This window comes from Haliaeetus leucocephalus, unplaced genomic scaffold (genome assembly GCF_000737465.1).
Source record: "Haliaeetus leucocephalus isolate CR32 unplaced genomic scaffold, Haliaeetus_leucocephalus-4.0 Scaffold351, whole genome shotgun sequence".
In the NCBI taxonomy this organism is placed as follows: domain Eukaryota; kingdom Metazoa; phylum Chordata; class Aves; order Accipitriformes; family Accipitridae; genus Haliaeetus; species Haliaeetus leucocephalus.
The window spans coordinates 3,462,077-3,523,871 of NW_010972787.1; the positions used below are offsets into that span (position 1 = coordinate 3,462,077).

Below are 61,795 nucleotides of genomic sequence, written 5' to 3' on the forward strand. Positions count from 1 at the left end.
TTCTGAAGTACAGCAACATTATGCTGTGTTTTTCCACCAGCATTGAATATCTGCCCACGTTAGAGAATCCACATGGCATTTCCTCCTATCACTCCATTTCACTCTATTTCAGACCTTTGGCTACACAAAGAGCAATGCAGCATATTTAAAAGCTGTAAAATCTGCCCAGCTGCAACAAAAGAGCAAGCAGCTCCTGTGGAGGTATCAAACTACGCCAATGCCAAGTTTTAAAATTATTTTTAAATGGTTGGATACAAACTAACCAAATTTCAAGTCCATCTACATGTGCCACCTAGAAAGATAAAAACTGGCTTGGAAATAACTGCTGCTTAATGTTTATACAAGATGGCAGGGACCCACATGTCATAATTCCAGAACTTGAAATTTTATCTTTTATTTCACCGCACTTTCTTTTAAAACATTTGTCCTTCAGAACTGGTGTACGCACCCCTGTATAGCTACAGTAAGTCACCAAACCAGTAATGTGTCAAGGCCAGCACGACAGATCCTTAAAAGTTGTCCTCTCTTGTGCAGAAGCCGTTCCTGAAACCAACTGTCCTGCAACTGCAGCCATGAAAACTGTTTATGCGTATTAGGAATTTTTTTTATTTTGAGTTTTAAAAAACAAAGCTGACAACGGTAGATTAGGACAGCTTAATAAATATATACCTGGTACCTTGCGACTGGGACAAGGCAGCATTCAATTCAAACCTCTTCTGAGTATGGCTCTGAAACCTCGAGCTCTGTTTTAGCAGCTGATAATGAAAACTTCAGCACAGTAAGTTGTGCAATGAGCAGTTGTGTGCGTAATGAGGCCTGGTTTCCTACAGATACAAGTAGTGTGATCCTATACCTTCCCACTGTGATGACTTCAGTAAAAAAAAAAAAATAAAAAAAAATTACTCAACTTTTAGGGAGATGCCTAGCCGGTCCCAACCTGCCCTGCAGTCCTACATCTCCCTTTCAGCCCTAGGCGTACCTCCCTGGATGATTTCTGTTTTCTGTTGAATCCAGTAGAAACTGCCCGGCAGATAACAACTTTATTAGGGAGGGCTGAAGGACACGGACGTACAGCATTCATGGATAACGTGGAGTTAACGTGTCGGGCGATGGCAGTGGCTCCAGCGGGTCAGAGGTGCTGAACAGGAGGAACCCAGAGAAGGTCGTATCATCATCCGCATCTGCAAACAGCCCATTGAAGGTCTCTCCTTGGTGAGCCTGCAGCCACACCTCATCTCCTCCCTGTAGCTCGAGGATGGCGGCTCCCGAGGCCTGGTCCTCTCCACTCTGGTATCTGTCCACCGTGTGCAGCATCTTGATGCCATTTTTAACTAGAGCTACTCGGACATTCCTTGAGTAGACAGTGATGTGGTAGGTGAAATAGTAAACACCGGGGTATTTGCAGGTGAATTTGCCAGTAACTGAGTTGTAGTCATTTAGACTATTATACAGCACCTTGTCAAACTTGATTGGGCGATTCGGGGGGGGAAATTTGGTGGCGATTGTAAGGCCGACACTGAAAGCACTCTTTGGCAGGACTGCTGGGGGACCTACGTTCCCCTTATCTCCTCTGTCTCCTTTCAAGCCTCTTTCCCCCTGAACTCCTGGATTACCCTGTGGCCCCAGATCTCCAGTATTACCTTTAGGACCTGGATTACCTGTCAGGCCAATTGGCCCTGGGAAACCAACTCTTCCAGGATGGCCAATTTCACCCTTTGTCCCTTTTGGACCTATGGGCCCAATGTCTCCTTTTAACCCCTTGTGTCCTTGCAGTCCCAGCTCTCCCTTCTGACCTTTGTAACCCACTGACCCTATAATTCCTTTTGGTCCCAGTTTCCCAGGTCGTCCTCTTTCTCCTTTATCTCCTTTGTTCCCTTTCTCTTCAACAGTCCCATTGGCCCCTAAATGAAAAAAAAAGGACAAAAAAAAAAAGGATACATTGTGATCTTCCACTGGATTAGTGGGGCACAAGATGAGTTTCAGCACAAAGACATGTGTGTGTAGGTGTGTGTCACCAGTGTACACGCTGTGCTCACTGTACATACAATTTCTCATACGTTTAAGTGCAGAATAAGCATAACATCTGAAGAAGCTGCTATTGTGTTAGAAAACGGGTGCTCTGGCTGAGAGCAGCAAGAATAAACTCAAAGAAAGGACAGTGTGATTTGTCTACAGGCTGATGGTAGCACTGACAGCTCACATCATCTCAAGCACAAGCAGCATCTGTCCAAACACTTGTTTTCAGCCTTTGATATACAAAATGGGGGAGATGATGGTTCACAATTTAATCAGAGGAAGGTCCTATTAAGCCTTTGAAAATTCTCTGATTGCTGCACAAGGGTTTGAAGATGAAGTTCTCATTAATTGAAGGGCATGTTAGCAGTTGATAGAAGATACCATAATGATCATATACTCTATCAATCAGGAAAAGAAGCTGATAATTTCTGCATAAGAGCCTCTGGCTTCTGATGTTAGGAATGATGCTGTACTTACAGTTTACTATTCTCAATTTACAACTGAGAGTATTTAACAGCAGCAATGAACTGAAAACAAGTGAGATTGTATGGTGAGCCTCTGCGAAAAGCAGCATGGGTCCATCAGGACAAGAACACAAGTAAAGAAGGTAGCTTTGGTAATTTTAAACAACAGTTGTGGCCTCATGTCTCATGCTCATTCCAGGACTGGGGTCATTTCTAATAGACTGGAGAAAAGTCTGAGGGGTGTAGAGCAGCTTGTAAATACTCCCATGCAATGCATATACTGTATGTTATTTCTCAGGGTCAACTTCAGGATTTTGGAGAACCTGGACGCTGTCTTTGGCAGGCTTCCATGCTTTTGGATATATACATTGTCTGTGTACAGCTGGTCTAAGGATGAAAAAGTCCAGCATCTCGGAGTTATTGAATTTGTGCAGAATGATGTGATGCCACTTGCACGATGGCTGACTCCCTGCTTTTATGCACAAGTCACTCTGCACATGTACATCCATCTGACACAGGAGACGTGCTGTGTATGCATAGGTTGGTTAAACAGGTGAAGTATACAGGATCTACTGTATTTTTAGGTATATAACTTGTGTCTGCTACAGTTTCTTTTAAAAGTTCCTTTCCCTGAAGTTGCATACATAGCTACAGGAGCCTCACTTTCCTGAGGTCGCTGCAGATGTGGTGTCTTCCTCAGCAGCTGGCAAAAGGATCAGGGAAAGATAGGATAACAGGCTGAGTGAAGAAGTTGTAGGGCATCAGAGGCAGCGGGATAATTGGAGGTGGCAAATTTCTCTTGTATTGTCAGCATATGTGTGCAGCCTCTACTACTTCTGGAAAAGGGTTTTTAACCTTTATGGTACTTCTGCTACAGCTAGAATGTATGGCATGTCCAGTGCTCACAAACACAAGGACATGACAGTTGATAGACAAAGAATAAATTGAAACACTTCTTCTCTGACCTCGTTCGCCTTTCTCTCCATTTGCACCATCTTTTCCTGGACTGCCAGGAAGTCCTGCTTCGCCTAGTACAGAAGAGACAAACAGATTTTCATTAAACAATTAAATTACCAGAAAACTTGGGATATAATCCTTCTCTAATCCTTCCTCTTCAAGCCTGGCTAAACAGTGACGTGAAGAGTTATCTTATTCCTGACTTTTAGTGCGTGCCACTCCTGGTACTTTTATCTTACAGAGAGATTGACAGAGAGCACAGAAACTCAGCCTGAGGACAGTGGGTTTTTGAGACAGAGGGAATCCTTGGCATAAAGAGGTGGGTTATTGAGATATGTAGAAGAGCTACAAGCTGGTCAGGACCACCAATGTGAAAACCTCTTGTCCTTTTGTTGCCTCCATCCATGGAAGATACCAGCAGGAAAATGAATGAGGAAGCCATATTCAGCAAGAAGATTTGCAGGGCGAGGAAGCCTAGTAGCGAAACAATCGTAAACTCTCCTCTAAAGAAGAGACATCTGCAGGGGTTTGGCCAATGGTAATGAAACATTACAGCGGAATAATGTTGCCTGTAGATCTGAGGAAGTCATTCACACTCTTGATCCCTGTATCTAGCATGACATGAACTTTCCACTGCTCTAAAGAGAGCAATTATAGAAGTCATTTTTATAGTAACATCACAGGTGACCAAGAGGTGTGTGATCGAATACCTGAATTTACATCCAGAACACAACAGAAGAAAAAAGAATTGGCAGTTTGGATATAACCATATTCCAAGAGTAGCTCTCTGGCCATACAGACAGAAGAACAGTTCTTTAGCAGTTTTCTGCGCAATGGGCACAGTCCAGCATCTGCTGAAATTTCATTGACTTGGTAAGGAACAAAACTAAGTCTCACGTATTTAACTGCAAAGTTGTGTGTACGTACAATATAAACATACCATCTAATAGTACAGTCATCCCAATTTGTTCAAACAACAAATAATCAGTATAGTCATCGTAATAGCTTAATTTAGGAAAGAAAGTTGGGAACTTTATCATAAACCAGTGATATCATGTGATAACTCACTGGAGTAAAGTGAGGGCCTTTATAAGATAAATGAAAATAAGTAAGCTCTAGATTTTCCATTTTTCAGACTTGCCTGGACCCCTGCATATAGAAGAAGAAGGCAGTTAATTGTATGTGCCTATTAAGAAGCTAATGGAGTTTTTTTGTTTGTTTCTAGATTTTAAAAGGTTCTGGTTTTAGACAGGCTAGGGCACTGAAAGCTGGAGCACTTAAGTTGTTGCTTGACAGACAACTCTAAATCATTTTATAAACAAAAGAGTTCAAAATAACTCTTTAGCAATCACTGAGGTAAATATGTAAGTGGGTAGACTTGTCTTTCAGTGGTCCAGGGCAGGCCATAAGCAGTGAATAACTCCTCATTGCCCAAATTATAAGTGCTGGTTATTCAGCTGATCTAGTTTACTATATAGCCACACAAACAGTTGTGGGGCATGAGAGAGAAGAGTCTAGTGGGAGGAAGAGGATCTGGTAGAGGATCCTGCCTATGCTAGCGTAGCCATCAAAGAACCACACATCAAACTACACCTTCAACACTGATTCTGCAGCGTACGCTGTTTGCGGAGGCATATACTTTTCTGGTGGAGCACGTGATTCATTAGCTTAGCAACCTAGTCTGTTAAAGGCAGACATTTCCACTAGCTTGAAAGACATAGTAAAACACTTCAGCACATGTTAAGTTAATTTCTTTTAGACTGTTGACCTCAGTATGGTTTAGGTACTAGATTATATACTCCACTGAAAAAAGCTGTGATTCACAATCCTTAGATCAGCACTCGGTAGAAGGGTTTATCTGATAAGTACAAGTTTGATCTGGATTGATTTGTGTGGCTGAGTTAGCCAGGCCCACAATAACAGTGTTTGTGACAGCTTTATGTATTAAGACATAATGCCACCTGCATGATGCCACACAATAGCTGACCTAACATAAAGCCTGTTGGGGAAAAGTTCCCCCCCAGAATTTTGTGCAAAAATTTGAAGCAGCAGATTTGCACTTGTCCCGTGCTTTGCATTCTGGGGTTGTGACACTTCAGATGAAGTGTTCTATGTCCACATGCCCACAGATTTATCACCTTGTGCAACCCTGGCCTTGATATTCCAGCATGGATGCAAGGGCCATCGTTATCCTGAGGCTTAAAGTACTATGGGAATTACCAGCTTTAGGATGCTGAGAAGATTACCTCTGTCTTCCATATCACACACAAATCTCAATTATAGCCTGTTAGAGCAGACATGAATCCTACACTGTTTTCAACAGTCTGCATTTCTGAACTTCCCTCTAGTGGCCCTTGAGTTGCAGCAAGGAGGCACACTCAGAAGCAAGTCCTACAAATGTAAAATTTAGATAAGAAAGAGAAATCTTACTGCTGCACACTTCTTATTACACTGAACAAGTTGTTGGGTTTTTTTTTTTTACTGGGCTTGAAGCTCTTTACAGAAATACAGTTGCTATCTTAGAGATGTAGGAGTAGGTTTACAGGCTTTAAAATTTTCAAATAGACATGAAAATATTCCCAAAATAGAAGGTAAAGTCTTTCTTCTTTTGTTTTTATCCTATGGACCTGACCCCTCCATAGTATTAGCTATCTTGCTTTCATTATTAGGTCTTTCTTTAGATTTCCTTCTTCAAACAAGTAAATGACAAGTGTCTGAAATGTTTTCTGAAGGCTAGGCAGAATAATCCCATTAATGCCAAGTTACTACAGACAACTTTGGGAACTAATGGCATTGCATTTGATACATGAAATCATTTATTCTGAACATAGTACCTGTATCTCCCTTGTCGCCTTTTGAACCGTCACGTCCATCACGACCAGGTATGCCATTGTGCCCAGGATTGCCAGGGATGCCAGGATACCCTTGGGTACAGATGTCCTGGGTTTGTGGTTTTGCTGTGCTGACTACAATAGCCAGCAGTATAATCCAGCTTTTCATTCTTTAGATAGGTTATATGATTTTGGCTGAAAGATTTAAGAAAGCAAAAGTACATCTGCCTAAGTCTACCTTAGAAGGGGATGCAGGGTGGGAGAGGGAGGAAAAAAAGGAAATGGGTTTTCACCACATCTATTGTTTTGTTTTGTTTTATTTATAGGTCTCTATATAGCATTAAGCACAGTCCTGGAGACTACTGAGTGCCATTTCAAATAATAATTTAATGGGAATATCAGCCATAGTGTCATTAACATTTGAAACATTGACTCAGCTTTACACAATTTAAAATATTCCTTAATTCCCTATGATTTGGAGCATCAGGTTCTGTTTCGTATTTTCTTATGCAACATGACTTGTGGAAATAAATGACTTTGCAAAGGGAAATTTTGATGCAAGTAGATGGTGAGCAGCTGAAAGTCACAAAAGCTCTGGGGAGGTTTAGAGCTACCTTTGATGTCCTCAGGATCTAGCCAGCAAACAAGAAAACAACAACTCAGTGCATCTCATAGAGTTTCACACTGTTCAGTTTAAACCATGAGTGCATTGACAAAGCCCAGATTTCATGGATTTGGCTGAACTTAACCCAAATTTCAAGATTGTAATAAAAAGGCAACTTGGGCAAAAGTGATAATCCCCCCCCCAGCAATTACAGCAAGGAACATAGAGTTGCAGCAGCTATATGCTGAAGAAATTCTAGTGACTTGTCTTATTCCAACCAAAACTCTGAAACCCCAATGTCTGGCAAGTCTACAAGGAAGTGTGCTAATAAAAATGTTGTTGCTGTCCTAAGCCCAAATCGACAGTTAAAATTTAAGGTCTTGGGGATGATTCAGGTAGGACCAGTGATCCTGCATTCATACACAAGGATTCATACAATGTCCTGTTTCTCCAAAGTTTTATGAGTGTTGGTCATTAATAACCCAGTATCTATCTAACAGCTTCTTAAGGGAAAAATAATATAATTGAGCTAGTCAAACAGCTCATAACCGAGAAGCAGCAGGGGTCTTAATGCCCACTTCTCCACCCACATTTCTCCTTGCACCTACTCATGACTGCACAGTTGTGCCTCTCATCTCCCAGGAGCTGGCTCTGATGCCACAGGAGGTGAGTTATGGTAATTCAACCCCCTAATTCAGCACAAAGCAATCATCTTTTACTCTTTTTTGTTTTCCATTGGAGTTAGTCATCTACTGAGTTAATAAGTTGAATGACCTCAGAGGGGGTCAAAGCTGGAGCAGAGTGAGATGAGGACAAAGATATGAGGGATCAAGTAAGAGAGTTTTTTGGCAAAAACAAGTCTTTAGTCTGGTTCTCCCCCTTCATGTAACGATGCTACTTAAAGTCCAGCTTATATTTATCCTTTCATTAGAGTGTCCTTCCTATATAATGTCTTTTAATATAGGCCCACCAAAATACATTAATACTTAATTCTGGGCACTACGTGTTTTAAGTGAGTGTAAGAACAATTAGTGGGAAGAGATTAGACTGAGGAACAAAAATCAAATAGCAACAAAATTAGTGCCCATTTTATTTGAAATTAATATTCATAAATTAATGCACAGAAGCTTGGGCTATATAGGTTAAGTACTTACACAGGTAAAAGCAATAGAATAAGTAAACTTTACATAATTGGCTTTTGAATTGGTCATTTTATTAATGAGAACTTAATACTAAGATCAGTATTCCTTTTGAAATATTAATTCGCATTGACTAAAAAAATGATGTCTTCTGTTTAATATCTTCACCACCATTTCTCAGTCTTATGAAACAATGCACACAAATACCATGCAGAGAGAGACTAGTATGTTCTCAATAAGAATAATTACACCCTGTTAGCAGTATTCGATCTGAATATTCTTTTAACTTAATTTGTAGAGGAAGACCTTAATTTTGGGACACGTTCCTTAATGTTTTTGTTCTGTCTTCAGGAAAGTTCCCCATTTTGCAACAGTTATTGGGAATGTGATTTAGGATGCCTTTGCCAATAGTCTCCAGAGAGATGTTTCAACATGCACCAGCAAAATCCTACTTTGTCTGCTGCTTCTGATAGGCACTAAAGAAAGTTGAAAATAAATTAAACATTTGCTACTTCTGAGCTATATAAACATTTGCTGCCTTAGTCAAAGGACTCCAGAGGAGTGCAGAAGGAAGAAGTGCTCTGTATGATGCTGTTAGGATATGATGCACCCCACGGAGAAGTCTGACAGTCCTTGTCCACTGACAGAAAACCCCATTCCCAGTTGTCTAAGGGAGTATTTCTTGCCTAAGGAAGAGAGAGTTTCGTCCCCATACATGCACTCCTCTCCACAAGCTGACAACATCAATATCGTCATCATCATCATTACCACCATCACATATATAGGATCTTTGGTCTTACCTCATTCACTGTGTACTTGCGGTGTTCTTGGGCATCCTTAACCAGAGTATAAAAGCTTCCTGTACACAGGAATGCACACTTCAAATATGTGCCTTGAGGACAAACACTTGTTTGGTCACTAAATTCTCAAAGGTCAGTGATTTAATTTTGAGAGCTGTTCAATAATTAAAACAGAGGTTTAAACTGGAATCTTCCTATTTATTCCAATATTAAGCTGAAGCACTTTGTACTTTGGCTTTTACCACTGTTACGTGAAATAAAATTGTTAAAATGGATTAATAAGGCTTTGATTTGCATTATACAAATACATTACACAAATGTTAGCCTTTGACAGCTTGGTTGGTTTGTAGGATGGAAGGCATGTCGGATACCATTATTGTGCTGCAAAAACATGTAATAAAGTTAGTTTCTGTATCAAGCAATTTACAATGCAATTAGGGACAAAAGGCTATAGAAATTAAAAATAACAATGTTGTGAAAGTGGCATTACAAATATTATGGAAAAGAAGTAAGAAGGTGCAATTAAAGTAAATAAATTGAATGCCAAAGAGAGCTTTTCATGTGTAATTAGCAGGCTCCCCATGTAGCCATTCAAGCATCGATCAAAGCTATCGTGCATATTATTGGCAACTAAATTTGAAGAAACCATAACGATACTTAAATGTGTCTTCTTGAAACTACTGAAACTGCTGCTATCTAAGGACTAGTGGAAATAAAGCAACTGAGCGTATCGTCAACTCCTTAAATGCTGATCGTGAACAGTGAAGGATAAAACCAATAGTAACAGGAGTTAATGTGTTATAGGAACTGGCCTTAATTCACCCCTCTTGGTGCAAGTGACTGAAAACACTGTGTCTGAGGGGGTTCCCCTCCTGCAAAGATATGACATGTGTGGCCTGCGTGTCAAATAATGCATCCTCAGCACAGATGAGCAATGCATAGTTTTCACTAAGGTCTTCACCACCCCCCTGTGGTATTAGGAAAATATTGCAAGCCTTAGATGCCTCGGTTTGTATCTGGGACATTGTATCTGCCGTGCTCTGAGGAATAGGAAGGACAATGTGCACCAATTAGCTGCTCTACTTGAATGAACTTCTGTAGCCAAATTAGCTTCGCTGCTGTGCTAATTAAGAAGAAATTTGAGCCATGACAAACAATCCTTTTCTCTGTACCTGTTAGGCACCATCTGAAGTTTTCCAAGGTTGCTTATAGCCTCAGCCTCATCTCACGCTTCCAAAGTTTGAGTTATTAAAAAGTAGCCCACCCTGCCAGCTTAGTGCCGTGCCCTCAGTGATCTGTCCTGCCATGCAGAAAACCTGGATTTATTGACGAACTTTCCTGGCTGTAGGGTGCTGGGAGAGCTGGTGGCTCTGGGGGGGGACAGCACTAGGGGCAGCACGTGAATTTTACAACACTCACAGTCTGTCTATCCCAATCCTCAGGTGAGAATGACATAATTCATTAGTTACATCTGCCTTGATGGACTCTGCAGTTAATCCGGTTTGATGCTTTTTTAGCAAAGAACCAAGAGAACTGCTGTAGGAATGGCCTTAAAGACAAACATGACCGTCAGCTGCTTTCACACGTGCCTCGTCTCATCACAGAATAATGCCTTGCAAATAATTACACAGTAGCAAAAGTTCGTTCTTAAAAAACGTTGCATCTGAAGGGCAGGAGATGCAGGGGGGTTTAGATTGATTGCTGTGCCAATTGCCTTTGTTAGGAGCCGAATATGGTGGTAATGACCATGAGATGGATGGTTAATAAAAGAAGATATACCCAACCGTAATAGCAGAGGACCTTCTAGACGCTTTTTCAGTCCTTCATGAGTCGCTATCTCCAAAGTCTGGGGTATGCTCATGGGGGGGGGCAAGGTTAACTGCACCTAGGGAATCTGCCTACTGACAGCTCACTTCGGTGTATATATATTCTGCCTTCTTATTTCCTATGTGCCAGAAACAAAGGAATTTGGCATGTGTCTGCTTCTGCCAGCAAAGTCCCTCAGGAGCACCTGGAGCTTCCCCTTCCCCCGAAGCAGTTTCAGCTTTCCAAAAATCACTAGGGGAAACAATGGATAAATCCCACATCATCTTGTATTTCTCTTCTGAGTGGAACTCAGCCCTTGAAGGACAGTGGTACTCATTGCTCTGCTAACCTCTGCCCTCTCAGATTTACCCTTCTGAACTTTGCTGACACCAGACTCCAGGGACGCAGACACCTTCCAACCTTCCCTTGTCTGTGGTGTGGTTTGTCCATCATTGCTGGTGGCCCATTCTGCATGCTCAAAACATTAAAATGACTTGGGTACAACCTTGCCCAGGTGTCACCCCCCACCAAGATGCACAACAGAAATGTAAGGTGTAACACAAACAGAGGGAGGGTGTGATGGGTGTGGATCACTTGTCTGGTGCAACCTGCTGTAGGTGCCAGCAGAGACATTATCTGGAGATGCCATATGGAGTCTATGAAGGAGGTGCGAGTGTGGGTGTGTATATGTGTGTATAAACACACACATCTGTTTTTTGAAACCAGAGCCTAAATACCTAATGGTGGCAGTATGTGAGTTCTCAGCCCTAGGTACTCACCTGGACCACCAGAAGTCGGTTCTGACTGCAGTGAACTAAACCTAACACAGAACTAAGATAAAAAAAAACATGTTGTGCTGACAGTTTATACAGTTTTGACATATTCTCACAATTACATGTTCTCTAGCTAGTTGGAATAACTGAATTTTGAAAAATATACAGAAACACACTAAATAATTGTGTGCTTTCCTTACAGGCTACATGATGTGCGGTTTTCCATTGCTGACTTTTTCATTTCTCCTTTGGTACTGTTAACATAAAAAGGCCTGAATCCTTGTCTCCGTTACCAAGCACAGATCATGTAGCCTGGAAAAAAAAAACCCAAAACAAAAAAAAAAAAAACAAGAGAAGCAGTGTCATTTCTGCACAACCTAAAAGCTCTACCTGATAGATCATCTCTCAAAGAACTTACAAGCTGACAATATAGAATGATCTACAGGATTTCACCTGACTGCCAAAGCATGAAATAAAATGCACAAATGAGCTCACTGTGGCCAGATGAATTGCAGGCTTCTTAGAAAACCTATTTATCACAACGTCCTACTCCAGTGTTTGCTCAAGGTATGTTTTTTGGTCATCTGATCTACCGCACTAAGTGCTCAGACTCTGCCTTTCACTTTGATATTGGAGCACTCCACACACATCCTGCTGCAGCAGCAGCACTTGGGAGGCCTGGGAAACGCTCAGCTTTGAGGTGAACGAAGAAATAGAGATAAGAGCTTGCACATTGGAAGGAGGGGGAAAGAACTGGCAAACCCAGCTATTCTGCCAGCATTTGAACTTGCCGAAGCATTTTTGATGAAAAGATTTCAGCAAAGTATGTTATTTTGTTAAAGATAATGTGTCTCAGCGAAACATAATTTTTGACACAGCCTTGAGCAGGAAGGACACACGCATGCCTTTCAGATGTGGTCCCTTGCTCGGTCAGAATAACAAGAAACGAAAAACTTCCCTGAATCAGAGCAGTAAGCTGAATCTCCAGCAGCATTGCCCATTGCTCTAACAAGCAGGCAGGTAAGCCTGTTCACAGACATTTACAGAACACGCCTTTTGGGTGAACCCTTTCAAAAGGTTTTGCTTTTGTTCCAAAAAAAATAAAATTTAATCCTTATCTAAACTACAGTACTTAAGTCACCATCCTCTGTCAGCCAGAGCTTTATTAATACAGAAGCTGCATTTGCATTTACTTCCAAGGGGTACTGTGGGAGCTGTCTGTCAGGACAAGTTAAAGCACAGTGATCGCAGATGCATATGGCTGGGACAGTAACAAGGATGGGTTTTGCCTGAACGATGAAGACTTCAAGCCCAGAATCAGGTTTAGTAGTTGTTAAAACAAACTTGTGCTGAGAAGTACTGTAGCTGTTACTGGAAAACCAAGAGAGGAGGGTGTGACATTTTTTGCTTTAAAATAATAAATATGACAGTTGGTACATTTTTGCATCACAGAGGATATTTTGTAGGCAATTTAAAAAATCCACAACAATTTTAAAACTGCACAATAAAGTTTTATAAGACACAGCTGAGGAACTTCAGCTTTGTACATTATTTAATTCAAACGTACAATAAGAGAAAAATAATGGGAATGTAAGTTTGTACTTATTTCCAGAAAATAGATTCATTTGACAAACAATGTTCCAAGAGTAAATAAACCTTGTAATGCAATTACTTCAGAACACATGCACATCAAGCTACTGCAGTCCTCTAAATTGTACTTTAGCCGTCAACAGCCAATTCATCTGCTCTGTAGCCAGGACACTTCATTTACAACATGTGTAACAGCACACAGATGGTAAGATGCACAAAGCAATGTACGTAAGATAAAATGTTACAAAACACTTGTCAAAATAAAATATATATGCAAGTCATCCCTAGTATTTACAACAAATAGTTTTAAATTAGAGCGCAGTCAGAAGGCATCTCCTACATACAAATGCCACACATAGAGAAAAAAAGCAGAAAGGCAGTCAAAGAAAGGTACTGTGTTAGTTATGGCTAAAGACCTTTGGCTCCAAAACTCTGTTATAATTATTTTCAAAAGACAACTAAAAAGTGGAACATTTGAGTAGTCTGTCTTTGAACTCCGTTATTACACTGACCACTAAAACTCAATGTGAAATTTAGCATGGCAAGAGCCACTTGTAAAACAATCTTATTATTTTATACATCAAATGCTCTGAGTTAGATGCAATTATGGTTTGGCATTTTCCTAACTCAGTGGGAACACATTTGAGGACAACTATATTTTACTGCATCTCATGCATAAAGTCTGAGGTTATCTGCTCAGCAGGCCATCAGGAAGGCTCTGGCTGTGCTTTATCTAAACGAGGCACAAATGTGCTTAGTAGTTGCCCTAGAACTTGCATGCCCTAGAGACATGCAAAAGTGAGAGGAAAAGAACAGATGTTGCCGTCACACCTTTCTGATCATATATAAGTTTTGTTACCAGAAGGAGGATCAGGGCAAGAGTTGCTAGAGTGCAAACTTTCACACTTTAGTTGCAACTCTTTTTCCCACAGACTCTAAATCAGGCTGAACCCCAAGTAAGTATTTGTCTTAATTGTTGGATAATGTAATTGTTTGTTTCCATTTAACTATAATTTGTTTAAAAGATTATGGTGTAGTCCAAATTTGGCCTGTCTTGTTATATTTTATCTTAATCTGTTGCAAGGTCAGATTGCAAAGAAAGACACAGAGAATATTATAAAACAACCATGTCTATATGTAGGGTACTATACGTAAAACTGTCCTGAGTAATCTGCACCATGAAACATTTGCTTTTTATCTCTCTGAAATTCACTTCTTGAGAAAAAAACTGCTGCATTCAAAACCATATGCAAACATTTCTGTCCATTTTTAGGGCTAAGGCACCAGCACTACTATGTGGGAAAAGCCTTCACGCGTACTGACATGTCAGGAAGATACATCCCAAAACCTCCTTTTTTTTCCAGCACTCTACAGAACTGAGCCCTGGAAGGAAGTAGGTTTTAGCAAAGACACATATGCAATTAAGTGTGGATCTCATAATGTCTTCAGGTCCAGCTGGGAAAGTTTCCGGGTGAGCACTGCAATCCAACTTCAGACATTTTTTTTGCATCTAGAACAAGTCTTTCAAAATGTGATTATGAAAAAACATTGTCTCCACTTCCACAGTATGTGCATTACTTTGGTTTGCAGGCCTGAACATGGCAAGTACCCACAAAAATGGGTATGTAATAAACACAAAAGCATTACTCATTTAAGGGGAAGGGCATGCATCCATGCCTGCATTTGGAAGTCTGCTCCTTGTGTTTAAATAGAGCATTTAGAATTATCTTTTTAAAAATCTGAATAGAAATGGCTTGTTTTAAACATCAAAAGAAAAATATAACCCAGCCAGCTTTTTTCACTAACTTTTCTGTGCATTTTCTTTAAGCTGGATCATTGAAAATGTCAGTGCATATTTCCAGTTCTTAACTGTTTCAGGTCATCTTTCATTGCTATGGGAAAGCACAAGCAATGAAGTTCACTGCACTGAACAATTCAGCTGAGCATCACCAGACTTTGCATTATTGCTGAACTATATACACAAGGCATTTGAAATGTACAGTTGTCAAAAGATGTCATTTAAAATCAAAACCACAAACCTGGGCTTTGCAGAAGTTGCCACAAAATTATCAAGTCACAAAATCTAGCGACTAGTGGGCATCACAACACTGACGATAAACAAAAATATAGAGGTAACAGTAGTAGGAACAAATACATGTTTAAAATAAGGCTTTTTTACATTGTTGTTGAGATTCCTGGCCTCTAGCCCCTTGTTTGTTCTTCATATATTACATATTCATGACAAAGCTGATTGTGTCCATTGTCAAAGAATATCCTTGGATCTATCCTTATCATCAGATAATGCCCCTAATCAGCAGCATAGGATAAAGTATTGTAAAGACATTCATAGCAAATCAGTTCTGAAACATATGGAGTCTTTCTTTCCTTTCATATTACCAGCAGTCTTTTGTCAACCTTAATGAGAGCTATCAAGCAGAAATGATCAGTGCTGCAAATATCAAGATCCTGTTTCTTCCTGGTGGCTTTTTAAAAGTTATTCTCCCAAATCAACTTAATGTCATAGGCAAATCGTACCAGCGCAAATCACGTATTGCATATGCTGGCCAGAGCTGACCTTAATCGAGTCAAGTTCTTCTCCTTCCCATACCGACTGACGACTCTGAGACAAAAATCCATCTCCGGTCCACTCAATTCCTCTATCCCTTCCAGTGAGGATTTCTTTTTCTTTGTGAAGAAATAATTGGTCAAAACCCATTGCCAATTGACTGTGTATAAGAAGCATGGATCCAGACCGCCTCAATATATTTACATTACCATTCATCCATCTTCTAAGTCAAGCTATATGAATACAAAGTGTGAGAACTATGTAACATAGCCAGCAGTCAGCAGTCAGCACGTACTGTCTCAACTCTGCCTTTGTACATTCACATTATCTCAGTTAGAAAATTAAAAAATACATTTTACACAGAGAAATAAGCATATTGGAAATATAAAGAAGCATCTCCTAGGTGAAGAAGTGCACAGAAAGTGATATAAAAGCTCTATACTGAAGAGCATACATGCATGCAGTATATTGCTGTGACTGAAAGTAATCAATCTGAGATGCCCTGGGCTCCTCGTTTCCACTTGTGTGCAATAAATGCACATATCTTTATAGTCCATTTCACACTCTGTTCATGTTTCTATATGACAGAATAAAATTTCCCTGTTCCAATCTGGAATATGGTAAGGCCTTGCGGGATGTTCTCCTGCCATTTGGCAATTTAATAGAAAAAGACAGGAAGGATTAGTGTCCACCAAATTCTGCAACAGCTGGCTAATCCCATGGGATGTCTCCACCTGATTTTAATGGGTGGTCTCTGCTCAGTGCTCCAAAAGGAAGGAGAAAACTCTCCTAAGATTCCTTGGTGATATACCCCTAAGGAAAAATTCCTCCCTACCCTAAATTTGGCCATCGATATAAGGGTAAGAAAAATGAAATGTTACAATGACCTGCATGATTCCATCGCTACTTCAACATAACTAAGACAAACAGAGATCAAATACAGCTGCTTCAGAGTAACAGCAAGTTGTCTTTGTCAGAAGGGAGACTGCTCTTCATCAGCAATGCTGACACTTGGCAACATTGACTTCAGAGCAGTCTTGAGGACCTTCATTCTTCTTCTAGACAAAGGTTGTATTTCTGGCTCAAGGACCCCGAGGTTTTCCCTCCAAAACTGGAGATTCACTGAGCTCAAATAAGCTTAGCCGTGTCTCCAAGGTCCTTCTTTGGAGTAAGTCTCCCTCCATGCCGATGTCCTTCCCCGGTCCTTGGCCTCTCACTTTTTAAAGGGGGTGAGTTTGTTGAAGGTATGCCAGAAGAGGGATGGCTTCCGCTTGGGTTCTGCCAGGGCAAAAACCTGCTGCTGCGGGATGCTGGTAGGCACAGTGATGTGGCGCTGATGAATAGGATGCAGGCTTTGGTGTGGAGGAGGCACAGGACACCCATTATAGCTTACACCTGCAAAAGGAACAGTTTAAGGAAGCGTATGAGTCAGATCATGAAATCTTCTGAGAAAATTTAAGCACAGGACCATGGGACAAATTCAATGGTCCATAAAGCCAGTATGAATTTTGCCATGATCTTGAATGGAAGCACTACTGAAGGTTACCTTTTCTGGTATTAGACTTTTAATTGCTGCATTGGTTTGGCTTAAGAGGAGAATAATAACAGTAAAAATAACATTACAGAATTACCAAAAATAAGCGGCAGTTTCACATAGCCTGGCTATATTGTTTGCACAAGTAAATTCTGGTATTTCAAAGGAATGACTTAACACTGTAGATACTTGTACTTCAGTCAACACTCAGAATAAGGCTGGGTAAAATATTGCCACCAAGAAAAATGTTATTTCTTCGATTTGGAAAATATTTTTCCAGGCTGATGTTCTCAGACTTTGACCTTTGTGCATTCTGAACAGAATCTCCTGATCACAATTTTCAGCCACTCCCCTGAAAATCTGGACAGGTTTTATAGGTATCTAGTGATTGATAAAGAGAAAATGCTTTAATAATATGAATCCCAGGGAGCAGAGGACTACCTAACGTCAACTCCTTCACTCCTAAATTCAGACTTAATCTGGTCCCACTTCAATTTATTCTCTCAACACACTAGAGATCTGGCTTTAAGACAGAAAAGGACAAAATCACAACACATTTTCTGAGAGAGAAAAGGAATAAAAAAGCTGTTTCCAGAGAAACACATTTCTAGTCCATCCTTCCTTCTAGTCTAGGACAGAAGGAAGCCATTTTGAGTGTATTATGATAAATACAGCAACACATGGCTTGCAAAAAGTACTTTAAGATATTTTAACAAAGCATAGAATTGCTAAATAAGAACAAGGTGTTTGAGTAAAAGCAAAGGAAGGAATCAGTAACCCCCATTTCTAATTTAATCTCTGCGCGGACTTCTTACATCCTTAAATAAACCATTTGCCTTACCTCTTGAGTTTCTTTTCTAATAAAGAGAACACTGACTTGCCTGTCTGAAGGAGACTGGGGAGCTGATTTAGTAAACAGTTTACAAAGGCATTGGAATTTGATATTAAAATACAGGTTAATGGAAATTATTTGAACTCCATGTAAACCATTAAGTTTTTTTAAAAGACTGAAGAACTCAACCATAGCCAGATTGTGTTATTTCCTAACATAAAGAACACTGGAACACAGTAAGAATGTAAAGCAATTCTGAACACTCACCTTTAATTTTTCCATGCCTTGACTTACGGGCATTCTGCATGGCTTGTTTCTTCTGGTTTTCTGAGATTTCCATTCCTATGTCAAAGTGTAAATTAGGACACTGGTATAAAAATACTGTATCTAATACTTGATTACATTAAATTAAACCAAATATATTTTAAACAATTTTTAGTAAATCTTAATAGTAACATACCTGAAGTTTTTAGAAGTATGTTTTACTTTGTCATATGAATTTAAAGACCGCTTTTCACTGGGATAACAATAGGAACATTAATTTGCCTGTAGATTACTGGGAAAAACTGCTTTCCAGTTCCTACTGGCAATCACTGGGGAACTAACCCTCAAAAAGTTCTTTTTATAGATAAGTCCAGATAACAAGAGCTTAAAAAAAAGTGTAAATTAACACTTCTGAAAGCTACAAGCCACCAAGTAATAGATCACAAATGCAGAATCTGTTTCTTTTTTCTCTCACTCTGAGCTAACTTGGGGTAACAAACTGAAGTCACTGGTATTGCTGTAGTACAAATTGGGGTATCTTTCCCTCCGCTTGGAGGAGACAGTATCACATAATCCATCAGACACTGAAGCAGGCTGTGATGTGGTTGTGGCTTCATCAGACTGGGGCTGGATCTCTCACTCCGGTGTCTCATGTACTTGTTTGCATACTTGTATGATGGACATGATGCTATAGTATGTGGTCAACCCTGTGCTATTTACTACCATGTGGCAGGTGTATGACTGACCTGTGCTGAGTACAGAGATACCAGACATCTACTATGAAAGGTGACACCAGTGACTGGTGTCGTCTGGAGCCTATGTACAGACACTCCAGTTTCCTCTCCCTGGGTGCAAGACAGATGAGATACATGGATATGTTATATTTGCACAAGGAGACAACAGGGTGCACATGCTGTCACTCATTTCACTCACATGCACATAAAGAGCACAGAAGTTGCGATTCAAAGTCAGAATGAAGCGTCTGGTTTGGTTCCATTTTGCATCTTGTGCACTTCTCTATACTTTTAAAATTCCCTTCACTTTTTTAGCCTGAACTTATGAAGAAGTCATTACAAATCAGCCTATTAACTTACAATACAACAGCAGTTTGCCATAATTTTGCGGTAGCAGAAGTTTATTTTATTCTGCAGGGTTTTTTTCCTTTATAGAAACAAGGAAACAGATTAAAAAAAATTGAAGCAATTTCATCAACAGAGATCGGACCACTTTCTTAGGGTTACTATTAGTGGTTTGGAGAAGGATTTTCTGGCTGTGGCCTTTTCTTCCCATATATTCATAAAAGCTAAGAAAAGCTAGATATGGTTTGGGAGACAGTGACTTGCACCAAAGTGTCTTTGAAAATAGAAGTAAAATGCCATTTGCAGTTCTGAATTGGAAGAGTATGTATTTGTTCTCTGAGTGGTTAGATTAGAGGCTTTGTGTGAACTCCAGCAAGATAGCTTACAAAATCAACAAGATAAATTTAAACCTGAGGTTGAGAATACTGGCGCCTTTCCACTGGTTTTGGCTAAAGGAAATGTTCCATTATGCCAAAAAAAGGAAATTTTAGAAAAGAAGCAGTCTTCTGGGTAATGGAGAAAACATCCAAGCCACTGTGACTCACAAGACCAGATGGACATTAGCTATTATAAGTCAACTATCTTTCCTGTGGTTCATGATACCTGTGCCAAAACAGGTACATCAGAATAATGAGCTGCGACATTTGAAAAGCAAGTTTCCAGAAGGCTGCATGTTACATGGACAGAAAAGACTGCATGTGCCTATGTGCCATTATCAAATACACAGTTTCCCGTTATACTGAATTTTCTACCAGTTATTGCACAGTGCCTGAAGAGCAGCAAGCGTGATGGACCCTCCCGTGCAATCCTTGCGCTCAGCACCAAAGGAATTTGTGACTCAGCGCTAAGTAAGGGTTAGTGGTATTACAGCAAATCTCATCGTTATCACTGCCACTGCCACCACTGTTGAATGGTTACCCTTTTGAATATCATACATTGATTTTCATGAGGTGCCAGTAGAATAAATAATGACATTTAGGGCTGTAGCTGCTATGCCTTTGCAGTTTCCTCATGCTTGGGGACTTCTGCAGCAGTGTCACTTAGAAAGAATGGGAACACCCCACTGCCTGCACAAGACAGACCTGCTGCTGCACGGGGCAAGCACTAGTGTGAGCCTCGGAAGCATCCTGACATACAGCATTTAGCCCACTCAACGTACTCTCCCGGTGCTCCATAAAGCAACCACTGTGGGAGGAGGGGTAGATACAGATATGAAGAGCTCAAAAATGCTCCTTAGAAAGGAAGGGAATAGAAAATGTTCACATTTTATCTTCTTTTGCTCAGTCCTGCTCACAATAGTGCAGGAGCTGTGATTTATTCCATATTGTCCTTCCATATGACTATACTACTGTTCTTGTCGTATGGTGGAGTGGAGGCTTTCTGTAACTTTGTTGTAAGAGGGATTGTTTGGACACTCATCATCAGATCCTCTGCATTGCTTTATTACCTTCTGATCACCTTCACCCTTCTGCAGTATCCACTTTATTTTAGAGTCCTGTTTAGGTGAATTAGGAAAGGCAGCCACCACCCGTCCCCATGAGGATAAGGTGACTGAACAAGCTCTACACAGAGCAACTTGTGAAAGCCATCAGTGTTGTGCCCAAGAGGATCATAAATGTCACACCATGATGTTCAGCACAGGCGAAGAGTTGGTTTTGAAAAGTTTGGAAAGTTTGAGGGAAGTTTAGCTGTAGCTGCTTCATTGTTTACTCTAGACTCCAGACGATTGGGGTTAATTGCATCACTTGTTGCAATGGAGAAGAGTTAAAACTGGTTTATGAGTATGAATTGGTAAACTTGAAAGTATTTTCTTCAGCTTACAGACTATCTACAGTACATACAGAGGAGGCCTTATTTAAATATTTACAACAGTACCAAACGAGAAAGGCACTAAGATCAAAAGATTTACATTTGTAATCTAAGTGTTATTCCTGTTTTCCTATTCTTCTGACCAGGTGTTTTACGTGAACATGGAATATGAGATTTGGCATCTTGTTTAAATTTTAATAATTTCTGAGTTATATCATCCACTTCACTGCACTTCCAATTTTAACTGGCTGTTATCCAAAGCCTAAGCCTGAAGAGTGTTATAAAAAGGAAAAGTTCTCATGCAGTCAACACACACGGATGTACTAGTATTTTCATTACTTCTTTAGGAATATTAAAAAGAGTTTTATTTTTCTTATTAGTGTTGCTGTCTTCTTCATGTATGTTTTGCCATTGAAATTTTGCTGGAGCTTTTGTCACTGATCTTAAAGGAAGCATGAAACTATGCAAAACCAAAAATCTAAATAACAATCCCAAATGTACATTCACACAGAAGACACTGTCCTTAGACTGTTCCACAGGCTGTGGGTCTAAAGCTGATGCTACGATTTGGTACCTTTTTCCCTTCTCATGCAAGGTTAGGCTTCATTTCTCTGCAAACTGCCCAGTGGTGCTATTATTGGCTCTGTAACTAATGATACCATGCAACTGCACAGGTCTCCTGGACACAGGAGGTGCCATTATATGACATGGACAGTATAGATCTACAATTATTGCTGCTTGGCTTTATAATAAAATGTCCTTTACGAACAGATGTTTTGGGCCAATGATTCATACAAAAGTGCTAGGATTTTGAATGGAATTATTATTATTATTATTATTATTATTATTATTATCTTTGTGAATTGCATCTTGTCATATCTCATATCTTATTCTGCTCCGTAATGCACCAGAATTACATGCATTATGCTGTGACATGGATGTCATAGCTAACTGCCCTGGACCTTTGGTCCACAATGACAGGGCAAACACACCTGAATAGGCTTCACTTACACGGCTAAAGGTCATGTTGGGTAAGAAAGAGACACCAGTCCCAGAAGGTAGAGTGCCCATCTGCACAAAGCATAAAGAAGCATAAAAGCAGGAACATTCCCCTTTGTTTTTAACACCTTTTAGAGAGGAAATCCTTCCACTCACCCATTTCCTTGTCTTCCTGAACTCTTCTCCTTTCACTTTCGCATGCCTCCATCCATCTCTTTTTATCTTCCTGTTTTTTTGCACAGAACAAATGAATCTCTTCTGTGGCTCTGTTTAGTATCTTAAAAGCATTTTTGACATTAATGTTAAAGTCTTTGTCTCTGCCATCTTCAGTGTCCACAATTTCCATCTCATCCATGTCAATACGATCCTTATAATACAAGATGTCCCTTCTCAGTAAGTCCTTCTTACAGAACACAAGCTGATGGTCAAAAAGGAAGAAAGTCCTCTGCTGGCTTTTGCCTTGCTTTGATATTTTGGTCAGTTCTCCTGAGTGGATCAGTTCTGAGCTTCTGGCTAACACATCTGGTCCCTAAGAAGATATATATATATATGTAGTAAGTAAATAATATTTTAAGATCTTACTGTGTGCCTAACCAGTCTCATTTTATAATCAAGTCTCAAGTTCATTCATATTTCTTGTATTTTTATTATTAGATTTGAAAATGTCACAGAATGTAGACACTCTCCTACAGAATGTGGTTCTGCTCTACTTTATTTCTACATAAATCAGGAGGAAACTCATTAAAGTCAGTGAAGCAGGTTCAAGTTCTGACAGAACTACCAAAAATCCCAAGGAGATTCTATAGGTCTAGCATTACAAAAAAATCCATTCTGTCAGCTCAATCCAGTGTCAGCTCAAAGACAAGTGTCCATGTTAATACATGCTGCTCTTCCAGATTTATAAACAAGGTAATCAGTAACAGAATCACTGCAATGAAGCAACTGGACTTTTAACTGAGCAATGACCAGCTGAATAGTAGACACCATAAACTACCTACTATGCAGAAAGACGTATCCTGTAAAGGACATGAAGTACTGTACAGAGTACCTTTGCTCAGGAAAGGGACAGGCTGACGCTTACCTCCCAGTCTACGATAGAGACTTGCCAACGTGCAATCTTGTCTATGCTTTCTAGTCTTCGTTTTCGCTCATTGATCAGGCACGCTACATTCTTCATAGCCTCATATGCAGCTTTTATGTTGTTATAATCACTGTGAAATGTAGGCACGTTTCAAAGATCACTTATGCAATGGATATGATGCAATCACAAATTGTAACACAGTGCTTGAAGTATTAGCCCACATTATGCATCTATCCCTCTACTTAGGGTACTTAAGTAAAAGAAACCTGATTCTCAGCTATCCTGAACGTCACACAGTAGTCTGTACAATTCAGTGCTGCTGTACTGCTAGGCTTTGTCCAGGAGCAAATTACTAAACTGGTGGAAGGAGGTGGATGTAGATTAACAAATTGCAGCACTGTCTGTATTGAAAACAATGGTAGAACTCCTGTTGACCTCAGTGATACCTACATTGCAGCAAAGGTATTTGTTTTTAAGCAAGATTTTAGTGGGATTTTATTGGGAAGGGCATTCCTTTAATCATGATTAACAACTGTATTTTGTCCTTCTTGTTCCCAGTGGCTGGGTCAATGAATGCAAATGGAGAATGCTATGTGGGCAGAAAAAATACTGAAAACAACCTCAAACAAGGTGAGCAAGGGACCCAAGAACATGGGAACCAAAGAGGGGAATAAAAGGACACAATGCTGACAAAATGGCTGACAAATGGAGTCTCTGAGAAGAGAGAAGGAGACCCATGTTTCTTGCCTTAGAGTCCCAGCAGAGCAGCTGCCTTCCCTCCTTTATCAGAACACCTCTTGCAGAAAAGGGGGCCAGAGGTAGAAAACAGCATGAGCCAGAAATAACTCCTGCAAAGGGGTCAGCCTCGCTGTCCTTTTTATCTGCTTCTGCCTCAGTTCCTATTTTCATCGGCTGCTGCTGATGGATGCGCTTCCCTTCTAAATCTGCGAGTTACTCTCCTCTATTTATATCTATGGAAACTCTTTTCTGCCACACTGTATACAAAAAGTGAGATTAACAATAACAGGATCCTACTAATGTCAGGCAGATGTCCCACAGGGTGACCGCATGATATACACACTGCTACTCTTGCCCTTCCTTATCTCAGTTCCTTCTTTCTGTGTTGGTGTGTACGTTATTCCACACTTGCTGCATAACCTGTGGCCTTCGCGGCAGGCTGTGCACATTGGATCTTCAAACTTTTTATGAAAACAAAACAAAAAGCTACCAAAAAAAACAGGTGGCTTGAGCTTTACCAAGGCTCCGTGTGGGTGTAGGTCTGCCTGTTTATGAGCATCTCTGTGCACTGGGCGCCTGTCCGTGCTTGTAGGCATCTCTGGATGCCGTGCCACAGAAAAGAAAGACAGGTAGTATGGGTGGAAGGCGGCAAGACCTTGCTGTCACTTCATCTGCTGGTTTAATAGCTCACAGAATAATCTTTCTAAAATTAGTAGCAGCGAAAGAGATACCCACGGTAGTAATTGTTACTGCGGCACTTCCCAGGTAGCCACAGAACTGAACAGAGGCATTTCACACCTGAATGACAGTACTTGACATCCCCTACGTTTCGCCCCTGGCAAAAATCCCGTGGTCTCCAAGGGGAGTTTTCTCAAGGTTAAAGAAGTGCAGACTTTGGCCGAGGAAGCATTGCCTCAGGCTGTATTTGGACTTTGAGGACAGGGGTCACAATGGAACATTTTTCTTGCAGTTGTACAAGGTAAAAAGGAAGACATTTAGAGATAAAATCTTAATTTAGTCAGAGATTTAATCATCTCAAGTGTATACTAGAAAGGCTAATAACCTGCAACTTCAATTCTTATTTATCCCAGCTGAAAATCTAATATCTGGACTTTATTGCAAACAAAGGCAATGTTTATTACTAGGTAAGTTTCTAAAAAACATTACCTCCAAGCTTGCTCCGATTGTGGTTTTTTTTCTAAGGCCCTCTTTACCTTTCTTGTGTTCACAACATTTATGCAGCTTCCCCCTTTTTTCTGTGGATTTCCTTCTCCGTCAAAGAAATGACACATCAGCTTTTTTTCACTGATTTACACATCCCTCCCTGCATCCTATTTCAGCACTTTCTTCCTTTTCTTCTCCCTCTTTCACTTATTCCTCATTCTGTCTTGCACCCTGTCAGTCCCCTGTGCTCCATTTTCACCTACTGTTTTTGTATCTAGTAAGGAGCTCTTGTCTATAGTGGTCAATGGGAGTTTTGTTCCTGATCTCAAAAGCTGTAGTATTGTGTCACCCAGAAAGCTTGAGTAATTAGGTGTTACTACTATTATAAGATTTGTTTTTTTCATTCTCTTACCTGTGCTCCTGAGTGGTGTATTTGAGCAATTCTGCAAGCTGCAGAGGGTATTTGCAGATTTTCTGAACGGGCGTGAGAAGAAAACCATCAATGGCAATGTCAATCATCTGCTGGAGCAAGCGGCAGGCCTCAAAGAAGTGACGGTATTTGCCCTGTTTCATTAGTTTGGAAAGTTCAATGCAGGCACTGGGATGATTGTTACAATACTCTGAATAAATAGCAAAGCCTTCTTGCTATTAAAAAAAAAAAAAAGTCAAAGCTTAAAGTAGTTATCTATAAAGGAGGAAAGATATTTCTGTAACATCTATTATAACTAATTAGATTAATTAATCCATTTCCTATATTGTTTCCAGGCTGATCAGCCTTGAAACTATGCAGAAATCTACTTTGTAACTGTCAACACTATGTACTTTCTTTGTAAGAACCCAGAAATAGAGGCCTCCATTGAGTCAGGATAATCAAATCCACTTTAAGAAGTAATTTTCTTTGGGGAAGACAGCTATAGGCTTAGCAAGTGTCTATCATGAACTCACAGCCTCTTTCCCCACCACCTTCCTTCCTTATTTTCTTTAGGAAGTTTTTGCATGCCCAATATGAGATCACTGCAAATAGTCCAGCTCATCTGTGATCACTAAAGTTTTGAAAAGGAAACTTAAAATTGTGCACAAAGTTACATGCTTGCTAAAGATGAGGAGAAATCAAAAGCATTTAAATAATTCTTTAATTAAGCCCTTGTTGCTAAAATCCCCTCCTAACATTGTAACTTAGCATTTTCTTGTCCTACTTTGTTAATTTCATAAATAAACCAAACTTTTGCAACCTACATGTTGAAGAAAACATGACCCTATTTCACTTAGATGAGGTTCCTCTTTGTTGTACTGTTTCTCCAGATCCTTCAGAAACTTCCTTTGGAATTTGTAAATATCTTCAATATTTCCAAAAATGGTGCTTAACTGAGCTGTGGTGAACATTCCTGTATGTTTGCGACACTGCCGAATATAACCCTGGAAATTAAATGAATAACCTCTTTAGTTTGAACATGTGAAAACAGGCTCTACCCTGAACAAGCCCATTTGAGCTGTGATCTATGGGCAGGTGAGTCGTTTCCCAGCTGTGGACACACGGACACACACACACGGACATGCAATTCCAGATTTGCCTCTGAAATGTTTACACGTTGATTCTTGCAGTCCAACTGCTGTCTCACACTACCATAAATGAATCAGGGAACCAGAAACCTGCAGAATTTGTGAAGCCCATTCACATCTCCTCGTTATGATTACCCGCCAAGCTGGAGGCGAGCCTGGTGTAAGACCCCATGCACGCTACTACTTTAGCTGCTGCACTTTTTCAGAGCCATTTCTCTTTGCCATAAGAGTTCTTCTCTATGCAGGTAAGAACAAACCCTAAAACAATTAATATAAAGAATTTCTACCAGGGCTGAAGTACTGGTTCCTTAACCAGTACGTAAATAGGGCACAGTCTAAGCCAGAGAAGCAAAATGAAGAACATATTATAACACATTCAGAATGCTGCTGTTTGGTAAAAATCCATATGGTATTGGCAGGAGGTAATAGTATTGGCAAGACTGCGCATAAAACTTTTCCAGTTTTTTTTCTCTTTACTTGTAGGAACATCACAGGGGTCCAGCTCACTTTATTCGTACCCAGTGTTAAGTAGATACACAACTGAGTCCTCCAGTTTTAAAACGATGGGGGGCCTCTTAGGGCTGAAAAATACACAGCCAGCACATCTTCAGGTACCTCTTCCACAAAGCTGAGCGTGGCGAGGAGGATACAGTGCAGGGGCTAAATACCCAGGAATAGCTGCTGTGCTCATACTCTCGTATCAGTAATGGCACCGGGGTATGGATCAGTGCGAAGGTTAACTGGTATGATACGGGTTATCTGCCAGGCTCTTCCATTTGGCTGCTTTCAGGCAGGTTTCCCCCAAATTGCTTTGGGAGCAGACAGCTGTAAAAAGCCTTGCAATTGCTCTGGTGAGGTTTACCAGGAAGCAACTCTGAATATTTCTGGCACTGTTATGAATATTCCTGTCTCCTCCACAGCCATCTGCTCTGAGAGCTGTGCAGTGGCTACACTGCAAGTCAGCTACCACATTAACTACTATTAGGAGGATAACTCTGAAAAGGAAAACTAATTCCTGTTCAGCTCTTATAATGTGGACTGCAGACACTTCTTGAATGTATAAAGTTTTTCTGGGTATACTCCAGCTTCATGATCCTGACTGCACCAGCCCTAGTGATTCATTCTAGTGCACAGCTTGCAAATTTGGATTACTATCCACAGTAGCTTTTCCGGCTTAGTCTCACTTGAGTGTATTTTCAGCCTTATGTCCGGCTTGCACCACCCTACAGATTCACTCACTTCTCTGCTTGGAAAATGTGTGTTAGCGCTCTTGTAGCAAACTCGGAGGCATGTCAAGATTTAAAAAAAAGAGGTATAGAATATATGAATTAGAGAAAATTAATTATTAGTATCAGTCTAAGAATTAATAAGTCAGTAAAATATGAAAGTCATGTCCTAGAACTCAGCTAACCACGGCAACGACATAGCTGCATGTACAAATTCCTCCCTGATCTTTTACGCACACAGTCAGGCTTACTAGCTTAAGTAAATAGTGAATCTAAATGACAAAACTTACATTTAATGTTTTAAAATTAGCCAATTAGCAACCAATTTTTGTCTTCTTGTTTTCCCTTCTCTCTTTCTTCAAAATGCATAAAAAAGGTCTGATCTAAAAAAAAACCCAACCACTGCTGTCTTGTCTACTTTGTTGTTCATGAAAGAATTTAATGATGAGTGGTGGACTAAAGGATGACAACATGAAAAATACAGACAGAAACCTAGCAAACTAAGGGTACAAAGAATATTTTGGTAGGTTGCTTAGCACCCTTCCAGATGCTAACCACAAATACAGGTCAAATGCATCACAGTCCATGTCAAAAGAGGCAAACTTCAGTGAAAAGTACCAAGAAGCTTCTTGCCCAAGTGTGGGCCTCCAACAAAACTTGAACAAAAAGCAGAACCCCCCCACACGTTTTATGGTTCAAACAAGCAAGGTAGTTCTAAAACACCTTTAAAGACTTCTTCATAGCTTCTAAGCATCCAGAAAAAATCTCTTTGTTGGAGAAAACAAAAAAAAAATCTCACCCAGCAAACATTCTCTTTGCAAGTTACTTTCAAAAAATTTTGTCCCTGAACTATAGTTGGTTTTATTAAAGTTACTGAAAGTTTTCTATCTAAACCAAGTGGTAAAAAGTTCTAAATAAACTGAACTTCCTTATCTCATTATTATGGAAATAGCAGTCAGATAAGCAAAGCACTTTTTCCATGTTAAAAGTGGAATGTTTTTTTTTAAAAAAAAGGAAGTAATGCCTTGTGGCAGTCAGCAGAGAGGAAAGCTGTAAGAGGACACAAGAAGGGTCTGACTGACAGTCTCAGAAGTGGGATTGGGAATATTTTGATATGAGAAACCACTCCGGTTCTGGACTTATATGGGATGTTTTGTTCACATTAGGTCAGCAGAATGCCCTCAGGTTAAAGCATGTACCTCACAGATGTCCTTGAGATGCTTGATATAGACTCGTTCTGTGTTCATAATTTCCTGTATAACGTTGGTTCTCATCTGATCCTTGTTTTCAGCTATTTTCTGACGATGCTTGCTAATATCTGCATCTTGTTCTTCATCCTGGATACTACTACAATTTTCTGGCACTTCTTCCTGATTAACTCGCAGCTGCAGCCAGAACAAACAAAGCAAACTAGAGTAAAGCAGCAAACTTTTACAAAATGTGATATAACTGTTACAAACTTCTTACAATTAAGAGAGGCCTTGCTACAGAAATGTTCCCATTCTTACCTTAGAGGGAGAGTTCCACAACAGGATTTATCTCATTGTACCCAATGCATATTCAAATACAGTGTTGAGATTTCTGTCTGGTTAAATACATGGCTTTCTACTCACAATATCTGAGAGATACCATGTTGTGTTGCCTGTGTATTTTTCAGACTTAAGCTTATTTCTGACCCTTACTAATAGTTTATGTGTTATTTTGGCCAAGCCAGCACATGGGTAAGAATTACAAAAGTAGACAACTCAAATACTTTTAAATAGTTTCCCTCTGCCCCAGTTCCCCATCTGTACAACGTGGATAACAGCACCTCCTTTTTTGACTTTTGTCTGATTGCCCATGTTGGCTGGAGATCTGGGAAGGGCAAAGGCAGGAACCATCTCTTGCACTTTGTGTAGTACTTCATACAGTGTGGCCCAAGCTTCACTACAGGATCTCAAAAAGTACTTTAAATTCATTTCTAAAACACAGGTCAGTTTTATACCATTCAAGAGTTATACTGTCATAATCTGGCTGAGTTCCCACTGGGGAGTTCAGACTGTGAACGAGATTCCTACATGATGTTGTGATAATAAATTAAGCTCTGTTTTACCAAGAAATCCCTGCAGCATAGCTTTCCCTGCTCCCTCGTGAAAACTGCTATGTCCTCTCCATATACACTGACTGCTCCCGGCTGAGCTTTCTGCTGCCCTCATTTCTGCTCGAGAAATTCCTTTTGTCACGAAAGGAAGAAGCCACTGTAGAAGGTGTCAGAAGAGCTAAGGGATCTTGGGGTGCGATTCTCTATTGCTTTTTTCCTTGTGAAGTCATTGGGGGTTGCACCACTGAGGTTCAGATACAAAGATGCTGAGGACCAGGCCCTTGACTTAAATGTAACGCCACGACTATTGCTGTTGCGCTCTGCCAGGAATCTCATGTGACAATGGTGCAAAAGCAAGAGAGTTACTCACCCTGACAAAGCTAGCTGGAAACCAGGCTTCCTTGTCCTCGTTTCTTCCCCACCACCAGTCTTTGTTGGAAGCTTCTAGAACTCTAATGACATCTCCAGCTTTGAAGCCCAGCTCTTGATCATCCATAGTCACATGGTCCCAGAGAGCTTCTGCATAGACAATGCTGCCATCGCTGATCAGCTGAGGTGGGGAGAAAATGAGGTTGTGAGGGACAAAAGATAAACAATGAACTGTTTATAAATTACTGACAGATCAAAATACCTCGCTAGAGCACCCACGATTATTCCTAATACAGGATAGAACTAAAATTCTGGATTTTCAGAAATCTATGTCTGTATTTATTAGTGAGAACAATTAGAGTCCTACAATTAGAGCAGTTACACAGGCTAACGAGTTACAGTCCCGGGGAAGCACTAGTCACCGTGCTCTTCCCCTGGCGTCTGCCTGTGGGCCCTGCCACAGACAGGACACCACGGCTGCCGGATTCTTCACTCTGGTGGCTACTGCCGTGGCACCTCTCGTTAACACGAAACCTCAGACCTGTGGAAAACACACCCGCCACCATTACAGCAACGCAAAGCCCAGGACGTTACCTCGTTAATTGCTAGCTGTTCCCCTCCGGGCTGCAGGTACCTGGGAGTGGCTTGGCAGAGCTCCTCGTAACTGTAGTCTTCCTCACTGCCATTGTCGTCCACTAAGGCCGAAGGTTCAGCCCCACCATCTGCCGCAACTAAAACAAAGGTGCAACAGCTGTTTGCTTCATCATTTTTTCTGATTTCCAGAATAAAACAATGCAAGATGAATCTCTGAGAAGTTGCCTTTGTTGTCACGGATATAACAGTAACAGCAGAAGCGGAGGGCAGCAGAGCTCTCAGGAAAACCACTTTCCTGCCATTAAATACTTTTTACTCTTCTTCAGAATTTTCTCATTTAGCAGCTGATGAAATTCTCCTTTTTGCGAGCGAAAACCAGAACTATAACCATTATTTACTTATTTTTTTTTACCCAGAGGACATCTCAAACGACCTGAATCAGGAGGGAGGTCTCAATGCCATGTTCCCCACACAGGAGATGAGGGAGGTCCAATGGCCCCCCCAGCAGTGAGAGGGGGGCCGCTGTCAGTCCCAGCCTGGGTGCCATCCCGTCATGACATCCCCCCGCAGGGATGTGACACCCCAACAGCTCCCTGCCCACCCACCCGTGAGAGGGGGGGGCAGCCCACGCCGCAGCCCCTGCTCCGAGCCCGAAAAAATCCTTGGTTTGGCAACTGTACATTTTCTGACCAAAGAGGCAGCTTTGTAAAGAAATGGAGGCCAGACCGAAGATGGGCTTCATCTTATTACACAGCCACATAAACCAAGAGAAACATCATGTAAGTGACTGTCACTATGCACATGTAAATCTGTGTAAAACCCACTTGGGGTACATCACTGGGTGGCAGATCCTTTCGGCGATCATCTCCACACTGGCAGGTGAAGAGGACCGGGGACCAAGTTCTACTGAGAGACTCACGTCCACACTGCTCAGTGCTAGACCCTTTCAGAGCAGGTTTGCCTTTGAAAGCCAGCCGTAATGTTCAAACAGATCAGGGGATGAGCTAGTAATCAAGAAGATTTCACAACCAGTGGCCCAGTTCTCTGGTCCTTGTTAATTTATCCCTGAAGATTTATTCCTATGGCATGCCCAAGCTGTGAAAAACTAGAGAGTCTAAGAATCACACAGTGCTCAAAAATCCAAGAGAAAATAAAAAATTAAAAAAATTCAGAATGGGCTGCCGGCACTGAACTCCTTTTCTAACGGTTACTGCGTCCCAGATAAGTTGCCGTGCAGCCTACAGAGCATCTCTCTCACTCCGCAGTGCCTGGGAACAGACTTTTAAGCAGAGTTATTGAACCTGCCACTTCCACCTAGCAGCAAGGCTGAGCAGCCGGGCTCTGATCCTGCCTCCAGCCTGGGTACCGCCTGCCTGCCGAGCTCTGGGCTCCGCATGGGCGAGAGTCGCTTTACTCCACACACCTACACAGCTACACACGCCGCTGCCTATCTGTGATGTACCTTCTAGGGAGAAACACATCAAGCCCCTCCTTACGGGCGCTCACACCATCGCTAGCATCTTTGGTCATTTGGGTATTAATTTGCAGGAGAGATCAAAGCTGGCTACTGCACAGATTCACTGAAGAACTTGGAAGATTTTTCTTTCCTTTAGAAGTGGAAAAATATGGCATAGTCTCGGTGTAACACAACATGGCTATTCAACTGTTCTCTGCTACTCCCCAGCATTTTAAATATATGCTCACATTAATGATATAATCTGCCTAACCAGGGAGGATGCAGAATCTGTATTTAAAAAAACAAGATTTTTTTCCCCTACAGGCTCACAAACCTGCGCACTGATAAACTTTTAAAATACATCTTGTGAAACTTACTGAAACTGCTTCATTTAAAAAAATCTGCAAATAAATAATTCATTAAATCAATTTTTAGGTTATAAAGCAACACCAAAAAAAAAAATTAATCTCAGTGATCCTTTATACATCCCCACTGTACTATCAGTACTGCCTGTTGGTTTGTTCCAGTAACAACGGCACATCAAAATAACCTAATTCATTTGGCTCCAGATGAAAAATGACTGCAATTTGGGGACCGATAACTCTTCATTATTCTGCACCAAATCAACAAGCTTACATTGTCTCCATAGTTAGACTCAAGCGAAAATCAAGTCGCTTGCACTCTGCATCTATTCCTCTATTGTTTACAGACAGAAATATCAGAGGTGGGGTGGGCTTTTCTGATCGCACCAACGGGATGCAAAAACTTAAAAGACAGCCCGGGACCGATTCTGATCTCCCAGCAGCTTTGTCACCAGTGTAAGGCTGCAGGCTCCCGTGGATGACACGGTGCAAGTGTGATCAGAATCAGGCCCCCCGACTGCCACAGTTTATCAGTTCAATCTAAAAACACCGTAAAAAATAGCAAGAGAGAGAGCATGTTCTACTCACACGTACCCATCTGAAGGCTCTCCAGACTCCAAAATCGTGCCATTCCCCCCCTGGCTACCATGCTGCCGTCAGACTTGCTCCCCGGGGAAGGGGTTTGACCCCTAACAGGTGATGCTCGGTCCTAAAGGGCTGGCGGAGGACCACGAAGGGCTCCGAGCGACCCGCGGCGCCGAGAAAACAGCCTCTTCGCCGCCTTCGGCTCCCGGCTGCGCCTCCGAGGCCGGGGCCGGCTGGGAGCTGCCAGCGGCGCGCGCCACGGCGAGCTCCCGGCTCGCTGACATCATGGGGTGCCCTTAGGGAGGAAGTTCCAGAAAAGAAACAAAAAACCTGGCTGCCTGGCCCCGGCCACGCTGTGCCGACAGCCGCCTCCGCCGCCCAGACCGCTCCCCAAGTGCCCGAACGTCTCAAAACGCAGCAAGCCAAGGAGTACATTTGTTTTTCATTAAAGCAGCTTAATGCGATTTCAGTCTATATTCAAATGACTGCAATTCAAAGGGAAAGACTGTTTGGATGGGAGCTGGCAGTTCTTTGTGTTACAACACTGTTCGGGGTATCGGTCTATCTTTGTTACGCTAGACCGGTTAAAATTCCAGTAGAAGTAAACAATGAAGGTATTTTTTGGACGGCTATTAAAACTTCTCTTGCTTCACAGGCAAATGCTGTATCATTATTGAGGGCACAAGCAGCCAAAGCGTTAAGGCTGCAGCAGACTGCTCCCGGGGAAAGTGGGGAGGACGGAGACATTTTCTCACTCAAACTACAAACTTAATTCAGCTGCTCCAGAAAATAGGGAGTGAAGCAGGAAAGCACCCAAAGAGCCCAGCTTTCACTGGGACTGACCCAGCCAGAGCACAACCTCATTCATTCACCACGGGCCAGCATTTACCACCCTTAACATCTGCGTCGTTCTGCAGTGAAGCTGGATCGGTTCATGCACGGGAAGCAAAGGCAGGAGCTGCTCCCACCGGCAGAGCGCAAAGCCTGCCGCAGCCTGCGCTTGTACACAGCATTATATTCATGGTTTGGAAAGCTCCGTAATCGTTATGGCTCATTCTTTACCTGCTGACTGCGTTGCTCAGCTGAGCCTGTCCTGTAACTGGGGACCGTCTCCTCCAGGGACGTGTTCACAAAACCCTGGAGGCATTTCTGCGCGCAGCAGCGTCTCAACACCCACTGAAATCACATGGTTTCCCCTAGCACTGCCTCAGACAGAGAAGGAAAGGCCAAACATCGCCCTGCAATGTTAATGCCATCTTCCTACAAAAACCCAGACTGCGCTGCACTGCACAGGAGACCGATAGGAATTCCCTTCTGAATCCCCAAACTTCCCTATTATTTCTTGGTGCAAGCACACATTGGATAGTACAGTAAAAACAAGCTACTACGTGTTATATAAGATGTTTATACAGAGCCCCACACATTTTTCTTGGCACAAATCATTAAAAAAAAACAACCCAGCAAACAGAAGTGACACTGAAGTGCTGACGACCCTGGGACCTGCAAGCGAAAGGTTTCACGCTTTTTTATCAGCCGGCTCACAAGCTCTCTGCCATGTCCAACCCCTACCTGCAGGGGAAAAACAGCCGAACTGCCAAAGGAGAACAAGATCAAACCCCACACAGCTCTTCTAGAAGACACATTAAAAACAATCTCTGAAAAACAGTCACGGCTTGATTTTTGCAGAACAGAACGGACTGTGTGCTTTTTGCCCAACGTCTAACCCAGCGCCACTGTGGGATACTGCAGGTGGTGGGGGGAACTGTTCTCCCTCCTCTGCACCGGCACGTCTAGCAACTGTGCGGCCACAAACTGAACCCCCACAAAAGTTCTCGTTTGGGGTGAGCTGGTGGGGGGTTGGTTTCCTCGCAGGATCAGCCGGGGACAGGAGGCGCAGGCTGTCCTTTGTAGCGTCAGTCCGCAGGGACCCTCTCCAAACGCACGCCGAGCTGGCTTACCCACTGCGCAGGGCACTCTGGAAAGGCTGTGGGTAGCACAGACTAAAATACTAAAAATAAAAGCTAGTTTACCCGCCTCAAGAAAATCCAGTTCTAGATAACCCTCTGGAATCATAGGACCCTACACCCTGGGGCAGACTAAAGGTGCCCCCACCCGCCCCGCTCTGACAGCAGCCAGTAGCAGATGCCCAGGGAAGAACATAAAAATAGACGAGGCATGTAATGGCATTTTCTGATGTACTTTCCTAAATTCCAGCTACCTGCAGATTAGAGTCAGATCCTTCCTGAGGCAGAAGTGGTATCTTTGTGTTTAATGAACTGAATTTTTCAAACCACTTTCTGGATTTCTGTAGACTTTTGGATGTGAAATATCATGTGTAGCAAGAGTGTGAAAACTATCTTTTATTTTGAACTTGCTATCTGATGATTTCATTTGGTGCCCTTTAGTTCTCACAGTATTGTAAACAATAACTATTATCTGTTCTTTTCTCCTCTGCCAATCAGTCTTTTATTCCCCTATTGTCCTTTTTTCCAAGTTGCAGAGCCCTAGCCGCATTAATCATTCCTCACACAGAGACACTGAGTAGGTTTTCTTGTCCTTTTGCCTTTCTCTGTATCGTCCCCTGTAAAAAATGCCTTTTGAAGTGGAAAGGAACAAGGAGATGGCCCCCACACACCACACCAGTGGCACAATTGGGCCTTCTGTTTTGTTCTCTATTCCCTTCCTACAAATTCCTGCCCTTTTATTTACTGTTTTGACTGTTACTATGCACTGAACTGACACTTTAATTATCTGTTAGGATTGCAAGATCTCTTCCTGAATGGCAATATCCAGCTCAAAGTCCGTTCTTCTGCAAGCATACCAGGCTCATGTTCCTCCACGTGCCTCTATCAACACTGAATTCACCTGCCACCAGCGCAGCGCATTTTGTCTGCGTACTGTGAAATCCTTCTGCAACCCTGTTCAAGCAGCTTGTGCTTTTGCTACCGTGAATAATCTAGCACACAAGCAAGAATTGTCATTTCATTCTATACCTCCCTCCCCACATTATTTGTGAAGACACTGAACATCTGACTCCACTCATGAGCTCTCTCCTTAAGAAGACCAACCACATTCCTCCTCGCCGTTACATAGTGGTTACTCACTTGTTAAAGCATGGGAGGATCTTCCCTCTTATCCCAGGCCTCTATTAAGAGACACCTGTAAGAGATCTTGTCAGAGGCCTTTTGGAGGTCCAAGCAGCCTTTACCTATTGAATCCCCTTGGTCACATCCTCAGTGATTTTTTTCAGAAAACCTCATCCATTTGTGGGCAACAGCTTTCCTCTACACAGGGCACATGGACTCTTCATCCTAAGGGTCCACCAGTCAGTGGTGGTAACAGTTGATGTTACTCTCTGTCATAGTTTCATAGTCCTAAATACATTCTTTATATATTCTACGTACTATTATGTCAGACTCACTGGTCTACTGCTCACTGGATCCCTCCCATTACTTCTTTATAAATGGTTATTCCATCGCTGCCATCTTCCTTGTACTGGAGGCAATTTTTGAGGAACAAATTCCATGCTGAGGCAGTAGCTCAGCAATTTTGTTCTTAAATCCCTTTAGAATCTTGGTTCTGGCAATTTGCTGCTATTCATTTAGTTACTCTAAAACTTTTACTTGAGATTTTGAGACAGATCCTTATCTAATGTGAGCTCAGGTTTTATTTCTCAGTCACTTACAAGGCCTACAAACTGTCTGGTAGTCTACAGGGTTCTCATATTTTTTAAAAACGATGTAGTTTTCATATCTTTAGCAAATTGTTTCTGCATTCCTGTAGCTTTACATCAAAATTGCTAGAGGTATTTTTTTTCTATTTGGTTACAATTCAACAAACTGAAGGATGCCTTTTCTTCTTCTTCTTCTTCTGATAGATTCTTTTCCCCTGTGTTTACTGACAGAACCCTTTTCTGGTGTTTCCAAAGTCTGTTTTGACAGGTGACATGAATTTGCTCTAAGTATCTAATATGCTGTCCTTGAACACTCTCCGTGCTGCCTGCAAGCATTCAACACCTTTTTCTGCTCCTTTAAATTCCTTTGTTACATGAATGACTTCTCACTTTTATTTACTTTCCCTCTTTTAAATTAAAACACATACTGTATTGGATTTTTTTTACTCTTCTCACCCCTGCAAGGATATTGGCTCAGAGTGCATTATGGACACAGAGGACAAGATTTGTTATCTGTCTGTATTTGGTTAATGAACAACACCCTAAATTACCTGTTTCTTCCAGTCAAGGTCACCTAGCTTAGCTTACAAGTCTCTACAGTCAGATGAGACACATCCCACCCTTACAGAGTAGCTTTTATGTGTGATCCTGCACACATCTCAGGAACGGTTCAAGGATTGTTTCACTTCCCGTAGGTCTCCTGATGAGCTGCACTGAATAGTTATTTATGGTACACCTAGAAATGTAGCACTGTGCCCCATCACAACACTTAACCCACACGACAGCAATTTAAGTCTCCTTTAGGACTGTGCTTGCTGCCCTTGAAACTTCTCTGGTTTCCTTGGTTTGTCACATTTACTTTCATCAACCTGGTGATCTCAGGTGGCTCATAATTTAATCCCGTCACTGTACTTTTTCCTGTTTAGGCATGGCATTCCAGACTACAGATCCTGTGACACTTGATGATACAGTCAATTTGTTTATCTGATTTGGCTCTTAGCTTTTAATACATAGAGACCCTCTTTCACTGGTACAATCTTTTCTGTTATTCCTATACAGCTTTCACAGTGGTGATATACTGGTTATGCTCCACTGGTTATCTTCCTTCAACCAAGTTTCTGACATATGCCATCTAGCGTCTTTAAAAATATGTTTACTTCTCCATCTTACTTTTTAAACGTTCACTATTACTGGCAGGGTTGCCTGTTTTTCTAAATCCTCTTTAAACAACATTTGTCCAACTGTTCCTGACTATTTCTTGCCTGAGTTTTGTCAGCTTCTTCTCCACCCTCCATTTGAGGATGCAGTGATCACTGACATCGCCTGTAAAGGATGTGCTGCCCTACACCGTGTATTATTACTCCTTGCCAGCTTTGCCCTAAATCTCCCTCTTTTTAGTCCAACTTTCTGGATGAAGGTGCCTGGGGGTAAAAAGGCCTCTCTGTCTGACACCGAGCGTGGCATTGGCAGCACTTTGGACATTTTACCGTTGGGCTCCTGGTCTTTTAGCTTCTACCTGACAGCCTCAGTTTTGCCTCCAGCGCTTGCCTCCTGCCCACCGCACTCTCCCTGGCACCCACCTGCCCCACAGGTACCACCTCCCCTCCGCAGCCCCGAGGACTGCCTGGGTGTTTCACCTGATGCACCAGCTGCTCCCAACACGCCGCTAGGTCCTGTTTGCATCATCTAGCCCAGCTATCTATGCAACTAAATCCCATTACCCACCAGCAGAGTTTTTTATCTTTTCCAATCAGGTACAAGCGCCATCCTTCAAAGTATCCCATAGCCATCATCCTCCAGTTCAGAGGCTTTTCTGCGCCCAGCAACACTGGGACTGCTTTAGCCTGCAGTAGTGGATTTCATGATGCCCCTTCAGGTCCTGTCCGTGACAAATACAGCACTCAGTCTAGTAACCTGGGAATTTGTGTTTCCTGCATATTGTCCTACTTACATCCTCACTCTTGTGGGGTGGGGGAGCAAAGATAGGGTAGCGAGGAGATGGTAGCAAGCAGAGAACTGTTTTCTCTCGGGGAGTGATTACTAACTTCTGTTTGTTCTGGGGGTGGGGTTTGAGTATTTCATTGGTGATAGGGATGGAGAACCTGAAAATCTCCTCTCCCAACAGCCAGTTTGTTTGCACTTCAGTTCCCGAGCTGTGCTCCACACCGGCTGAAACCTCCTCGGTTACCCAACCTTGATGAACTGGGAAAAGCTTGACAGTAGTTTAACATTGTAGGCAAATGTCCAGGACAGGATACTATGTGAATTAAAGACATTTAGATTTATTAATCTAAATGCTGGAATCCACATTTGAACGAACCATCTAAATCAGCAGGTATTGGTCACAATTAAAACAGCTGAGAGAGCAATCCACCTCACCCAAAGGCAGCTCCTGCTCTAACCTTCATTGACTGCAATGGCTAAGGCCTCAGATCAGTTGTTTAAACGTACATACTTCGTGCCATTTTAAGTATTTTGGATATCCTGCTGGCCTCCTCTGTCATATCTGCCAGCTCCAGGTAGGTGCTCAGGTACCCCCCACAGCACTGGACCCTGGGGTGGGTAACTGAATGAAGCCCTAGTCCTCCACTGCCTGTAACTGGTGTTCTAATGTTTAACTCTTACATAGGTACCTACATTTAGACTAAATTTAGGTGACTTAAACTTGAGTTGAATCCCACCCCACCTACTCAGAGCTCAGCTTATCCAAAGGAGTTCACCAATTAATTCAGCCAAATTCAAATCCCACACCACAATATGCAAGAAAGATGGGTTAGTTTTTAAGATACTTATAAAAATTGCTGTACTGTGATAAATAGGTAACGTCTTTAATATAATTTAAAACTTGTAATCCTTTAAGCACAAGAGTAGCAATGTAAGTCTCAAGGGAAGTTTCACTTGCGTGTTGGCTGCTTGTTAGTCTGTCTCCTACAGTATGATGATTTACTGTCTTGTGACAACTGTTTTTTCTAAAAATTTACATCTCCAATTCTATCTCTCATTGTTACAGAAGTAGATATGCAATGTATTAGGCTTTAGCAAGTAACTAAAATAAGATGCCACTGGTTTTCAGTGCTTGGGTTTAGAATTTCTTTCTATAATAAAGGGCTTTTGTGCTATCAAATTTCACTGTACATGAGCAAACAAAAAACTCTCACATGTTCAAAGACAAGGAAATGCCTTGTGAATTTAAGCAAAAAAGGAAAAAGATCAGAATGTGTGACACTCGTCATTTTTTTATTTTCTGCTGCAGCTACTTAATAGATCTTTGCAACTGCTCTCAAACTGCGAAGTCCGTGATATTCCTTACTTGCCTTCAGGGCTTTGATTTCAGAAGTTTTTCCTGCTCAGCTTCTATGTTTATTGTAATGAGTCATAAAAGTCACATCTAGCATAATCAGTATTGCTTTGGCTTCACTTTCTTGAGAAGTGGCAGAAATCTTGCTTTGTGTATTTGTCATCCTGATGCTTATGTTTAGGAGACCAGTTATTAAAAGCTAAATACCTGGAAATATACTACTCTCAGGCAGTTGCCTAGGTAACTAATATTATTTCATATGGTTTCCAAACATGAAATGGAAAGGATAACTAAAAATAGAAAAATAATTCCTACTTTGTGATACTTAGAGTCTCTTTTTTTGAAAACTAGCTCATGGCAAACCTGTTATTCTGTGAGTAGTCCTTCTGGAATCAGGCACTGAGATACCATGTAATCTCAGCAAGGGTCACAGCATTAGATGTCTAATTTACCTTGATGTCTAATCTGGATTATTAAGTGTACTGAGACAGCAAGGACACAATCCAGACATGGGCTTTAAAGTATTTCCCAATATTTTACTACAATATAAATTAAAAGGAAAATACTAATATAATATATATAATATATCTCATTGCTATAGTTAGAAATTCTCAAGTCTGTTCCTTGGAGAGCACTTTCTGAAGAAAACTATCATGCTCTATTGAAGACTGGAAAATGCAGTTTTAACATATTCTTATATAAATTGATGTGTACTTGGAGGATTTTTTGAGCAGAATTTGGACATCATTGCAGCTAAAACTTAGCTTAGAGCCATAAAAGCCAAGTACTGACTAGTAAACATACATATCATTTTAATAAAGAAACGCTGAAAATGCTATTTGTTAAGTTTCCTACTTCAGTCATGGCAAGCCCTGATCCAGACACCTTTACTTATTCTCTCCACAGAGAGGCAGAATGAAGGTTCCCACTAGTGTTTTGTTCACTATTAACAGTGAAGGATATAAAGTGAAAATTTTGCTTTTATTTCTGACCCTTGCCAGTGAAACATGAATAACTGTTCAGATTAAGCTGACAGCTGTCTGAAAGAACACAAGTGGTATTAAACCAGGTTCTTCTGGTTCCACCTGCCAAGAAATGTTCCACTAATGCTAGACATGACTTTCTATTAACTCAAGATAGCAATGCATGCTAATAGTAAACAAGTACAGCAAAAATACACAGGGCACATCAGAGAGTCTGATAAAGGGTAATGCTTCCAAAAAGGCAACCTTTTCCAAGAACCTGTCCATCATGTACCGGAACCCTGGCTGGGCTACACTAACCACTGAGTAAGCAACTGCAACCGCATACAGTTCTCTGAAACAAGCTGCTTAATTATTTAGGGCTTGCCTATCTAGGTAATTAAGCTGAATGCATGGCAAACAGAAAATTAAAAATACATGTGTGATGTGGCTATGGTTCAGGTATGAACTCAGGCATATTGGACCTTACTTCCTTCATATTCTATTACTATCTTCAGGCAAGTATGTGAATAGAGAGTGGAAAATACAGGAGGGTAAGTGGTACAGAAGAATAAACCATATAAATGTCAGACAGTAGATGTGAAAAACAAGATTTACATGAACACAGCAGCTACTAATGAGAAACTCACAAAACAAAGCAACTTAGCTGGGTACTACTTTGTCACTGAGTTAGTCTGCACCCTTTTGTGATCCACACTATAATCTAGTTCCTGACTAAGCTGGGGTACGAAGCTGAGATCTAGAGAGTTAAAAGGACTCGCCAATCTTACCGTTAGATGTTCTCATCTGCCGCCTCCGTCCAACCCGGTCCAGGCCGATGGGGGTACTTTGAGAAAAGGTGAGCGGACGGAACCTGGCTGAAACAGCTTTGTAAGGGGGTACCTGGTGTGCTGGAACGGGTGGCCGTGTTACAGGCTACAGAGAAAACAGGAAAATCCAGTATTAGTAGAGCTACCAGCAAGTCCAACTCAATAAAACTCAGGTATGAAGTAAGGTTTCTTCAGATAGTCCAGCTAATCACAGGGGCAGTAAAATCCCCTACTTTGAAGTCACGTTGCTTAAACACTGCATACCATATCCACCAGCACCACTGAAAATATTTTATTACTTTACAGTTCTCTGCTACATTAAAAACTCCTTAGCCTTCTGTTATGATCAGACATGCTCTATAATTTTCATGTTGTAACACTCTGTGCCCAAACAGTCCAGGATCTAACTGCTTTGAGAACAGCCTGCGCAATGCCAGCTGGCGTTATAAACACACATCTGAAGGGAAACCCAAGGTGAAAGAATGGCCAGAAATGCTATGGTTGGAAGTTGTGTTCATCTCCTGGGACACTTGCTTTCTTCAAATAAGTGTATTGCTTTTAAGTAAAATAAACATATTTTACAAGACAAAAATAATTGTCTAAAAATCCTCTGCTCTGAAGTTCCTAGGAGCCTCATTAAAAAGAGGTAACATTAAGTTTACTCAAAACTTTATCTAGAAGCCATTTTCTTTAATTAAATCACTCATTTGCCTAATTATGATTAGGGAACCTACCCGTTTTATTTGCAAACTGAGTCCAATTTTAAGTCGTCCCTGAACAACTCCACATTAGCCAGGCTGAATGACCTTGCATAAATATTCAACATAAACCAGCCAGACCTCAGCACATGAACTTCAGAGAAACTCATCTTTAGATCTTCTCTTATCTTTCAGTTGCTACTGTTCATAGGCCCTTCTGTCAAGTAATCTGAAACATGAGGGATGGTTTTTTAATGAACTAGCTCTTGACTAGACCCTGTTCGGAACCCAATGATTTAGTATTGTTTGAAAATGTTTTCTCACACCTAAGCTGTCAGACCAAAACGAAACACAACAAAGGAGGAGTTAGCATTATACTTTTCAAATATTCCCGTGGGTTTTCAAAGCTTTTACGAAAAAAAATCACCAATGGGAAGATCAGTTTTTGAAAGCCCCACATAAAATACTTCTAGCACATGTATTCCTGCTTCATTAGTCCTTTTTTACATTCCAGCTACAAATTTACTTTCTAATATGACTGCCAAAAACCTCAATGTGTATTGAATATGATTTAACTACAACCTCATTTTTAAGCCTCATTTCCTCAGTGCTTTAGCAATATACCAGGATCCTATCACTGAATCAAACAGCTAGTAGAAGTGATGGGAATTACTATATGCAAATAACTGGCTGATTAAGCAACAAAGCTATTTATTTCTGGGCAACTAAAATTTTCTTGTAAGGCTTCAGTCCAGATCCCTTCCCTGGACAGACAAGGATGTGCTGTTACTCAGTGGCAGGCCTGGGAAGGCCATCATTTGGGTAAAAAATGTGCCTCATTGGGAACAGTCCATAGTTTTGGTCTTCACCACAGTGATCCAGCAATGTGCCCGTTGAACCCCAGCCAGCCCTCACAGCAGCATCGAGCATGGAAAGAGTCAACTCAAATAGCTGCCTTGATGCATGTTCCTTCATTAATAAACTGATGTGAGCAAGGTTTGAATAGAGATCAATTTGTTTTCATCAGTAAATGAAGGGGTTGGAGTGTTACATTACTTCCATGGTACAGCAAGGATCATTTGGGTTGCCAATACTTACTGTCCCTTGAAATCCATCTGGTATTCTTGAATAAGATGGCCTAGAATTTATAATAATTTTCTTCTTTTTTTTCCTCCAAGCTAAGTAATGATAAAATTAATTTTAAAATACCCCAATTATATAGGGTTTGAAACTATGGCCTTTGCCTGGGTAAAAGATTCATTGGCTTCAGTTGGAGTTTTGCTTGAAGATGCATTTTTTCATCAGGGATTTATAAAGAAAAAAATGTGCAATATACAAAAACAATGTTCATGTTAAAAATTGCTTTTCACAGGAGACTGAAAATCCTGCCATTGTTTTAGCATTTGATTTCAGTCCGAGGAGTACCACTAAACTTTCCAGCAGGAGGATCGAGTGGCACGAGAAAGATTAAGAGGATTCAAATGCCATTAATAACCACTAGAATCACGTTTTCTGAGGATGTAAGTACTATTCCTTTTTTCTGTTGCTTTATCAGCTTGCAAATTGCTGCAGGTAAGAGTCCTCCAGCTTTTCTGGAAAGTGGAAAACACCTGATCAGTGCAGTGTTACAAAAGCCCATGAGCCTGAAGCTCTGCAAGCAGCTGCAAGACAGGGCCACCACTACCAACACAACAGTAAGTTCCTCTACACATTGTACCCACTCAGGACTACCTCCAGGGAAAAAGGAGCTATTTTTATCTTTCAGAAGTTTTTTATTTCTTGCTGTCTTACCTAAGCTAGCAGAGATGGCAAATAAGTATATAGGTACTGCTCAAGTGCTAACTCAACCACATGATATTTTCTTACAGGCTTCCTACGTTCGTTCCATCAGTTCAATTTAGCAGTACATAAACAGACATTTTATTCATATTGCCAGTTTTCTTAGATTCTTTGTTTCATTAATTTCTCAATTTATTACCAATTTTCTTAAGCAATGTCTTTATTAAAGTATCCTTGATATGCCAATACCAAGATTTTGAACACCACAGCTAATGGCACAGGTTTTGAACAGACCTGGTTTAGGAGAATTTGAAATGATCAATAAATATTGTGTTATTATCATATTTGTTTGTACTCCTCTGTTCCTCAGGCCCTCACCCTGTAAGGAGACTAAACACATAGCTGTATTACACACAAATGAGCTCTTATATACCAATATGAGACATAAAGACCATTCCAAGAAAGAAATAAGGTTAATTTACAATACAGAAAAGATTACCCCAAAGTCAGTATCAGTTTTATTCCATGCTGTTTTGTTTCTTAACAAGAAGACAAAGTAATTAGTGACCAGGAAAGCAGAATTGTAAGTATACAATGTCAGCTTGACAAAAGGGAAGGAAGAGAAGGAAGCATCCATTCTATTTTCTAGGCTGAAGATAGAGACAAGGAAGTGAAAGGGTCTTTTGCAGTTTGCAGAGAGCACATCTCTTATCTTACTTGTGTCAGCAGAACTTCCATCTCTTCTGCCGGACCACTTCCATAGAAACTGACCCCACCTATTACGGAGATGGGTCTTCTTTTTCGCCCTCTGTGGTAGCCCACTGTATTGCTTTGGATCACAGACCCGACGGAAGCCAGTCCTGGCTGATTTTCTCCATCCGTGCAGTCTGTCTTCTGAGACTCCACCGCAACTGCATCTTCTGGTATAGAAAAACTTCTGATCGACATTTGGCCATAGTCTGAGAGAGGTCTGGGGCGAGATCTTTTTCCAGAGCCCCATCTCCTGGGTGTGACCTTTTGTGTGTCTGCCTTTTCTTCATCCTGGGATGGGGACCTCTTCCAGTGATCATCGGAAACAACCTTTTTAAATGTGAACAAGTCAAATAAGCCACAAAATTTTCTGACAGTTAATCATTTGTGAGTTTTTCATATGGCAGATCAATTTAACATTGCTAAAAAGAAAGACTTATCATAAATACAACAAACGCAACTGACAATTCAGGAAGAGAGTAACCTTGCAAAGGAAAGACATCGTGGTGCTGGTGCTGAGTAAGGTTAACACCCAACCATCAGCACCTCTTAGGCAAACATGACTAATAACGCTAAAAACTCACCTATTACCTCAGCACACAGACAGGCCCTATCATAAACACTGAATTCACTGAATGATGTCTTGGGAAAGACAGCCCTGGCATTCACAGGACTTGTTCCTGTGCACCAGTAGGATGTTACATATAACACCAGTAAAAACAGTTGAACCAGCACGCTATGTTTCTGGACTTTTTACCAAGGCCTGGAGTGACAGGACAAGGGGGAACAATTTTAAACTGGAAGAGGGTAGATTTAGATTAGATACAAGAAGAAATTCTTTATGATAAGGGTGGTGGGACGCTGGAACAGGTTGCCCAGAGCAGTTGTGGATGCCCCATCCCTGGAAGTGTCCAAGTCCAGGTTGGATGGGGCTTTGAGCAACCTGGTCCAGTGGAAGGTGTCCCTGCCTGTGGGGGGGGGGGTTGAACTAGATGATCTTTAAGGTCCCTTCCAACCCAAACCATTCTATGATATTCCTCTGCTTTACCTTTACCCAGTAATGAAAAAGCAAGCAGTTTGACTGCTTGCTGATCCCAGTCAGCCGATACCAACCCAGGCAGCCGCACTCCCTCCTACCGCTCACTCCTGCGCTCTCGCTTGGGTCAGATCTAGAGATTGTGCAGCCGTGCGCGAATTGGGTAAGCGAGCTCATCCAGTTTGGAAGGGAGAAGCTAATTTTCTAGATGCTCACCAAGGTTATAGTCATACAGGCTAGGGCCAGAGATACATTGTAACACAAATACAGGAAAAACTGATGTTTTTAGAGAGGAAGCTTAGGTAATGAGCACGTTGTTCCTATGTAACAGCACATCTGGCTCAGGGAGGTTAATGCCTATAGGTATCATAATTGCACTGGTACTGCAAGTTTGGAAATAAAATAACCTTAACTGAAATACTTGTTAGAGAGATCATTTTTAAGGATTTCAATGCATTTGGAGTAATACTGCTGTAAACTTTTCTAACAAAATCCCTACAGTTTTTGAGAAAAAATACTGTGCATAAAAATTTATATTCACATTTCCCTCAAATTTCCAAATTCTCAGCATTTCCTTGGCTTTTCCTGGCTCCTCTATAAGAACAGAAAAGAAACAGAGAAAGGAAGATGGGTATTTCTGGGCTGGGTGGCAGCTGGCATGAACGCCTGATGGAATGAATGACAAACTCCAAACCACTGCTGAGCAAGTGAACCCTGCCCCAAGTTCTCATAAAAATTATGAGCTAATTCTGCCTTTTTTTTGTAAAAAAATCAGCCTACTTCTTTATTAGGGTATCTTCAGACTACCCAAGTACATTTCTGAGGATGTTCAAAGCTAATAAGTATTCCAAAAAAGAGAGGCATCATTTTGTCTGCCTGGCTACATTTTGTTCATCTGTTTCAGACCAGGGGAAGGCATTTCAGGTACTGCATATTCAAAGCAAACATGCAGCCCAGAATCAGCCTTTTACAATGATGCCTGTGAAAGAGGACTTATCTTCTGTCACCTTCTTCTCCACCTACCATTTTCAACCAGGCCAGTACAACTCCGATGAGCTTTTTTTAGAAGGCCACCTGATACAGCAGGCAGATTTCACTTTTTGTTTGAAAGACAGCTTAAGATAAATTTCACTGTATGAAAGCACTTTAGCTAGTAGGCAGAGTTATTAAACAGTCAGCATTTTAACATGATCACTGCAATTAAGGTATGAAAAATGATCAATGTCATCCATCGCTCTACATTCAATTATTTCACTTACAGCATGAAATTTATTCTAAATAGAGCACTTGCATAAATTCTGATTTCTATGGTGTCACACCTGTCACTCAAGCATGCTTCAGCTTCTCTGCAGATTTTAGCTCAGGACCAGTTTCAATAGTATAAGCAATTCAGTAGAGAGTGACTCCCTGGCCTGTGCACTGACACAGCTTCAGCAAAGCTGTCCCTTAAACACAGCCCCTCTAAGGTCAAAGCAGCAAAATCACAGGTTAAATAAGGTTCTTACCTCAGAATCGGACACAGGTAGAGTGTCTCCACATATGCAGTGACTGAGAAAAGAGCTCATGAGAGTCATTTTATGTTTTTGTTTTGCAAAGTCTTGTCCATAAGAGCTACATAAGTGAGCACACTCTGCATAACCAGTCAGGTGAAGTTCATCCCATGATCCTGTACTTTTAGACTGAGGGAAGGACACGTCACACGTCATCTTCCAATCTGCTTTTTACACCCTTATCTTGAGCAATAATATTTGCAAAGAGAGGACTGCTATCCTTCTGCAGCACTCCACCTACAGCGGTGATCCAAATGACAGCCAGATGAATCTCTGCTGTGCAATAAACAATGCTGAAGGATGTGTATTTTTAGGCTTAGATCTATAACTGCATTGAAGAATACTAATAAAACAGAAAATGTAATCCTCTCATAGCAAAAATCAGAGGAAACCAGACTGATAACCTCACATTCTTCTAAGTGACCTACTCAAGCAGGACCTGGTCAAGTGACCACTTACAAGGAGGAACAAAATATCCAGCACACAACTTATAGGCTCCAATATTGCACTCACTTAAGTGTAAGTGTGATTCTTGACACCAGCGAAAAAATTCTAAGGAAACAATTTTGTTCCACCTGTCACTGGCTTTATACTGGTGCAGCACCACTGACCTCAGATGACCCTCTCTTGATTAATCCTTTGTAAGTGAAATCAGGTTTATGTTACACAATTATTATTGGTAACATCTACAGACATGAGTAGAGATATACAGGGCACTTCATATAGGATGAAAACCAAAATGTCACGCACTGACTGATACATTCTAAGTGTTCATCAAAAATTTCAAGGAATTTCAAGATTTCTGAGAATTAAAGGTTTAAGCTGAATCCACTCTGGATATTCTGAAATTCACATCTGCTAGTCTAGCAACAGCACAGGATCGCCAATGCTAGCAATCAAGATTACTCAGTCTTTTAGGCTGCATCCTCAGTTAGGTTTCTTCTGAGAATGCAAACATAAACAGCTCTACCTATTTACACTGATGCAAATGAATTAATTTTACCTGGACACCTAAATTCCTATGACAGCACATTAATTAAATTGTTGTATTTCAATTGTTTTCCTTTTTCCTGACAGCAGTATATCTACAAATACAACCACTTAAAGTGAACATTTACTTCGATCCAGGCTACACTTTTATTTGCTATTGTTCCCACGTAATATGTCACTCTTAGGATGGCATTCAGCTCCAGATTCCCACATCTAAATTTTGATGTCTGCAACGGAGGTGTCTGTATGTTAGCTAGACGTTAAAGCTGTCACTGTAGCCTGTAGAAATCTGTGGTGAAATTTTGTTGCCCAAACATAGGCACCTGGGGCCATTTCAAATGTCCTAAGGGATGTAAAATATCTGTGCATACCATGCCTCTTGCAGGTACGACAGGGGACCTACGGGAGGCCCGGGCCATTCAGAAGCAGCCCCTGGAGATGAGGGGGAACCAGTCAGGGCACCTCCAGCAGCGCTGGGTGCTTACGTTCAGGCAATCGAGTTGAGCCCCCAAACAAGAGTGCCAGCCAAGCCCACGGAGCGGATCAGCTGGGCAGCGCTACAGGCAGGAATCAGGTGCCAAACCCGACTGCAGGTAGAGGTGGACGGCACTACAACGCTTCCCCAACGCTGTGGGGAACCCTGCTTGGTCCCCATCTCCTGCCCCAGCAAGGTGCAGCTTCCCCACAAGGTGCTTTCCAGCTGTGCACAGCTGTCTTGGTTACCTGCCCTTCATTGCACTTGACAGCTGTTCTTAGGTGACTGGGCTGGGCTCTAGGTGCCACTCTCAGGTGTGCTGGTGAGGGTGTGCTCCCCAGGACCCCCTGACCACACCGATCCCGATCCAGCAGGAACCTTCCCAGGCTGCTCCAGGTAGACATCTACACCGCCGAGTCTGAGCCCAGCCGGACCAAATCCCTCCTTTGCCTGGTCCCAGACTGATTTCCCAACCCAGGCACAGCAGCTTCAAGGACTTTTTCATGACCTCACTCAACTCGACCTGGCACTGGTACAACCCTGTTGCATTTAATGGCACATGACTGCTATTGGCATTCCCTGTTACTCATTAATACCAACGTAAGCAACATCAGCATCAGGCGTTTTAACTACTGAAATCTTAGCTTAGACTTCAGAGCCAGATGAGAGCCAGGTTCTGCAACTCTTACTCAGACTACAGTGTGTATTTGATAAATTCAGCACCCAAAATTGTCTTCAGAGGGAGCACTGCCCAAGGAGCATGAGATCTGATCTGTACAGTACTGGTAAAGTGTTGCTTATATGGATGCAACTTCTATCAGTGAAATGGCAAAAAATTGCCAGTACCTGAAATTGCATGGCAGGACTTTTGCTGGCACAGTTACGCCAACCGTGAATAACACTATACCTGACCACACTCTCCACTGCAGAAAAAGCCCAAACTGTAAGTCTGACCCAACACAGCCCGCTGCTGGTCAGCTTGCTGCTGCTGGTACACTTGTGAGGGCTGACACACTGCTGCCACCATGATGGCAAGGAAAAAAAATCCCTGGGTGATTTTTTGTTAATGTATTTATGCCAGTAAACTCCCTAATGAAAATAAAATCACCACTCTACAAACATGTTGATGCCTGTGTACATTGCTGAGGCTCCCTGCCCACTAATCTGCATTTCAACCCCCTGGATTTTTTAAATTTTATTTTTATGTTCTAAATGTACTGATACAATTAATTCTGCATAACGTATCCATATAGAAAAGCATGGCAGTATAAGGGACACTTAAATCTCCTGAAAGTTTTTTCTCTACCTGGCAATCTGCTGGGAATTCACAGGTAGGTGCCTCTTGGACAAGGACCCCTAGTCCTGCTGGTCTCCAGGGGAAAGAGCATCCTGGCCCCCTTCTGCCTTTTTTCTTTTCCTTAGCTCCACAGTAAGTTGCAATGCTTCTTGTTTTGGTACCTCTGTATTTTTGAGCTGCCTGACTGAAATGCAGCCTTGCTAAATACAGGTGCCTTTTTCTAATCCAGAGAAAGGAGATAATCAAAATCTAATAATTTACAATAAATGCATATTAATTTCCAAATGCAATTTATAAAAAGGTATGATAAACGAAACATGATAATTCTGGCTGAGAATAAGTTACAAGGAAAACCTGAGTAGGCTGAGAAGTTTCAGAACACAATTACTACATATTCTCAGTGAAAACTTGTGAATGGATAATCAGTCATGTTCTTCTGTAAATGAGAAGGCTTAAAAGCCTCACAGTATTTGTGCTATGTCATGTAGGTATCTCTGTATTTTGATCATGAGTACACATTTCTGTGTACATTTAGGGGTCTATATAAAAATGTACAAACTTCTTATGCTTACAATGACAGCTGTATGCCAGTATTATAATTGGTGACCATTGAATAGCTGATATTTCTGTATAATGCAGTAACTGCCAAATGCTAGGAACTCAGTAGTAATATTAGAATTCATTTTTCAGTTCATATAAGCCACCAAAATCATAAAGGACCAAGTAATCATGACTTAGTGGCCACAAATTCTTTTATCACCTTCACTTAACAGAGTAAATTCTGCACAACATGTCTCCACCCAGGTACATGATAAAAGGCAACCTTTGCACTTTTTCCTGTTGTTAAACAGCAGCGGGGGAGCATTAGTTGAAGTTCATTTATCATCACTACTAACGGAGGTCAAAAGCTTGTTTTATGTTTCATGGACATGATCAACATTTTTATTTGCAAACTGTTGTGACAGACAAAGAGATTACAAGACTCCGGATACAATACAGCCTCCCAGAGAAAATATATTTATTGCTTCCTTTCCAGATTTTATAAAAAGATCCTAAACCATTATGAGAGCCCAGTGATTCCCTATTGATCCAACAGGCTGACAATTTCCAACAGTGATACCACCACAGCAATAGTTACCATGGAAATGATTGTTTGTACTGTAGAAGAAAGCACCCATGCAATCAGTGTTTGCATCTTCTATCACTAACCAACCAGAATTATTAAACCAGTCCAATTCACTTACAGGAAGAAAATTTCCATCTGTTCCTTTCTAATTAAATGCAAATTGCACTATATTCTTTTCCTTTACATCCCCCTGCCTCTTCTGCCCCTAGCATCTTTTCTTTTTAATTAGCCTTTGAGAAGACCCCAAATAAATGCACTGATTATCCCTAGAATACACAGTGCTATTCAAGCGAGACAGGTCTGCAAGACAGGAGAATACAATCTGTGAAACAACTGCAAAAAAGTTTAAGAACATATGCATTTACACCTATACAAACAAGCAAAGCAAAAGAAATCAAAGTAATACATCCATATTCAAAATTTAACATAAGTTTTAGCTGCTTGGAAGTTATAAACATAACAGCATAATCAGCCTTGTCTCTCCCCCCCGCCCCACCCCAGTTTAAAAATTTGGACCCACAGTTTAAAAATTTGCAGAGCACTGCTTCCAAGGAGGACCCCCTAAAGTAATACCACTGCACTACACTAGTATGAGCTCCTAGAACAGGTGCAGGAAATACTAGGCATTGTAATGAAGTAAAATTATATAACTATGCCTTGTAATATTGTAAAATCAATCCTCATTAGCAACACAAACTACTGTGGTAAAACACTCATTTTGGAAGTTTTAGAAATCGGAAAAAATTTATATAATTCTACTCTTGGAATTTGTTGACATCAAAGCAATTGTGGGGTTCTAACTAACAAATACACCTATAAAAATGCATTAAAAGATCAGGCTATATAGATACAACCCCAATCAAAACTTAGCCATATATTTCTAAGGCATTTTTAATGCGGGTTTGCTTCATTTAAGCTGATCCTTGAAAGCCTCCTTATCATAATCAACAAGCATAATGCTTTCCCTCTCAGCAACATGCCTTCCCAAGATAAGCGAGTTCACCTTCATAATATCCACATTTCACAGATAAGGAGGACACACAAAGCAGTTAAGTCATGTAAGTCACAGAGGAAGCATAGGGCTGAACTGGAAATGACAAGCAGATGTCATGACACTCAAATCTGTTCTTCAGCCTCAAGGATTTCCTTCATCCTCTCCTCTAACTCATTTCCAAAACCAAATCAGCTAACATATTTCCAAATGGCATAGCGGAGTTTGCAGTGAAATGTATTTGCTTTGCAGAAGTAATCTCACCGGTCATATAAAAATGCCAGCATGCTAAAACCAGAAAACTCTTTCCACTAGTTTTCCAGTGACTGATACTTGGGGATGGCTGGGTGATGCTCTAACAGGGTCCCTTCTTTATTTCAGTATCTCAACTGGAACAGCAAGCATGTAGTGTATAGCGAAGGAGTATTCATATCCTCTGCCTCTTCTTAGAAGATCTATAGGCATTAATAATCCCTAAATAAATCCCCAAGTAATTTCTAGAACACCCCAGATCAAGTAACAGGTCTAAAAAAAATCCATTTCCCTTTTATTTGGCAAAACAAGCAACTTTTGCCGGGCTGTTTTTGTAATACCCACTGGCAAACCTCAAAAGCCAGATGACAACCACAGGTTGAAAGTGGAACTTTATGCTAACAAAGCAAAACATAAAAAGCCATAGGCTTTTTTTTGCGTCTCGTCAGTGTCTCTCCAGGCGGAGGTCCTCTGGTTCCCCCTTCTCTCCACCCTTCCAGAGCAAAGCCTCGGCATCCCTGCCCAAGCCCAAACCCAAACCCAAACCCAAACCCAGCCACCAGCGGGTCCCAGCAGCAGTCACAAACTCCAGTTTGTGTGGGGTGGAGCTGCCTTGGGCAACTCTACGTCTGCAAACTATTACATCCTAGAGCATGGAGTAAGGGCGAGGCTGCTGTGGTTGAGCTTGGAGTAGGAAAAATCGAGGATTCTGTGCTCGGTCTCCTCCAGCACCCAGCCAGTCTCCCAGCCTGCCACAGCATCCCGCTCAGCATCCCGGTACCACGAGTGGCACCACAGCCTCCGGATGCCAGAAAGGGGAAACGTGGGTGGCTCAGGGGAAACTCCACAGCTGCCTCTGCTCAACTTGGACATCACAACCTCCTAGCGTTGAGAAGGGCTTTTGGTGCCGAAACTCAACACCACGCTCGATGTAAAAAACAAATTACATGGCTAGAAGTGCCATCCCACTCTCTGGGGTACTATTACTCCTGATCACAGGGTGAGCAGCAACTGGGTATTATTAAGGTGTCAGAGGAGAGCTACAGCAGAATCAAATATCAGACACTCTGGAAAGGCAGAGGAGCACAAATGCAGTAAGGAAAGTGAGCAGCTTGCCACAGGTTAACTGCAGTGGAGTCCATCTGAGCTCCCCCTCTCAGCGTCCACAGACCCTTTTGTAGGGATGACAGTAACTCCTCTATTACTCTATGGTTTTCAGGAATGGCCAATTTTATTCAGCACTGCAGAGTCACTCAGTCTAAAATTTAACCTGATCCAAAATTCAGATTGCTGTCACCACTGCCTTGTTTTTCTTCTTCCTAGTAGAGGGTACAGCAACAAACAATTACAGGCTGTACTGAATGGCTGACAGCTCTGCTGCAGTGAGTTGGAAGAGTTTTTGCTGCGACAGGAAGGTATTTGTGTCCTTTGAGGGCTCCCTTCTGCATCATTTCAGTGATTGGTTCTGCAGTTTGGGTTTATAGCAATGCGCAGTGGTTTCTGGTTTAGGTCTGGGCAAGCGCTCCTGGAAGTCACTCTTTGAGCGACTGTGGAGACGTCGTGTGACGGTATCCTGACTTGTGCAGAGCAGCTCGGGGAGTTTAGTGTAAATCCAGCATCACTCGCTCTAACTGAAACCTGTTTGCTGTCAGAGATGCTGCTGAGAGCCCGTTACAGTGCTCTGCTGCTCTGTCCCCCGGCTCTGTAACCAGCAAGACCAGAGTGCCACTGGAGTGGTGAGCCCTTGCTCCAAATTACAAGCACCATAGGAGTAAACCCTGTTTAAGAAGTTCGCCCCCTTACTCACTTTACCTAATCATCCTTCACAGTTTACCACATTTTCAGTTATATAGATTAAGCTGATTAAGCCGCACTCTAAATTGCATGTGGATGAACCAGGGTGAATAAATCCAAAAAGAAGAGTTCAGAGAGCTGAAGCCAGCTAGCTCCTAGCAGGTGTGTCCATCCCCAGCCCCACAGCACTCAGGAGTTTGTGGTAGGTACCAAGGATGCCCATCCTCAGCTCCTGGCTGCTGCATGCTCCCTGTGGGTATTCAACATGACCACATCCAGCCACCACCCTTTGGTCCTTCACTGTGAGGACACTTTCTGAAGCAAGAAATAGGGAGGATGAACAGTGAGGACAGAGCTGAATCCTCTCCATATTCCCACCCATACAGCTCTTCTTCCTCTTCTCCTCCATAAGCTGTCTCCCAAGTTAAGCCATCCATGCTCAATATTCGGAGCCCCGAGACCTGTACGGGACAGACCAGCTCAACCCTGCCAAGAGCTGAGCGCTGGGGGACTGATGATGTGGATTAGTTGGGACCACTGACATTTATAAATGAGTCAACAGACAGGTCTTAGAGCACTTAAAATACACTCTGTAAACAAAATGTGACTCAACCCTAATTACAGCAGAGTTACCTCTTCACTGTAATTTATCATTCACTTATAGTCATGCAGATAAGGTATTTAAGTAATAAAAAGTCTGGTGTACTGCAAAGGCAGATGCCAGCAAGGCAACTTAAATAGCAGGTGCTCTAAAAGCTTGTGAAAGACTAGGTGAAATGTCAGATAAATTGATTTGTCTTTTTTGTAACAAATTCAGAACAGTATTTTATTTCGGTAGCCTTAGTGGCTGACACATGCCAGTCCAAAGCAGAGAGTTTAAGTTTTTGTTATTTACAGTGACATGGGGCTCTTCTTCAGGAAAGTAAAGACTATGCAAAACAGTCCAAATACAAACTTGTCCTTAATCATCTCTTGATGCTGCTTAAAAGCAACATACTGAATATAAGCGACAGTGGCATAAAGCAGACTGCGAAAGCATGGGCTGTCACAGATGAGCTTTGGTGACCCATGCCTCTAGCTGAAGAAGTGCTGAGGCATGGATCCAGGCTGCACTTAATTAGCTCTTCCCTGGGAAGCAACCTCTGGCAGCACCAACAACCGAGAAGGCCAAACCTCCCCTGCTCCAGTCCAAATCTTGCATTTTGGTGAAACCAACAAAGTGGCAGAAGTGACAGGATCTCAAGACTGAATCGCATAGGAAAAAAAATCCCCAAAACATCGATTCAGGTAAATGGATAAACACCCTTGTGCGAATACTGCAAAATCAGCCTTACAGTGTCAGGGAAAAGCAAGGTAGAAATGTTTCGTTTCCACATTTGGGAAAATATAGAGATAGACCAAGTTCCAGAGACTTAATTTACTGACTAATCTACTAGATGAGTGGGTAAGGGAATAAACTAGATTTGCTTCCAGCTACGGCAGCCAGTCCTGAAAGAAGAACACGTTTGAGCCTGACTGCTTAGCACCTTGTAAGCTTTGTACTGAAATATGTCTCCAAGCCACAGAGATTTTAGTGGCTGCACCGGATTACATACTGGCTTTTACATGAAATCCATACAGAAAAGAAGATGCATGAAACATGGAAACAGTGCAGATTTGTCCATCAACAGTGTATTTAAGGTTCAGACAAAGTCTTAAAAATTTGGGATTTGCACGGCTCAGTGTTGCATCTCAAATGATTGTTGAGAATGAACCAAGCACTTGACTGTCGCAGGAACAACTCGCCAGGTGGGTACAGTTCTGTAACGTGAAGGTGTAAGGTAGAATTAAAAATGAATTGTAGTCAAAAGTTCAATCCCCAATGACCTCATTGTGTGAGTATGCGGCATTCATAAAAGTGCCTGCGGGCTGAATAAACTCCAATTAAAAAACAACCTGGCATAAGTATCTTTGGTGCCAAGCTACCTCCATGCTGAGGAAACCATGCTGTAAAGGAGGAGCAAGGAAATGAGCAATGAAACCCTTCAAAGGAATGGCAGGGAGAAACCATACCACTCTCCCTGTTTTGCAGTCACTCTGAGTGCCACAGCTTTAGGGTTGCCTATGGGATGAGGAGCAGGCGTGGAAAAAAGCGAGGACAGAGTTTACACCCCTTACATAGTAAGACAGAAGTAAACCCTGTCCTGCACAGCTCCTGCTTCCGATCCGCAACTCCCACCTCCAAGAGCTTTGCTTTTTTGGATCAGAAGAGAGGTCTGGATGCAGCTGCATCGTTTGGGTGGCTGCAGTTGTTTTGCCATACGCGGGGGCTCCGGGCAGGGCTCACAGCAGAAGGAGGGGGCCACAGTCCCCCCGAGGAGTCCGTCCCCTGGGCACCGTGTCCTTCATCTCCTGCAGGGCTCCATCCCACGCCGGCCGCCTGCCCGCTACACAAACCCAGAGCTGCCACCAGTGCACGCTCTGTATTTTAGACAACAGAGGCGAGCACTAAAAGGCACTCAAAATTAACCTAAAATATGTCATAATATAAAGAGAAAGTTTAAATTGCATGTTAGATAATAACAGAATGTGGTGTTAAAACTAAAACTGCAGTAACTTTTATCCACCCAATGTACACGTTCATTTGAAAACTGTACTGGTTTGTCGGGAGCCAAGGGGAGGGACCAGCTGAATTTCTCTGGGGTCATGATGGCAGATCACCACTAGATGGTAGATGAGTAGCATTAATTCTACTTCCCATTTTATTCCCGAGAAATGCAACTGACAGGCGTCCACACTAGGGCTCTTGCCTCTTCTGGCAGTGTGAAAGCATCTCCTTGCATATGCTCTTAAGTGAGAGTTTTGGGAAAGATGGATGGCTGTGGCAACTCTGGGACTCCAGAGGAGGAAATAACCTCAGAGCCCCAACATTTACACACATTGGGTTTAGTTTTCCAATCTTACCATAGCTGCAAGCACTACAGTAAACAAACTCGCTTTTCTCCAGCAGAAGGACAATACTGATAAGCTCTGTAACTATTTACAGTTAGTTCGCAAAAACCACGCCAGGCTTTCAAAAGTAAGATGGCTTGACAGACATTGTAAGACTGTACAGCATGAAAGGCTGAAGTTTGTGCAGCTGCAACAACTGCCTTTGTCTATCTCGTACCTAAGGGACAAGATGCTTTTAGTCAAACTGAGGTGGCATAAAAGACATGTCAGCTTTATTTTGTAAATGGTTTCCATATTCATACAGATCCAGAGGGATTTTTGCCCTGGTGTTATTTTTCCCAATGAGCAGCAAACCTCTCTCTGCCGCCTCACCCTGAGTAGCATAAAACCACATTACGGCCCATCGCTGGGGCTGAGGTGAGCCACACCATTTCAGATGGGTGCAGGATACGTCCGGCAGCTCTTCACCAACACTGCCAAAATTGCTCTGGTGCCAACTCACACAGTGCTTTAGGTAACGGCACAGGGTTATTACATGAACTTACCTCAGAGGTGCTGCAATACATCTATCTAACCATCTACTGAGAGTATGAAATCATGCGTTAGGTGCAGTGAAACACTGGTGTCTTCACCAAAACATGAGTAGCCACACACTCAGCCCAGTATCTAAAGTACTGCTCTTTGAAATTTGCAGGCAAATAAATAACCAAACAGTTTATCCTCAGCATGGCCATCACTGGACAGTGAAAACATCAGATACAACTGAATGCTTAAACCTCTACTGTACCTGCCACGCCACACTGCTCTACAAGTACTACCATGTTCTGCAAGGCTTCCACAGGCAAAGTGTTTTACACTGAATCAACACTCCTTCAAAATATACAGACTCTTTAGAGACCTTTCAGCTTGGAAGGAAACACGGCCAGACCCTGCTTAGGCTGGTAAAAACTGACAAGAGCACATGACAAGGTGGTGTATCAGCAGGGTGCAGTAAGCTGCCCTTGAAAACATACATGAATAGCTTTGCTGCCAAAACTTTCTTTGATATTAAAGCACAAAGAAAAAATAATTTGATGTTAGCATCCAAAGAGAATATATTAAAGGAAATAATTGCTGTCAGCATATTTTAGCAATAACGAGCTGCAATAGCCATTAGTACTCAGGTTATTTTGCATTGTTTGCATTGTTTTGCATTAATAAAGACAAAATCTGATGGATATATATGCAGCTTCTAAAAGATTTTGCTTTCTTTCTTACCTCTTCCTTTTTCTCTTCAGCACCAGAGGCTAAATTGAGGCTCAGCTGAGAGTGGCTGCTTATGCCACTGTCTTCATTTCCATCATCATAGTACACAGTTTGCACCGAGTCCTGGAAGCAAACAGGATTCCTGCCCAACTTCAGCCCCGGTACCTCGACTCTCTCCTCGCTCTCCGATGAGCTCAGGGACAATGTGCTGTGATGGTTTGGGCACTGGAAATTCATACTGCACTTGACCTTCTCTGCAGTGGGACTTTGAGGCTTTGGAGTAGTCGGCCTGATGGGAACGTGAGGGTTTTCAGCTTCATATGTAAACTGCTGGGTAGCTTTTGGTTCATCCGAGTCCGAATAAAACACTTCATTGGGAAATGGACTAATGTCATTCAGCGTGGGTGATAAACTATCAGAGTCTGGGATACCCGATGATGTCCTGAGGCTTTTGTCTTCAGCAACAGCTACATTCATTTCAGTCTCTTTATCCTGAGCAACTGCGGGGCTTTGCAGACAAGGTGTTCCTGGTGAGGAAGAGTCTGGACTAGATACCGGGGAGGTGCATCTCTTTCTGTCATGATCCGTGCTGCTGGAAACCCTGCGGGAGTAGTCATCGTGCAGTCTGCTGTTTGACCTTGTTCTCTGGGACTGCTCACTGGGAGAAGGAGCTGTGCTCTTAGGGCCATCCTTCTTCCATGCGACATCTGTAACATTACTGACAAGTTTCAAAACTCGGTCAAAATCCTTTGCCCTGATAGGGCTCTTCCATCGCTTGGATCTCCTCCCGGGGTTCCCACCGGTTTTGTCCGAGTCAGCAGAAGGAACACTCACAGTCCTTGTTGGCATCTGGTTTTCACTTGCAACCTTGAGGTCGGTAAGGTTGGAGGTGGACTTCCGTTTGAATGAACTTTTTTTCAGAAAGTTCAAATTATCTGAGCTTTTGCTTCTCCGATAAATGATCCTGTTGTTTTCAGAGTCTTTCACTAAAATTTCACAGATCTTTGGCTCTGCGATGACGGGTGATGTTGGCCTACTACAGTTGTGATGACTCTGAACTTTATCTGTGTCTAGCAAGTTTATGCGGCCAGCACCGTAAGCCCGCCTAATGCTGCGCGAGCGATGAGTATTCCTCAGGAAAGACTCATCGGTCTCCTCCGCATCAGAGCAGTCAGAAGCTAAACCATCCACTGCATTCTGGAAATCATGTAGAGGCCCCGAATAGGAATACCTGTTAGTCTGAACTCGCACCACTGCCCCGTTTGAACCATGTTTGCCTACGCCATTCTCGTTTAAGATGTCTGAGCATTCCCTTGTTTGGATTCCTTGGAGCACCGAAGATTTCAGCTTCTTGAAAGATCCCATTTTTCTGATGGAAGACAAAGCATTCCATGTGGACGAGTTGCCCATCAAAACCAGAGAACGAGGCCTGTCAGAGCTGGAATTAGCCCGTTTCCGAGGGGTGGTGAAAAAGCGCATGATTTTGGAAGGGCTGAGTTTATCCTCTTGAATTTCCTCCTCATGACTGTTGCTGGTGCTGTATCCCCCATTATGACTGACACAGGTAGTCTGGTTTTGGGGCTCTTTATTATCCATAACTATACAAGTAACGGTGGTGCCATTTCCACAGCCATTCGGAAATGTTGTCATGCTCTCGATGCTGTACGCATGGAGACGGAGGCTGGGGTAGCTCAAAGCGACACTGCTGTCTCCACCAGCCGACCTCGCTGCCTCTCCTTCATCTGCTGCACCTTGGTCTGTCTTGCTTTCACATCGACTGGGTGAACTGAGCTCCTCAGGCTGCACTGCCTGCATCAGGAGAACAAAAGCAACTGTGAGAGAAATTACCTTACAAAGTCCCCAAGTCAAAAAAGTTTGAGTCCCACTGTAGGAAATAAAGACACACACGAAACGAGGTTCTTTTTTGCCGAACAAAGGTGTGTTGCAGTGGTGAGGAGAAGGCACTCATAACTCCCTCGAAGTATAATTGCATTCATTAGCAATTTAACAGACCTGAATAATTTCAGTATGTACTTGTTTCCCTAATGCTTAATAACCTCATAAATTCAGTATGACTACCACACCTACCTTACAACACTAAATATAATCCACATACACACTTAAAGAGAAACCCCCAACAACAGCAATTTGGTCTTCCTGCTCAGCACTGAGCCCTGGGACACGTGAGAAGTTTTCATCCAAAAAAACCGAGCACATCCATCAGGTGCCACCTAATCCTCAACCAGCAGGCAACGAAGAGGGAAATAGATGTATTTTTTCCTACACTTGCTACTGTCAGAAGGCTGCATGACACTCAACTGTCTTGTCTGTCCCCTAGCAGGTGAACCGAAGAGTCACACCAAGCGCCCAGCGAAGTGTTTTTCCCTAGCCAAAGAAAAGGTTCAGAGGTACATAAAGCCAGCAGCCAGCCTACGCTGTCACGACAGCGCCAGGAAAACTCGAATTTGGAAGCGACCGGAGTCTCTGTGACTGGGACGTGCTGTACAAGGGATCTCCCGGAGCTGAGCGTGGGAGACCCAGCAGCCCAAACCCCAACTCCAGTGCTTGGGCCCGGGGGGCAGCGGCAGGTCCCGTCCGGGGCGAACACGGAGCATCTCGCCAGCGGCGGCGGTTTCGGGGCTCGTCCCCACCGGTTTTAAGGCTGCTGCCTCCTGAGAGCGCTGGAAAAGGAGTTTCGGGAGCCTCTGTCCTCCCCACCGGTTTTAAGGCTGCTGCCTCCTGAGAGCGCTGGAAAAGGAGTTTCTGTCCCTCTGGGGATAAACGGATTTTCCTCGCGTTTCAGCCTGAAATCTCCCTCGCCGCTGCTTTTAATCCCCCCC

At 42.0% G+C, this 61,795-nt stretch overlaps 2 protein-coding genes across 6 annotated transcripts; both read right to left on the reverse strand.

Moving 5' to 3' along the window:
• Nucleotides 1-1,077: 1,077 nt before the first annotated feature.
• LOC104835022 (complement C1q and tumor necrosis factor-related protein 9A-like) lies at nucleotides 1,078-6,437 on the reverse strand. Its single transcript, XM_010572799.1, has 3 exons — nucleotides 6,272-6,437; nucleotides 3,446-3,508; nucleotides 1,078-1,901 (listed from the first exon to the last, which is right to left on the reverse strand). Exons 1-3 carry the CDS (start codon nucleotides 6,435-6,437, stop codon nucleotides 1,078-1,080), a joined length of 1,053 nt encoding a protein of 350 aa, XP_010571101.1.
• A 10,008-nt stretch (nucleotides 6,438-16,445) lies between these two features.
• On the reverse strand, nucleotides 16,446-60,650 carry SPATA13 (spermatogenesis associated 13). 5 transcript variants are annotated; one of them, XM_010572653.1, is made up of 13 exons: nucleotides 58,968-60,650; nucleotides 48,032-48,037; nucleotides 45,236-45,598; nucleotides 42,003-42,147; nucleotides 30,876-31,012; nucleotides 30,283-30,462; nucleotides 29,032-29,217; nucleotides 26,283-26,462; nucleotides 25,459-25,691; nucleotides 23,145-23,274; nucleotides 22,220-22,592; nucleotides 18,176-18,254; nucleotides 16,760-16,934 (listed from the first exon to the last, which is right to left on the reverse strand). In XM_010572653.1, exons 1-13 carry the CDS (start codon nucleotides 60,603-60,605, stop codon nucleotides 16,760-16,762), a joined length of 3,825 nt encoding a protein of 1,274 aa, XP_010570955.1. In that variant the 5' UTR covers nucleotides 60,606-60,650. The 5 variants fall into 5 exon arrangements, with proteins under 5 accessions (XP_010570954.1, XP_010570955.1, XP_010570958.1 ...); XM_010572652.1 differs by lacking the exon at nucleotides 48,032-48,037 and having other exon boundaries at nucleotides 16,446-16,941; nucleotides 18,180-18,254; nucleotides 58,968-60,634; XM_010572656.1 differs by lacking the exon at nucleotides 48,032-48,037.
• Nucleotides 60,651-61,795: the final 1,145 nt, after the last annotated feature.

Bases quoted from the DNA above. Each gene is read 5' to 3' on its own strand.
- SPATA13 (XM_010572653.1), bottom strand. From the start codon at position 60,605: ATGACAACATTTCCGAATGGCTGTGGAAATGGCACCACCGTTACTTGT. The intron at 29,218-30,282 runs GTGAGTAACTCT...TTCTGGCTGCAG, and splicing joins TTCCAGCTAGCTTTGTCAGG to CTGCGAGTTAATCAGGAAGA. The intron at 25,692-26,282 runs GTAGGTTGCAAA...TTTTTTTAATAG, and splicing joins GGTCATGTTTTCTTCAACAT to CAAGAAGGCTTTGCTATTTA.
- LOC104835022 (XM_010572799.1), bottom strand. From the start codon at position 6,437: ATGAAAAGCTGGATTATACTGCTGGCTATTGTAGTCAGCACAGCAAAA. The intron at 3,509-6,271 runs GTACTATGTTCA...CTTCTGTACTAG, and splicing joins AGGCGACAAGGGAGATACAG to GCGAAGCAGGACTTCCTGGC. The intron at 1,902-3,445 runs GTCAGAGAAGAA...TTTTTCATTTAG, and splicing joins TGGAGAGAAAGGCGAACGAG to GGGCCAATGGGACTGTTGAA.